Raw genomic sequence first — 66,117 nt, 5'->3', positions numbered from 1 at the left:
AGATATACAAACAAGATCCATTTTCTGTGGAACAGAGGCAGTTAGGATTTAACGGAATTTATTCAAGTTGTGAGGTCGAGGAGTGTATCAGATAAAATTGATTCATTGGTTGAGAAACATACGTAATTTGGTAAGGATTATGTTAAGCTTACGTAAAAAACTCATATTTTGAAAAATCTCATTGAGATTTGTGGGATAGGGGACGTGGTTGAATAAAATCTCATGACATCTCACTAAGGGGGAGGGCGGAAAAAATACCTCACGTAATTTATGGACGCCCCCTTATATATTATAATAAATGACCCTAGTTCCGGTCAGTCACACTAATGTGGCAAGTAAGGTACAAATGAAGATAAGAAATAATTCTTTTTGTGGAAAAACTGGCAAAGTTTCTACAACAGTTATTTAGGATCTTTTGATTGCTCAAATCTGTTGTTTCATGTTCTTATACCTGTATTCTATATTGTGTAATCTTAAAAATATGTCCTATTGGCAAAATTAATTAATAGGCTGTTATGGCGCACCTATCGCGGGGTGTGATACTACGCGACCAAATTACGTGGGTCAGCAACCTGCCTATGAATTAATTTCTCTGATTGTATACACGTCTGTTTGGATAGCAGCCGACCATGTTTACATTTCACTACGTTGGAAAGTATTCATATTTTTTTAAATTATGAAATAAGGCGGCAAACGAGCAAACAGTTCACCTGATGGGAAGCAACATCCGTCGCCCATGGACACTCGCAGCATCAGAGGTGCTGCAGGTGCGTTGCCGGCCTCTTAAGAGGGAATAGGGTAATAGGGGAGGGTAGGCAAGGGAAATGGGTAGGCGATTGGGCCTCCGATAAACTCACTCACTCGGCGAAACACAGCGCAAGCGTTGTTTCACGCCAGTTTTCTGTGATCCCGTGGTATTTCTCTAGTCGAGCCATTTGTGCCAAAGCATGGCTCTCCCACGTATATACAGACAGATTATTGTGTAATGTTAAAAATATGTCCCATTGGCGAAATTGATTAACAGGCTGTTATGGAAGACCTACCTCATTTGGTCGGGTTATGTCAAATGAATGTGAGTCCCGATTTGTCGGCGGGGTTTGATACTACGCGACCAAATTACGTGGGTCTCTGCCTATAAATCCATTTCTCTGATTCTATACACGTCCGTTTGGATAGCAGCCGACCACGTTTACATTTCACTACGTTGGGAAGTATTCTATTCGGCCGTTCCGTCAATCAATAATATTTTGTCGAAACTTCTGTGGTATTTGGATCTAGGAGTTTCGGGAAATCGGATTAGTGACTAAGATGATGACGTCACAAGGTATGAGGCCGGCGCCTCTTTGTTATATTATTGAGGAGTCACGAGCTATGTTATTTGATTTGACCAATTTATTTGGGATTGACCTTGGAGGCTGAGGTCAGATACTAGTTGATTCATGAGACTCCGCCCGCGCATCTTCTCAGATATACAGTTAGATAAACCTATTTCGTATGTGTTGAATAAAATTCATATAATAACCAATTTGCATTGGTCTGTTGGTTGCAAATTGTAAATCAGATTTTATATAAGATAGGTGTTATATAAAGAATAAAAAAATTACATATTTTTTATATAATTTCTTTAACCAGGTACTTATACATTGTTTATTTTAAAAGTAATTTTCGAGGGTCTTCGGCAAATCGATTTATTACGTCTTCTGTGAAAGAATCGCTTATAACTTTTATAAGTTTTTTATGAAAGTACTAGTATTTTTTCTATGAAAGTACTCGATAAAAGAACTAGATATGATAATTAGTAGGGACGTCAACATGATCCAGGGGGGGCAGCTGCCCCCCCTGCCCCCCCCCCGTCAGTACGCCCATGGCCATAATATACAAATACTTATTTGGAAAACATAAACCTCCTTTTGATGTTATTGGATAAACATAGAAAAACAGTAAACTTTATCCTGTTCGGTTTTTATCTAATTTTATCAATTGCAATTACGTAAGCATAAGCTACTTACGTCGTAAGCATCTATTTATTTGCAACTTATAAAATATGTTAAACATTTATTTGAATACTTCCAAACATAAAATTTTATAAGTTTCCTCTCGTTAAGCGTATTGCACATTAGTATGTTCATTACATAAATAAAGTGCCAATTACGGCTCAACATGTATTTGGTGATCCGTAGAACGGAAAATAATTAGTTCGGTATTAACACAACACAAATAGGCACAGTAGCCGTTTTAATATAGAGAAGACTAGACTAGATATAATGTGATTTTATTTATTTATTTAATTCAGGCATCTTGGCCCATATTATAATTAATACCTTATAGACTAACATACATACAATTATAAGTAAGTACTAAAACTAACAATAACACTAAACACGTATTGTCTGCGACGTGGGGCGAGACGTGTTCGGAAGTCGCCCGAACCTCCTGTAGACGACTCCAATCGGCCAGAACTCCTCCTTCTCGAAGGTCGGTAGATGATGCGTTGGGACTCTCACCACAAAGGAGCTAAAATTCACTTTGTGGCGAGACTCCAAGCGCTCGACCCTCTAGAAGAAGTGGGTTATATCATTATATTAGTATCAGTATTTCATAACTGTTTTCTATAGGGTCCTACTTTAGATTCTACTTTCTAGTGAGCAAGATGTCATCACATTTAAATTGACAAGACTAGCTGTACCTTTAATTTGAAAAAGCTGGGCTCTCCTACTTTGATACAATGTCATACATTTTTAACTAAGCAAGCATCAAATAACTATAAAAACTCAGATGTTTTACCTATTTCTTAATACTGTGTTTTATTGGAATCAATACTAGTCTTCATGATGTAATGTTGTAGTCACGTTTTCTTCTCAAGTAGTTGCGTAAAACAAATAGATTTTAGTAAAAGTTTTTCTGTTTGTTTTAAAATGTTTATTTAGATCTGGCGGCCGGTGGCACACCTTTCAGAATAAAAATATATTCAGTGGTGTCATAAAAAAAGAAAGGATTTTTTTTATTAACAAGTTTTAAAAGACTCTGATGGCCTGTTTCACAACTTTCTTATAAAGTGCCAAATAGGCTATTAACAACTTTTTTGACAGATTCTCCATACTTCATCTGTCAAGTTACGTGGTGGATAGTTTATCAGGAAGTGGTGAAACAGGCCCTGAAACTCTTTGTTAGCCTAGACTTATCTTAAGACTATCTTAAGGCTGCGTTTTCACTGGAGCTGAGCTAAGCTGCGTTACGCGGAATGTGTTTTTAGGAACCAATGAACAACGCTTCCTTTGCCTGACCACGTTAAGCGCAACGATTCTATTGGTTCTTGTAAAACAAATTCCTCGCAACGCAGCTTAGCTCATCTCCGGTGGAAACGCAGCATTCAACTCTAGGTATCACCGTAAGTTCTAAACAGCTGTCTGTCCAGAGACACTTTATAATATAGCGACATTAGTTCTTATTTTCACCACACGCCAAAGCCCTCCATACTTGCATGGCAGGGTACTTATCATTACGCACGTAAATAATAATATCTGATTGTATGATCTCTGCATTCTGGTAGTTAATAATTAGAAGAGGCTTTGACATTTACCGAAGAATTTAACCTTTGCGTTAGTTGAGGAGTCGATCGGCTCACCTTTAGATGTTCGCAGGTCGCTGGGTACTAAAGGTAACGGGGCAGATTTTATGCAAAACTGCAATACATTTTAATCGTATTTTATAAACCATCTAGAAGAAATTTTCAAATCGGTCCAGTAGTTTCGGAGCCTATTCATTTCAAAAAAACAAACAAAAAATCAAATCTTTCCTCTTTATAATATTAGTGTAGTAGAAAAGTTTTTAGGGACTTATGTTATTTAATCAGAACACTCGAATTTTAAGTTTAAGTTTAAGAATATTCGTCGTTAATTCAAGAAGAGAAGAAAAGTTTTTTTGGCTTGTAGACTGCAGTGAACTGAGAAGCTCAACTGAGAAGGAAAACATTAAGGTATATGATAAATATCTAATTAGAATATCCATTTTTAAAAGTATAGAATTTGTTATAATATAAAACTGTACATTGTACAACAAACTTTTTTGCTTATATGACATACCGTAGTCGTGTTTAAATCTGTGTAGACAGATTTAATATTATTGAATTGTATAGCCTATAGAGTGTAGACTCTATACAATGAATCTTACAATAATTTGCAACTTGTAATATCTTCCAAAATCTTTCCACTTGCGTAAACACATACTCATTCAGAAAATCTTAGTTGGAGCATAAATTAGCAAATTAATTACATACTCAACATGCTCAAGGCCGAAGTTCAATTCGAGTTTATTTAACGTTCTAGTCTAGAGGTATGTGTGTCAGCTGAATAGCAATGTTTATACGCGAATCTGGGCTAACAATCCGTATATAGGTGTGATTAAATATGTCCACAAACTCACTGATTAAGTATCAGTGTGTTCTCCTGATTTCGTCGTAGATTAAAAATTAAGGGCCTGTTTCACCACTTTCTGATAAAGTGCTGAATAGATTTCCCATACTTCATCTGTGAAGTTAAGTGGTGGATAGCCTATTCGTTACTTATCAGGAAGTGGTGAAACAGGCCCTTAGTATAAAAATGTACTATCAGAGAAGTTGATTCCTAGGCAGATGGCAGACCTAAGTAATTTGGGCGCGTTAAGTCAAAACTCAAACCCATCCGACCGAAACTTAAACACTGAATTGACATAAGCCGACCACATGACGTAGGTCCGTCAACAGCCTAGGAATTAATTTCCTCTATGGTCTACGAATAATAAAAACTACTATGGTACATGTACTCACTTAAAATTCACTTTTCTATGCTACTCTTACGACTCCTATCCTTTCCCGAAGCTCTGCCTAAGGCGGAAAAGCAGGAACACCGTTGGGGTTTTACTAGGAATGATCGGGCGTGGCTCTCACCGCTTCAGGGAGCCCCACGTTCCCTCCCCTCATTTCCCCAACAGAAAAAAGGTATTATGATCCTTGCAAAGGATACAGCACGCTTGCAAGTCGCCGAACTTCAAGTTTATTAGATCCTTACAGAGTCCAGGGGGATGACTCGGTAAATACCTTGAAAGTAATTTAAATTTTATTATCAGGAGATATTTAACGGAGCGAAGATTTCATCATCATCAAGTATTCGCCCTTGCGCTACCTATGACATATGCGGTGACCTCCTAATCTTTCCTCGGCCCGTGCGCAATCACGCGTGCTGTTCACCGGCTGTCAACTAGCTGTGGCTGTCGACGAGAGAAAACGACCTGGATTTGTACATTTACCAATAACGAAACGTCCTTGCTTTCAAAACACACGCCTCCGTTGTGAGAGTGAAGTTACAATGCCGGTGCGTTGTCGCAGTCGACGCTGCGTTTTAATATAATTTATGTTTTGGCACATTGACGCGTTGCGTCGTCAGAGTTCGGACATGATGTTAAAACGGATTGATGAAGGAGAAACGATGTATTGTCGGGAGCTTCTGTGCAGTCATTAGTGGTGGAAATATTTGTGCACGACTATGATTTGGTAAATACTGCGTTCACGTGCTGCGCCGAATCAACGCAGGCATGCGATGTGGCTTCATTCTAAAGGTAGACGCAAGCTCTTCAATTAAAAACGCAGGGTCAACAGCCCCGTATGTTTTAGAAATATTTGACAAAATATTAATAGGTTACAATAAAATAACACAATTACTTTATTATTTTAATATATTTATCGATAATTCATAAATACTTAAAAACTTCATACTTTTGAATTTACGTTTTAAAATAAATGATTTTCGATTAAAATATTTGAAAGTTGAAATATTTAGTAAATAGTAACATGACTTTAGATTATGCTAGAACATACAGTAATGATAGGATTCACAGCCTAGACTAAACCTTTGGCTTTGGATGTCTTTGGTACTTTTTTGCTTAAAGTTTTGGCCTTAAGGGACTACGTTGCCCTAAACCTAGCGTCCAGGCTGCCGTAGGAGGGTCTGTACCGGGGTGTTCGCTGACTCCAGGGGCTCCTGCGGTTCTTGTAGCTGGAGCAGGCGATCAGACTGTTCATGCCCGGGGGACGGGATTTCTCCACGCTGATGCCGTAGTGACGACTGAAAAAACAACAGGTTTAACATATTATTAAAGCTTATAACCAACTTCAGAAAAGGAGGAAGTTCATTCTGCATTATTTTTAGACAATCTTGTGCTATTAAAATCCGAAAACTTCTCACGATTCTACCACAACGATAAAGATCAGATCTGTAGTTTACGATACTTTATACACATACATGGAGTGCTGTCTCTAACTATTCCTTTTGCTTTTATTATACTCGTATATAATCGGGTTATATCGTACCTATATACCGCCACGTGACAGTTACATGATGTAAATAATTATTAAAACCGCCTAGAAGAAAACGCAGGCGGCAGTTTGTCAACGCCTTTAGAAGCCTCACATTTAGACAAACCTTTTGAAACGCCTAGGCCGAATTGAATCACCTAGGAAGGACGTATCAGTTACAAGAATTAGACATAACATTCCACTTAAACTATTATATTATAATTACTTGGTTTTCTAAAGTATGCAGTATGCACCCTATCTAATATATAAAGTTCTCGTGTCAGTGTTTGTGCGCGAACTCCTTTAAAACGGCTCAAACGGTTTTAATTTGTATGTTGGGCCTGAGAATAGGTTTTATCTACTTTTTATATTGATACTAGAAATAATTTATATGGCAAAACAATATTTGCCGGATCAGCTAGTAATCTTTATATAATCCTAATTGGTGGTATAACGTCATCATCTTGACTAAAATAATTTCTAGTTTTCCCCTCAGCGGTGACTATTGAAGGTCGTTTGTCAGAAAAAACGATAACAGGTACTGTAAATTCCGTTTATAAAATTAAAATAAATAAATCACAGTTTTTGCAAAATGACATTCCTATGACCAGTGGTCAAGTAAGTTTTACCAAGTTTTGAGACTTGTCGAAGACAACTAAAGGCAGGATAGACAACTTAAGCCAAGACCTAGGCGTTACTCAATACTCATTTTAATTCTTAAGATTTTGTCAGCTAATCTTTCTGTACTTTTTTCTAGTAGGTAATAGATTAGATAATCTAGCAAGTTGCTACAGAAAACCGGCTTTAAAGTCAAATGTAAAGTGGACAAATTTTAGGCTGGAGTCGACAGGTTTTTTATTTTCGTTCGTTCGTTTTTATTGGACTTCAGCACTTTATATTGATGTCCTTCTATAGTAAAAAGTAACATATTACACAAAAAACATGGAGACACGAGTATTTTAGTTTTAACTTGCAAAGTTCGCACGTGATTAACTAGATTTTTCCTGATTTAAGTATTATATTATATTTTTAAAGACACGTGATGTAGGCGCCATTGTTATTTTGACTAATGTTTGGTGTTTCTTTTCATTTATTACAACAACTACGTCGACATTACAGTATCAAGAAGACAAATCAAGGCCTGGTAAATCAGGATTCAGGACACTATATTTTTTAATTTATTTACTATTTATTGCACACATACATTTTTAACACGAAATATACACAGAAGACTATATACAAAGCCAACCGTAAAATGAATTACCATTAGTGGTCCTGTGGGATTACAGTCCGTTAGTATTATATTAGTGAAGAATAAGCGATATTCACAAAAGGAGAAAAATACTCCGACAGCTTTAACCATGCCAAGCATACCACTTGCTTGGCTTGGTTGTGAGACATGGTCACAGTCCTAGCTTACTACACAAACTACTGTCATCATCGGGCGCCGAAGGTGTTCCTACCAGATTGTGTAGTAAGTTAAGACATGTACAGTGAGAACACCTTACCTCTTCTGCCTCGTGGTAGTCGGTATCATGAACTTCTCGCCGATCAGCACGCTCTCGTCCAGCGTGCCGTCCAGCCGGAGCAGGTCGCCGGCGGAAACGGACACCTCCATCTTGTAGCGGTCGCACGTGCACAAGAAGCACAGCAGCACCGCCATCTGGCGCAGACGGGATGTAATAGACACGGGAGATGGTGACAAGGTTATTCATCCAGTGACTGGATAAAAAGGTGGCAGGATGACAGATCCTGATGAGAAGGTTCGACAAATACACATACAAATAATCATAGGATAATAAGTACTAAAATCCTGTGATAACCGTATATTTGTCAGCGACACAATTATAGTTCATGTTCTTGTCTGCCGTTGTGCGTTGGCTGTAGATGGCAAAACAAATTAATCTTGCTCTTCTGTATCATTCGTGTTCTAGAAAACAATTTTATCAAAAAGTGCGTAAATTATATTATTGAAAGGCTAGCCGCCTTTCAATAATATATTTTACGCACTTTTTGATAACATTTTTTGTTGAAATCCAAAAAGTCACAATAAAGTATACTCGTACTTAATCCATTATTTACTTATTAGTTATTAGTAACATTGATAGGCATGAGGATTTTTTTCTTTTTCTTCTTTTTTCTTCTTCTCTTTTCTCTTCTTCATAAAACCTTTAACATCATTTAACATACCATAATGAAATGCAGCACGACGATGAACACGGTGGAGTTGCGGAAGTTGATGAGGTGGAAGAGCAGGCCGGAGACGGTGGGGCCGATGAAGGCGCCCAGCGCGAACGTTGACGTCCACATGCCCGACACCAGGCCGTACGTCTCTATGGAGTTGGGCAGCCCACTCGAGCTAGAACCATAGAAAAAAGTAACTAGCTATTGCCTGGATATCCATTATAACTTTAATGAATATCGGTTCCAAGGCTAGGTAGTAGGTGGTCTAGGTCATTTAAACCAAGCTAACCATGTCGAAGTTGCTTTTATAGTGACCAGGCGTGTCATGGACAATCAAAACAAAATGTTATATTCCCATCCGGTGCATAGATGAAGGTCTCAGCCTGCATTTTCCTAGCCAAACTTGACTGTAAACATCTGTTAGCTGTTCCAACGCTATTTCGTTGGAACGTTGAAACTGGTCCAGTTGGGTAAAAAAACGTTTCACTATTATAGGTTTCAACCTTAGAATTGAACTTTAAAATAAATTTATATTAAACCAACATGGCATGATTTATTATATAGACTTATATCAGGTGTACACCATAAAGTTAATATACCTAGCGGAATAGAGAAACAAAGGCCTGAGCAAGAGAGATGTCACTATCAGTAACACTGCGTGGCAAAATAATACATGACAGCAGCACTCTTTTTTTGACGTCCAGTCGGCACGTGCCGCACGTTGATAATTTAATGTCTTATAAATCACGTTCAATCATGCTTGTGTAAGTGTATACGTACACATATTTTTACACACAGATGAAATCAATTTCGGTTACGTTTGACAGCTCGAAATTGTTGCTCTATTCCGCTAGGTATATTAACTTTATGGTGTACACGCAAATAACAAACCTGTTTAATTTCTGTATCCTTTTAAATTATGTAATAGAAAGAACTTTTGAAGGTCAACACTAAACAGTATCCTCCATGTGTTATTGACTTTATAAATTATCGTTGTTGTTAAATATATGGCATAGAAATGTGCGGATTGAGCTAAATCGTCCTTACGATTATGTTAATTTCATGCGATATTAAAATTTTATTGATAAAATATATTTAGATATTCAAATCACTGGCTATATTTTCTGAAAAAATATCCTTACAAGCATAGCTTTTAAAGTCCAACTTTCGATGAATTACTATGGACCACAGTTTTTAGAAAACTAAATTAAAAAGAAAATTCACAGCCGAACCAGCTTTTTTGGAAGTCAGCCAAAAATATAGCTCGGTTACAAAAAATTAACTTTATTGATAATTGATAAAAATAGAGCTTTCGGCGTTCGAACTCTATTTTAATTAGTAGAGCTTTTTTAACCACAAGTTATAAAATTGTAGAATCAATTTGGTACATTTGGTACGTTTCATTATCGGCTTCGCGGAATCGTCGGGTGGAAATTGGCAATCTCGTCAGACTCATTATAACACGATTAGCGGCGAAGGTGTGAATTGAACGGGGATTGCTTGATTTGTCCAAAATGGCGTTTTACCTACTGTAGGTTTGGTTATCATTAATTAATTGTCGGTATTTAAGTTAATCCTTCGATCGTGGATTCTTGGAAATCTATTGTTATTCTATTGTGTCTCGCTCACTGGTGAGCTTAAGGGGCTTGATGGGTTAAAAGTCTGTAACGACAATCTTCCTAAAAAATATTTAGTCATAGGTTCGCTTGGAAAACCTTTTCGAGTGTCCATATTATTTTGTTGCAGGCAGATAAGTTACGGAATAGTTAAAAAAATAGTTATTACGTAATACGTGCATAGTTTCATTGATTATTAATAATTTTTTTCTATACTTACATAGCAGTTCCTAAAGAGTCTGTAAAGGTGGATACCAGAAGGCTTCCCATCCCAAACCCGTGTAGAACCAGACCCACTATAGTCACCCAGAGAATCCTGCAATCAAAATTATATCCAACAATGTTTTAGATACTACAATGTAGAGTCTAGGCTGCAATATATTGTGTCTGAGTAAAGAAGATGGTTTGCTGTGTCTTTATTTAGATTTAAGTTAGTGTCAACTTTTATGTGAATCTCTCTGTACATAAAACATACCGAGAATAAGTATTAGTTATCAAACATCAGGCAAGCATTGTGTTTGGCAGAAATCCCTTATCACCTAAGGACCTATATTTTACTCTTTTAGAGTAAAAGAGGCCATACTTATTTCTTCTTTACCAATCTAAAAGAGGCCATCTTGCCTCTGCCGTAAAACTTACGTGGGCATATCAAAGAACGGCGCAGGTCCGATCAGTAGGAACGCAGCGACCACGAAGAGGTGTCCGATACACGTGATATACTTGGGCTTGACAGTGGGATGGTCGCATAACCAGCCCCAGCCAGGAGCCGTCAGCGCGTACACACCGCCGTTGATGATGAATATCACGCCGAGCACCACGGGGGAGAACCCGAACTGGAAGTGGGGAATCCCCGGTTAAGTTTTCAAAAAACCCGAAGAAAAGAAACCAGTGCAGGCGCGGTCCGAGGGGGGGGGGGGGTCACAGGGGACATGACCTCCCCAAAATCTAAGGTCAAATTGTAAAATCTCAAAATCTTGCCAAATAATAAAAGAAAATTTCTAGCTATCCCCTAACCACCACTGCGTCCGACCTTAGACAGCTGTCAACCCAGAACCGTGCGAGCGCGCAGATAAACAAAATAGTGTAGTGACTAGTGAGTGACCCCCTCCCCCCCAAAATTTCAGGCTGCGACCGCGCCTGAACCAGTGTCACTGTCGCAAATCTCGACCAAAGAATGAGTAATACCAAATCCATACTAAGATTATAAATGCGGAATCTGTACGTTTGCCTGTCTGTCTGTTTGTCTGTAACCTCTTCACGCCCAAGCCGTTGGACCGATAAAGAACTTAACATACACTTGAAAAACATAATTTTTCTTCTTGTGCAGTCGGAAAAAAAAATGTAGTTTAGGATGCTGGTACGTACACCGGATGTTCAGGGGTCGGAGTTTACAATTATGTGGTTCTGAATTATGATACATTCATTTGGTGATGCACGTGTCATCAGGCCATCCATCTTATACTCATGGCACTGTATACTGTATATGACATATCCCTAAATATTGCTATACTGTGCTCATGGTATACAAAATAGTAAAAGCGCCTGATGTTTCCTAATATTCCCAAATAATTTGTGGTATAGCTTATCAATATTCTTACCAGACGCGCCATAAAAAGGTTTATAATTATGTAAATATTTTTTTATTGGTTTTTATTTTTTCCTTTAAAAGTTGGATTTTTATAAATAACGAGCTTTTGCCCGCGGCTTCGCTCGCGTTAAGAAGTATTATTATATACAAACTTTCATCTCCTATTTTAACCCCTTGAAGGTGGAATTGATCAAAATTTTTTCTTAGCGGATGCCTACGTCATAATATCTACCTGCATGCCATATTTCAGCCCGATCGGTCCAGTGGTTTAGGCTGTGCGTTGATAGATCACCATGTCAGTCAGTCACCTTTGAGTTTTATATACATATCTATACTTATAAAATTACATGTCCTGACTGACTGACTGACTGATTCATCATCGCTGAGCAAAAACTGTTAAAGTTACAGTCACGAAATTTGGTAGATAGGGTTGTTTTATTAAGTAGACACCCACAAAGAAGGAATTTTGAAAATTTTACCCCGAAGGGGGTGAAATAGGGGTTGAAAGTCTGAATGAAAGTCCGTCATTTCTTAAGTTAGGAAACTTTATTTTTGAGTTACGGATTAAAAATGAATGAATACGTATTTGAGCGTTTTTGGAAATTCTAGCCCCAAGGGGGTGAAATTGGGGTTGAAAGTGAGAATGAAAGTGTGAATGAAAGTCTGTTATTTCTTGAGTTAGAAACATGAAAGTTTATTTTTGAGTTACTGATTAAAAATTAATGGACACGTATTTAAGCGTTTTTGGAAATTCTACCCCCAAGGGGGTGAAATTGGGGTTGAAACTTTGAATGAAAGTCCGTCATTTCTTGAGTTAGAAACATGAAACTTTATTTTTGTGCTACTGCTTAAAAATGAATGGATACGTATTTATGCGTTTCTGGTAATTCTACCCCCAAGGGGGTGAAATTCCGTCATTTCTTAAATTAGAAACATGAAAGTTTATTGACGTTTGCGTTTGACGTTTGCTTAAATAGGGTCCCGTTTTTAACCCTTGGTATAAGGAACCACAAAAAGGGGAAAACTATCCATCTTTGTTATTAAGTAAGTATAACTATGTTAACGCGGACGAAGTCGCGGGCAACAGCTAGTATAGATATATAGATATTACAGTTGTACTGTTTTATCAATGCCTGCACGTGCTGTTTTGCTTTTATTTTCAATCAAGTAAAATTATGTGGCTATGAATATTACCTGTCTCAAATGTGGTTCCAGCGTCGCTTGTAGGAATCCGATACTAATACTGGTTAATATTATACTTATAGCTGCCATTAATACGCCAGGGATTTTCAGAAGAGAGAACATGGTTGCTGAAATGAAATACATAATGATTTTTAATGTGTACTATTAGAGAAGTTGGCGCATGGCGGACCTACGTAATTTGGTCTGCTTACATCCAACCCAGCCTACGCCTACATTGAATTGTCCGTCAGATCCTATGCATCAATTTTTTCGATGGAACATTGCTGTTTTAAAATTTTAGGCGTTTAGATTAACTCGCGATTTTAGTTAATTACAATTATTAAAAATGTAACTAAGTACTATATATGTCTGTCTGTCTGTGTGACAGACATAGTATAGCATTAAAATAGGGGACCGATTTTGTTTTAGCTTTGCTGTAGGAAAAGTGATTATTTTTAACTACCTAATTTATGATTATTATTTAAAATCCAAAACGAAACAGGAAGTTATAAGTTAGTTTATATTACACTTCTGTCACAGACATAACTTTTCATTAATAATTATAAGTTACACTTGAGTAAGTAACGCTACATTTAACTTAATTATGTTTTTAATGAAAGGTTATTAATTTTATCTTTGCAACTTCAGTAACAATGTTACATCATTCTCTTCCCTACAAAAGGTTAACATCGGTCATTTTACTCTTTAGAATTGTTTATAATAAGAGAAATCGTAATTGTTTATAATTACTTATTAGATCAACTATTAATTAATAAAATAATACTGCAATTGCAATGTAAACGTAGGTTATCAAAATATAACACTAAGTTTTATGTAATCTTTTCTGTACTTAATAAATAATAAAAAAAAAAAAAAAAATTCGGTCTGTGACCATATAATGTTAGTAAATATTTTACTTAAATACTATGTTAGTAGGAATACAATTTTAATTAATATACCTACCTTTAGGACTCCTTTTGAAATTTTTCTCAAAATCTCTTTCTGTGTCCGTTTAAAGTTAAATGAAAGACATGCAAATGTAAAATTTGTGTAAATTAGGAGATAAAATAACTTGTATAATTCAAATTATATTTAGTTATACTTTAGTTTATAATATATTTTTATGAAGTACTTAATCGTTATAATTAAAAATACCTCCCGTTTTCAACTTACGTCCTGTTGGGTTGTTGGGTTAATCTCATCATCAAATGCCTATTTTATTTAAAAGAAAACTCATTTTTTCAACTTACGTCCTGTCGGCTTTATATCTTCGTCATCACTCGTCTTCGGCAATGTGACGTAACACATGATGGCGGTGGCGAACAGCGCGGAGCCCAGCACGGCGAAGGGCAGGGAGTACCCTCCCCAGCTGTATAGCACCCCACCCAGCATAGGCCCGACGATGAGGCCCAGGCCGAAGAATGTCTCCAGTGACGCCTGGAAAGATCAAACTTATATTATTATCAATGAGGAACTTCGAAATCAAATAATAAATCACTCTCAACATTTCGTCTGCTTTAAGTGGTTGTAGCTTGTGAGTTGAAAACTTTGCGTAGGGTAGTTTTAAAAGACAGAATACAGAATTAGTGTAAACACCGTTATCCTTGAAACCATCAAATGAGCCCGTAAAAATGAACAACTTTTTCTATGGAAACTAAAAAAAAAATGCCGTCTTCATACCCATACGGATGCCCAGATCGGGTTTTTATAATTTGTACGGATTTTTTTGAGTTCCCAGCATTTTTCTCATAGAAAAAGTTGTTCATTTTGACGGGTTCATTTTATGGTTTCAAGGATAACGGTGCACGGTGTTTACACTAACATCTTGTATAATCTAAAAGGAGATAGGATAATTTAGTGGTACTGGTACCACATAATAGCAATAACTTTATGTCAAATTATTATTTATTATTTTAGGCGCTATAAAGTTAAAGTTAGGAGTTAGTTTAATTTCATTAAAATTAAGAACTTCGAATAAACGCAGAATGCTCAGGATTTTCTTATCGTTCTTCGTTGCTAAAATAACACTGTGACTGTAAAATATATTTTCACATTTTCACATTCCTACGCACAAAAATATTGGTTTGTGTGCTATTGCACTACGAACTACCTATTATACTTACATAATAATATGCACATTATATATACATAATATTACAACACGTTACTCACAAACATGGTGGCCACATTATTGGGGAACTCCTTGGCGATGATGGCGAAGGAGGCAGTGAGGAAGGCCGCATTACCGAGCGCCTCGATAATCCGGATCGTGAAGGCGAGCGTCACAAACGGAATGTGACCGTCCACTTTGTCTAAAAACCTGTAAAAAATGTAATTTCATCATGCAGCCTCTACACGCTGGCTCCTGATGGAATACAAACGTGAAGAGGGACATATTTGATTGCCCATCATCGAACAGGATTGTGCATGTTATAGAAAACTTCGTAATCATGGTGGCGATTATTGTTATCGATCATGGCGAATGTAAATCGCCATTAGAAGAGGATAAGGATATATAGAAAAAAAAAGTGAATATATAGTAGACATTAGACAAGAATGAATGTATATAGTTACGCAATACGCATGTTAAATAACATGCGTATTGCGTAACTATATACGCATGTTATTTAGTATACCTACTAAATAGTAGGTATACTAAATAACATGCGTATATTAATGTTTGTATGCCTCTACATGCGTATCTGCTTGCACGTGAATGACCACGGTGTCAAATATGTGATTTAGCGTAGTCAAAGTTCACGTAGATAAGACCGAGATGTTTATATATTTTGGTTATTGCGCGTAAAAATATCTCCACAATTTAGTCAACTTGATACACTCAGTTAAAATAACTTGAGAACAAACAGTATGTACAGGTCGTACGAAATATTATTGCTTAGTTAATACCTTTATATACCACAGAATAATAAATAGTAACTGTGCTTATATTTGAACATCTTGTGCTAAATACAACATTGACCACTTCTCTAGAAATTCATAAATTCCTGATATGAAAAAAGAAAGTTGGATGTAAGCTAGTTTGATTGTTATTATTGAAAATTTTCATTTTTGTGTAATCAGTGATGAATATGATGATTTATTAACTGCAACAGATGACAACGATGATTATTACTATACCTAGATGATGCCCGCAACTTCGTTGCGTCAAAATTCGTGTTTAGCGCAGGAAACGTAGATTTTTCGGGATAAAAAGTATCCTATATCCTTTCCCGGGACTCAAAGTATCTCCATACAAAACTTCAGCCAAATCGGTTCAGCGGATTGGGCAAGAAGAGGTAACAGACAGACAGACACACTTTCGCATTTATAATATTACTTTGGACAACAATGATGATACTGATGATAAAAACAACGATATTGATGATAATGATAACAAAGACTATACTGATGATAATAATGATAATAAAGGTTGTATCTTACCCGAACAAGATAGCGCATGTCGCAGTGGTGAGTATACCGGCGTTGAACACCAGCTTGGGACCGAGTCTGTTGAGGTGCGCGCCGTAGAAGGGGCTCACTACGAACACGGCCAGCTCGAATATACCGAACACGAGACCATACTCGATGGAGGAGCATCCTTTCAGCTCGGCCTGGCAAAACAGAATGGATTAACTATCTTGATGATATCGTGTAGTGCGTGAGAGTAATTCATTAATATTGTTTTCACTTTTATTAATTGTATCTATCAATAAACTTGAGTATTTTTAGAGTGAACAAAGAGTTGAAGCATGGGGTGGTAGGTAGTATGCCGTGCTATAATAGTCTTAAAATGTTAAATAGAGTCTGAACTCTAGTAAGCTTGAAAGAAGGATAAACAATGAAAATAATACTTAAAACTAAAGCAAAAGAAGCAAAGATACCTGCTTTCACTTTATGGGAAGATTGAAAGAAATAGCTTCCTCGCTGTTTTTCTAAGGATGTTTCTCCTTTACTTGAAACTATTACATTGTCAATATTGGTCAGGGCGAGCGAAGCGAGTCCTAGTATATCCCACAACCTGAGCACTTTTGTGGTATACTTTATGGAAAAACTATCACGCATATTGATTTGTGCTTTAACATAGTATAATTTTTATTTATATGTAGATGTGTTATCATCAGTCATTCAAGGTTTGGTTACTAATAGGGAGATCGCAGACGGCACACTTTTTGTGTGATCGAGTCTGCAATCTCTCTTAGAATATAAAAAAAAACTGCCTTAAAAATTATTTCCACAAAGAAAAACGACGCGAACTCATAAAGCTCGGCTTTTAGCTAGTAATTTAGCAATTTCGATTATTCTAATAGGCCTATTGCGATCTAATTATCTAACGTATAACATAGTCGTACTTTCTTGTACTGGCGATAACGCGTAACCTCTGACCCCTTATCGCGGACAAGACAATTGCCGGCGACAAGCGCCGCTCCATTTTCAGACAGATTATTGATTTGATATCGATTCGCTCATGAACTGTACATGGAACAACTTAAAATCATTAACATAATATAAACAGTTATTTTTAGTTATAAATGCGTACCGTAACAATTAAAATAATGTTGTTTTTTTTATATACATCTTTACTTATTATGATTAATAAACTTATACACGCATATTGAATTTTTTGGCCTTATTAAGAATGGGCCCGTAAGAAGGCCAATTTAAAATTTGGAAGAGCTTAACAAAACTTAAGTTTATTAAATGGCTATTGAAGCTAGGTTCAAAAGTGATTTATAATATTGTGGGAATATGCGTGGCCACCACAAAGGAAGATCTTCCGACCGAGCGAGGTGTTATGCTCGGTCAGGCCGAAGCCCACGTGATACATCTGAGCTGTCGTATATATACTGACGCGCTCAGAAAACTTCGATAGCGCGATGCAGAAATGTTAGGCGAATTGTGGGTACCGCCACATCATTATTATTATAGTATTGGATCCGACCGTAAATTCCTGCAGGAATCGTTTTTTTCGATCAAATATATTTTAAAATAATCTTTAGAACGTATAGAATGGATTAATGTTGGGTTGCCTTGTCAAAAGTAGCCGCAAGTACCTCTAATTAAGTTGAATGTTCATGAGATAAATGCATAATTTGCATGTATATTTTTTTTCAGTAAATTTTACATCATTTGAAAGAAAATGACGTGAGAAAATAAGGTATAAATGGTTGCCAGCTCTAAGTCGGCCGCAACCTAGGGTTGCCAGCCCGTAAACAGACATAGTTCTTCATCAAAATTGAAGCATCGATTTTTTTAATAATTTTGATACCAAATTAAAGTTTTATGCATTTTGTACATGAATATCCATGGTTGCCAGTTGCACGATTGCCGCAAACTGGGGTTGCCATCACTTTTGTATATGACAAATGTTCAGGCCTACAATTATTATGCCTGGCATTATTTGAGGACGTCGAGAACTCGCAAGATTGCTATTTTTATTTTACAGGCGTTTTTTTTATGTGTATTGTCCTGTCATTCCTCAATGTCATTCCTTCTTAATTCTCTTACTTTTCCATTGAATACACGCAAGTTTGTATTACGGGCTTCCATTTTGCTCAATTAGAGGTACTTTTTTTTTTTTTTTTTTTTTTCATGGGGGGAATGCTTTTACGCATCCTCGGGGCCTGGGGAGGACCACCGAGGTATGTGGGACTCCCTGGGGCGGACGGAAGACGCACCCGGGACTACCCACTAAAACCCCAACGGTGTTCCTGCTCCTGAAGGTGGGACCACGGGAAATGCGTGATATACGACCGCAGCCCCACCGCCTCTGCCTCACCTGAGGCTCAACTCGTGGATACACCATTCCACATTACTCCGCGACGATGCACTGGAACACCTAGTGCATCGTGGCCTACCCGGGACTCGATGTCATGGGCGACGGCAGCCCCATACCGGCGCCCCGAGCTCCCCTGCTAAGGCGGGATATCGCGACCATGTCTGGCCCTTGGTCTCCGCCTCGGCCTTCTCTGAGGATCGAGCGCCTCCGCCTCTCGCCTGCGCTCCGCCTCCTCTTTCGACGACATTACCACTTCGGCGAATGCCTCGACTGCCCTCCAATAGTGTTGGCTGTCCAGCATCGCACGAACGATGGCCGGCAGTGTGATGTCGGGTCCAATAGTGGCCTGTAAGGCCGCTCTTTGACTGCTCCAAGCGGGACAGACGAGCAACGTGTGCTGCGCCGTATCCCGGTCGTCACTACAGTGATGGCAAGCAGTGTTTTGCTCGCGTCTGGCCATGTCGCACAGATACTGACCGAAGCAGCCGTGCCCGGTCAGTACCTGTGTGAGACGGTACGACAACGCACCGCTGTCTCTGTCCACCCATTCCCTCAGTACGGGACGCATTGCGTTTAGCAGCTCGACGCTGACTAGGGACTCATTCAGACGACCGAGCCAAAGGTCAAAATCTCGGTCCCGTGCTGCTCTTCTCCATCGCCGTATCTGGTCTATCGATGGGATTCGTCCTACCTCACGTTCCTCCTGGCATAGCCAAAATATTTCAGCCAGTGACTCGGCTTCAATATCCCACGAGATACTGCCGGCAAGGACACACGCAGCATTTTTAGAGACGGTGCGGTATCCCCTTATCGCCCTTATAGCCATCGTCCGTTGTAACCCAGTTAGGATTCTCCTGGTCCTGGTCGTCAGTCGCTCGGCCCATATCGGCGCACCGTACATACACATGGAGTGGATTACTCCCATGTACAGGCGCCGACACCCCAAACTGGGTCCCCCCAGATTCGGGAGAAGGCCCGCTAGACCGCCGGCGGCCCTGGAAACTTTCGCCGTTAAACGGCGAAAGTGCTCTTTAAAAGTCCACCGGCTATCCAGCACTAGACCCAGGTAGGTCATGGACTGACTGACCTCAATCCTTGTACCGCCTACGATTACGGCAGCTCCCGTCGGTGGCGCGTTTCGTGGACCATGAAAACAGATCGCCTCGGATTTCTCCATGGCGACCTCCAGGCCCAGAGCGCGGATGCGGCGCACCACCTGGGCAACCGCCGCTGTCGCAAGAATAATGACCTCGCGGTAAGTTTTCCCGCGACAGATAACTAGTGTGTCATCGGCATAACACAGCAGCACAACTCCTCGCAGGTTGGCGACACGTAACACCCAGTCGTATCCGATGTTCCACAGGTGAGGACCTAAGGCAGACCCCTGTGGAACACCGCACACAACTGCCATTCTTTTCCAGCCTTCTTTTGTTGGGTACTCTATGTATCGCACCGAAAGGTAATCTCCAAGAATCCTTCTCAGGTACTTGGGCACCTTATGATACCGGAGCCCTTCCTTTATCGTTGCCCAGGGCAAGGAGTTGAAGGCATTAGATATATCCAGGGATATTGCCAAAACTACCTCGCCTCGGGCGGTTCCTTTCCTTACAATGGTCCGCAATTGATCTACCGCCCCGATGGTGGATCGTCCCATTCGAAAGCCAAACTGATTGGCGTTGAGGTTCGGGCCAACACGATTAAGGTGCTCGGTGAGGCGCGCAACGAGCACTCTCTCGAGTAACTTGCACACCTCATCGAGGAGAACGATCGGGCGGTACGCCGAAGGCTGAGTCTCTGGTCTACCTTTTTTACGGAGCAGGACTAGCTTACCGCGCTTCCAGCAACTCGGAAATCGGCATTGCGACAGGCAGATATTCAGTACGGTGAGTACCCGCTCCCCCATTTCTTCCAATGCGAGCACCCACACGCGGCTCGGTATGCCGTCTAGGCCCGGAGCCGCGTTCTTTTGTCGCATCTTTGCCACTACCACTGCAAGTTCCGCCGATGTTATGGGCGGGATTTCTTCGTCTGTCTCGTCATCGGAATCATTTGGTGGCGCCATCGTCGGCGGAGTCCAGTCAGCCCTTGAAGGAAAGAGGGCGGAGAGGATAGATTCCCTTAGCTGCGGATCCAGACTCTCGGTGAGAGGTGGGGCGGCCGGACGAAGCTTTTGCCTCATACATTTATAGGGACGACCCCACGGATCCTGGTCGAGAGTCTCCAGCCACTCTTTCCAGGTCTCGTTTTTGGCTCACCGGATATTATTTTTAAGGGAAGAACGAAGCGACCTGTAGAATTCGTAGGCAGCCTCCTCCGCTTCAGCATTACGGTTCCTGCGTCTTCGCAGCCGAGTATAGCGACGGTGTGCAGCCACGCATTCGGCCCGGAGTTGCTGTATCTCCGGTCGCCACCAGTACGCGTTGCGTCGATGTTTTGCCGGTCTAGCTCGGGGCATGGATGCATCGCAGATTTGCGTCATGGCATCAGTCAGCCACTGCGCGGCCGCTTCCGCATCCATGTCTGGAGGCATAGGCACCCAAGACTGCACGATGGCGGCTTCCTTCAGCACGTCTTTATCAAGACGTTGCAAGGACCACCGGGGACCGCCATGATTCAAGGATTGGCGACCTCTTCTATCCGAGGCGTTGTCGATGTCAAACCGAATATACCGATGGTCCGACAACGTCTCCACGTTTTCAATGACGTGCCATCTGTTCACCTGCCGAGCAATACTGGACGTAGCCAAAGTGATATCGACAATAGACTCCCCATTATGTCGTACGAATGTGCTCATATTGCCGCGGTTGAGCACGACAAGTCCGATTGCATTGATCCAATCGGCGATCACTCGGCCTCTGGCATTCGTCACCGAGGAACCCCACAACTGAGACTTGGCATTAAAATCCCCGGCGACGACAACCGGTTGGGACTGTTCACATATAAAAGCAGAGAGTCTTGACAAAAGTACCTCGAACTCGCTCAACGGTCTATTCGGCGAGAAATAGACGCCTACAACTGTGAAAGATCCAACGTTGACCGTAGCGAAGCCTTGACCTTGGGTTGAGCCGTTTGCCACTATTCTAGGCCCGGTGACTACAGCTACGGAAGAGTCCACGTCATCTGTCCAGTCCGTACGATTTGGGATGCGGTATGGTTCAGCCACTACTGCAATGTCTATGGACCACTGCGCCATTGAGTGGACGAAGAGGTCCTGCGCATTGGCGCAGTGGTTCAGATTACCTTGTAGAAATTTGTAAGCCATTATTAGTGGTGTCCATCAAATCAGCCTGCTCAGATTCAAGGATCGCAGCTGGATCTGTCGTAGCCGGTTTTCGAATTGTCTTGCTCTTTTCAGAGCTTGTCTTATTTTTAGGAGCCGGTCTATCGCAGGCCTTGGTACCCACGCGATGGTCGGCTGGTCTGCCCTTAGATTCACAAAGAGCGCAGTGGGCTGCGTTCTCGCATTTCGACGATACGTGACCCGGTTGTCCGCAGCGGAAGCAGAGTCCGCTGCGGTCAATGTCACAGGTGCACTTGACCTTTGCGTGGCCTGCCTCCTGACACTTGTAGCACCGCATTTGCCGCGATGGCAGTAGTTTAACTTGTGCTACTACCCAGCCCACATACAGCTTAAATTGCGGATTCCTGGCAGCCTCTACTGGACATCCCACCCAGATTGTGCCCAGACCGCGTCGGTCTCTGCGTAGGTCACCTGTTTTAACAGCCTCTACAGGACAATTGGCAGCCTTCGCTATCGCCTCGCTAACCTCGGTAGGCGTGACTGTGTCGTTTAGGCCTGACACTCGTAGTTCGGCGCACTTTTGGGGTCTAGAGATTTTAACTTTCTCTTCACCCAAAATCTCCTTTAGTTTACCGGCCAGGGCGTCAGCCTTTTCACTGTATGCGTCACCAGAGACCTCAAAAATTCGGGCTCCAGTAACAGCGACCCTGAATCTCATCGCCGAAATCTCGAGCGCCCTCAGATCCATGCGCTTTCTCGCCTCACCAAGAACTTCCTCATATGAAGCTCCGCTCTTCTCAGCTTCCGGCTGAAGGGTTAGGACCACAGCCGCAGATCTAGGAGCGCGCAGTTTCTTAACCTTATTTTTCTTCTTCCGTTTCTTTGGTGCTAAGGAACTTCTCTTATCTGTCTCCTGTTCTCTTCCCTGTCTTTTCCTGTTTCTTTTAACCACCTCTGACCACTCTGCAGTGGCAGGTGGTATAGGTGCTGCTTCTGACTCGGTGACGTCGATACGTGCACTCGCCGCCTCTCTAGCAGCCGCAGTCATCCGGACCTTCTTTTGTTTTTTCGGCGCATGCTCTGGGTTCGTCGGCGGCATCAGAGATGTGACTGATGGGGCCGGGGTACCATTCTTTTTCGATCGTGTTGACATTGCAGGTGTTATTTCAGCTGTCGAACCATCCTGAATCCTATCTGAGGCGAGAGGAGGGCGCAGGCGCGGCTCCGGAAGAAGCCGTGCTTCTAGTCCTTCAATCCGTGCGTCCAATCTGGCGCTGGTCACGGAGACCGCTTCGCGCACAGCACGCTGCAGCAGTTCCTCTACATCTAGCTCCCTGGGAGCTGTCTGAGGCTGAGCTTCCGTCATCTTTCGCTTGACGGTCTCCAACTCGCGTTTTATTTCCTCCAGTTCTTTAGAGAGGCGCGCGTTTGCGGCCTCTAAAGCCCTCGTTTCAACTGACGCTGTGCGCTTAAGAAGCGTGAAACACGCCTCTTGTATGGCGCTGGTTGCCTTTTTCAAGGCGGCCACGGACGTCCCCTTAAGATTCTTAGAACTTTGGACGACGTTTGAGATGTTTCCAAGGCTCTCCGTAATCACAACGCCCAACTGGGCCGAAGTCACTTCCTCGTCTACCATCATTGCCGAATCCGATATACCGGAGGACTTCGACAGCCGGCGTGACCGAAGCCGCGGAACACCTTTCGCTGACTCCAGAATCTCGCTCTCGGCCTCGACCTCCAAGGCTCTGATCACTTGATCATTATGATCCTTTTTGGAATCCTTGGCCAAGTCTACGTTATGGCCAGTCGTGGCAGGGCGTCCTCTACCTCGTTTGGAGACAGGTTTTCGCGTCTCCTTGTCCTTCTCAGGGCTATCTGGATTTCCACGCCTTTTACGTAGAAACCTGTCCCGTTCTTTCCCCTTCCCACCAACTCCTTTTAAGCCTTGAGAGGTAGCAGACCCGCTGCCGCTCTCTCCGTCAGTGTCACTTCCAAATAGAAGCCTAGTCGTGAAGACAGAGGCGGCCACGGGCGTCGCTGCTCGTGATCCTCCCTCTCCCTCACTCGCCGTCGCCATAGATCCAGTATCATCTTGCCTAACGTTGTCCATAGAGCCATTGCCATCGTCGTCGGTTTTCTTCAATCCTCTCTTCCTAACCTCCTTCTCCTCCTTCGCATTATGTGGCCCCCCCGTATACGAGGGCCTGACTTCCGCCGAAACGAAAGTGTGGGATTCTCCAGTCTTACTGGAACCCACCCGGGGATTATTTTTCATAAGGCGACCTTCCATGTTGAAAACCCCATTTTAGGCTGGGTCGACCTTGTGCCCTAATGGCCTGAACTCGCCGAGTGACCATGCAGCCTATCACCGGGTACAAAAGCTTAGGCTTCGGGGCCCACGGGCCCATCCATCTCACATGCATACACAGAATTACACACACAGAATTACACACACAAACACACATACCGGCGTTCAGCCACCCCTCCCGTGTCATCGTGAAAAACGCTCACGATGGCACGGGGGAGGTACCCAGGGACACGACGTGGACGGACCGGTATCGCTCCCCAATTAGAGGTACTTGCGGATACTTTTAACAAGGCAACCCAACATTAATCCATTCTATACGTTCTAAAGATTATTTTAACCTTGCCTTTCTTCCTACTCCTATTGCCTACCAGGTTATCGTTTAATCCGCAATGACAGAACGGGCAAGGGTGGAGGTGGAGTAGCAATATATCTTAAAAGCCATATTCCGTATAGCATCGTCAGTGCCTCACCATCGCAATACTCTGAATCAGCCGAACATCTATTTTTGGAGGTTCTTATAGGACACACAAAGGTACTATTGGGAGTATTATACAGCCCCAACATGCATATTGATTATTTTAGCTCTTTTGAGTCTACGCTGGAGTCACTGGTTCCGAGCTTCGAACATACCTTGATATTCGGTGATTTTAACACGTGCCTGCTTAAAGCTGACAGTCGTTCCAGAAGATTGCTTTCTATTATTGAGAGTACAAACCTTAATATTTTACCCTTAGCTGCAACGCATCATGCACCTCACTGCCTGCCTTCACTCTTGGATTTATGTATAGTGTCTTCTTCTAATCATGTTGCTTCCCACGGACAATTTTCTGCTGAAGCTTTCTCTTACCACGATCTTGTCTATCTGTCTTATAAAATCAAATGTCCTAAGCCTAAGCCACGAATAACACTAAGACGTAGTTTGAATGGTATTGATAGACAAAAATTTATGACTGACCTGCGCAATTCCAACTGGGATGCGGTGCTCAGTGCTACGACAATAGATTCGATGTTAGAGAATTTTAATAACATTATACTCCGCTTGTTCGACGTTCATGCTCCACTTCGACCTGTTCGCCTTAAGCACCTCCCCGCTCCATGGCTCACGAGTGAGATCAAAGACATGATGGCCAAGCGAAATGCTGCGAAGGTGAAATATAGACATAATCCATCTGAAGATAACTGTCGTAGGTATAAAGAGTTACGTAATCGTTGCAATAGAATGTGTCGAGACGCTCAGCGTCTCCATATACACGAATCTGTTGCAAATGGGAATCCTGGCAAAATTTGGTCATTTCTGAAGACACTAGGTATTGGTAAATTCAGTTCTGCCCCGCAAATTAAAGTCAACCTCGACTCGCTAAATCGCCATTTTACTACAGTCCCACCTTTTGCCAAAAATATTAAACAAGCCACACTGCAAGCTTTAAGTAGCAATAAAAAACCAAGAGATTCTTTGTTCTCTTTTAAACCAGTTACTGAACGGGAAGTTAGAATATGTATGAACGGTATCACATCTAATGCAGAAGGTATCGATGGCATCAGCCGCCAAATGATTGAAATTGGCTCTGAGGTGCTTATTCCAATACTCTGCCACATATTCAACTTTTCTCTTAGTACTGGTTCCTTCCCTAGTTGTTGGCGCACTGCAGTAGTTATTCCTATCCCCAAAACTAATGATCCTACACTTCCGTCCAATTTTAGGCCCATATCTATTCTTCCATACCTCTCCAAAATTCTTGAACGACTAGTTTCAAACCAGCTCAATTTATATATTCGAAAAATTAACCTATTAAGCAAATATCAGTCTGGGTTCTGTCCAGGACATAGCACCACGACCGCTTTAGTCAACGTCTCAGACGATATTCGTTTAGGAATGTCAGACCAACTTGTGACTGCGATGGTTCTCCTAGATTTTAGCAACGCTTTTTGTACTGTTGACACCGATATTTTGTTGGCTATGCTAAGAGATGTCTTTGGCTCAGACAAAGAGATCGCGTGGTTCAGGAGCTACCTTGTTGGCAGACAGCAATGCGTCCGCGTAGATGGCAAAGACTCTGGGTTGTGTGATGTGGATGTCGGATTGCCACAAGGCGGAGTCCTCTCCCCTCTACTATTTTCGATCTTTATAAATTTCATAACCCCTCTGCTCTCGTGTCAGTTCCATTTATACGCAGATGACCTTCAAATCTACTCCCAAGCTGAGGTTACCGAAATTTATGCCCTTATCCACAAAATAAATGAAAACCTTACTAGAATTTATAATTGGAGCATATCTCATGGACTTACTATTAACCCAACAAAATCTCAGGCTATTATTATTGGCGTACTAAGCAAATAGATAAACTAAAACACCTTACAGTTCCTCAAATCGCTTTAAATAATATACCCTTAAATATAACTAGTGTTGTTAAGAACCTTGGTGTCAGCTTTGATTCCTGTCTGTCTTGGGCTCCGCACGTATCTATGATTTGCCGTAAGGTTTATGCTGCATCTGGGTCACTTAGAAGGTTAAAAAATTTCTTACCTATAAAAACCAAAATTGAACTTGCCCAATCACTCCTCCTATCAATAATTGATTATGCCGATGTCTGCCTTATTGATCTTAGCGAGGAACTGATCAATCAACTCCAACGGATCCAAAATTTCTGCATAAGATTCATTTACGGGTTGCGAAAGTTTGATCATGTTACCGAATACAGACGAAAACTTAAGTGGTTACCCATCAAATCACGGCGCGAGGAGCATATACTCACTCTCCTTTACAAAGTTCTGTATGACCCTCGTGCACCAATTTACCTTAAGGAACGATTTAAATTTCTAGGTGCTAGTCATAATTTTTGCCTACGCTCTGATAGGGATAATATTTTGCAAACACCTCTTGCTCGATCTGGTTACTACTACAATTCCTTTACCGTTAAGGCCACAACTCTTTGGAACTCACTACCATCTGAAATACGACACTCCGACTCGATTGGAATTTTTAAATCAAAATTGCGCAAACATCTTTTAGAAAAGGCATAGATTGTAACTACATAATATTCGTAGTTACACGTATTTATCTAATTAATATTTTATGTATGTATCTAAGTATTTATCATAATGAGTATATATCTATTATATTTTAATAATTAAATAACTTTTTATATATATTCGTCCCTATTTATTACACTAAAAACTATACTTCCGCTTTCATTAAAGTTCTCCAGTTAACACAAAGGTTGTCTGGAAGACATCGCTTTTAGCGATAAGATCGCCTTTGCCCACATACCTAGTTTTAATATATCATCTAAAAGCGTGTGTTTAGTATAATTATTTTTGGTATTGGTATTTGTGAGCAATAAAGTGTTTTATTATTATTATTATTTTAAAATATATTTGATCGAAAAAAACGATTCATGCAGAATTTTACGGTCGGATCTTAGGATATTATGATACCTTATTTAGCATTACTTGATAATTTGTTTTCTTAATTTATTTAGTTAATAAACGAACAACAAGCATTTTCCCGTTAGAGTGGAATTACATGGTTCATGGTCCTTACAAGATTTTGGGAACAACACGCGCTTAATTTGTGGTCTCATTATCTCATAAGATATGTAATGTTATTTGTTACAAGGACAAGAGTACAATATGGTACAATCAATTATTTTCTGGAAGGCCAGTTTTCTAGAAGAGTGATCATTAATTTGTACAATGCTGCAATCGTTATTTATTGATTCGTTTGCAATGACATTCATTTTCGAAATATTGTGTATTTTATACAAACGATCTTTTAAATTTCTCTCGCGTACCTACATAGGTATAAGAAATATCGGTTCGGTGATTTCATTATTAGATTCGCTATGTTGTTTATAAACGCAGGTGTCACATATTTTGATATCCAAATTAACTTTATTGAAGGTATAAGTTTCAATTATATGACCCGTTTGCTCGTTTGTCCCCTAATTTTATGAAAATTCATAAAATTAGGGGACAAACGAGCAAACGGGCTACCTAATGGAAAGCAACTACCATCGCTCATAGACATTCGCAACATCAGTAGAGTTACAGGTGTGTTGCCGGCCTTTTAAGAGAATTCCCTCTTGGTTTATAAATTAAATAAGAAGAGAGTGTATTCACACTCTTTTCATCATTTTTATGAAACAAATAATAATTATAAGCCAACTATGCCTTTGATTACACTTTAGTTTCTTACTTTTTTTTATAAAAACTTCCTTCTAGGACGCAATCTTATGTTGAATTATAATTATTATTGTCAACGTTATAATGTAACTAACTCTTAACACTCTTTATTACTTCTTTAAAATAATTAAGTTTCATTAGGAAGTTGACTGGAAGAAAGTGTTTCAAGCAATAAAATAAAGTGCCTTTTTGTCTTTATGAATGCTTTTGAATCATCAAACTACACAACGAATTTTGATGCGGTTTTCTTTAGTAATAAAAAGATCGATTTACTGGCTTTCCGGCACATATACCTACCTAGTAATTTTATTGCAAAAGAAGATGTTCATGCAGGCGAAGCCGCGCACGTCAGTTATTCTACAAAATAAGATTTCATTCATCATAGAACCTACCTCGTGTGGGAAGAACGGCGCCTGAAGTGCCACACAGATGGCATTGCAAAAGTCCGCTATGGAAATTACTATAAGCGTCAACCACTGCCGCCGAGTGAAGTCGAATCTCATTGTCACTTATCACTTTTTTATTCTACTTTTTCACTTTACTTTATCATTCAAACATAACTTTCCACGTCAATTTGGTCCAAATGTCCGAACACTACTGGAGGGTTGCCCGGGAATCTTAAAATTATTTATGTAATTGCTGATAGTGATTATTTATAGAATGATATCACTAATGTAACTTATTCCGTTTCGAGACTTTGAAGAACGAATACTTCTGAATTCTGCTTTCGACTTGAAAAAAAGTTAAGGCGCTAGCCTTTTTTACACAAAAGGGTACAAGTGATTTTTTTCAAGTAAAATAGTTTCTGCCATAGTTAAAATTGCTGATATTCAGGTTTGTATTAATAACTCTGCAATGCCTCGAAAAAAATGATCACCCTGGGGCCTGGATACTTTGCCCAAAGGTTCCGACTTAGAAATGGCCGTTGTATACACTTTCTTTATCTTATGTAGTACTCTGAAGCCTGATAACTTCAAGTGATTATAATGTAATGTTTTTAATTACTGTTAATGTCATTAGAGATATTGTCATCTTGAGGGCAAATGACCTTACGAGTAACTCAATAAAGTGTATTTTTCCATTGAAATTGAACTTGTAGGTATTTCCTACTTCAGGCATAAGTTAGCAAAGTTATATAGACTTGTAATAAGTAACTAATTCGTCTACGCACAAGTCGAGGGTCGTTTAAATTGTGTTTTCGAAATAATTGTAAGAAATTACTTTAAACCAAATTTTAAACTTGATTTAGAAATGCATGTTTAAAATATTGCCGGCAACCTACTTCATCGCTGTGCAGGAAAAAGTTAAGAGGACGTAAAAAAATCTTGATAAAAACTATGCCATGTCTCGGGTCTCTACATGACGGATAGTATTTAAAATGGTCAAGCGGCTTAGGCAAGAACAGGAAAGAGAAAGATAGATATAATATAAATAGGTTTATACTTAAAACTACTAAACTACCCGCTTCGCATGTACCATAGAGGAAATTGATTCCTAGGCAGTTGACGGGCCTACGTCATGTGGTCGGCTTATGTCAATTCAATGTTAGCTGTGATCGGTCTGCTGGGTTTGCCATACGCGACCAAATTACTTATATCTCCTACCCAGCAAAATCAGTTCATCATTTTAGGTGTGAAGGGGTAACACAGAGACAGACACTTTCGCTTTTAAAATATTAGTATAGAATATAGATGGACCGACGACCACATTCCCATTATTATAAACAAACTTTGATACCCTATTTTAACCCCTTGGAGGTAGAATTGATCAGAATCCTTTCTTAGCGGATGCCTACGTCATATCATCTAACTGCATGCTAAATTTCAGCCCGATCTATCCAGTGGTTTGGGCTGTGCGTTGATAGATCACCATGTCAGTCAGTCACCTTTGAGTTTTATATAATTTAAAGATATAGATATAGATGTACCTAGAAAGACACAGAACATTTTCATAAGTATGGTAAATAATATTATTGTTGAATTAGTACCTAAAAATGTGTTGGTTGAAGACTGAAGAATGAAGATGAATGAGAGTTGAGGTGATATTCAGCCAAGATTATTTTAAATTGAGTACCACAGATGGTATGGAAAACTTTCTAGTGTTTTTTTTCTGCTATTATCTCGCTTTTTAGTACAAGTGAAAATGAGGAAAAACCGTTTAGTTAAAAAAGTTTTAGTAGTCTCCTTGTCCACTTACATAATGTTATTTAAGCCTTCTATCAAAGGCATAATATGAAAGCGTAAAATCATTAAAAAAAGTTAAATTTTTGTTTCTCAAAATATTAGCAAACTCATCTTCTTTTTAAGATTTTGAAAGTTCGTTTTTTAAATACTTATTTGATTTCAATTTTCTTCTTTTAATATCTTTAAATCCAAATCAAACTTAATCAAAAGTGATGAGACCCAAGAAATAAATAACAATGGACTATATTCATAATGATTCATAATGTTTTGGTGAACATTCTTGTCAATTGTTAAATTTCTGATAGACGAATATTTCTATGTTTATTTCATAACAATAACTATGAATTGAATTCGTCAATTGATGAAAATTGTTGCATGTGTTAAAATTCCTTAATTGTATTTTCTTTGACTCTACTGGTTGCTGGGGCCTTTTTTGGCTTGTAGAATAAGATATTTAGCAAAAATTATTATTAACATACTATTTACGACGGGAAATGTAAACATACAATTAACGTGACTCTTTATAGTAGAGGTAATCATATTTTACGTCATTTGAAATTCATACCTTTACAATATAACCCCAACCATAAGTCAAGCCAATAAAGATGAAAAAGGCTTTAGCGCCGGCAATAGCTGAAATCATATGCCACGCCAAAAAGGATCAAAAAGCCTTGGAAATTAGGTGGGGAAGCCAGGGGTGTCGAAAACCGTCCGAGTAGGGCTTTCACCGTACACTCCGCGCGTAGAACCTCATTGCTGGCGAAAACCGTACGGCACCGGACGCGGTACTGGTGTTGTGAAAAAAAAACAACAAAAAATGGCGGCACGTGTTCTAAATTTGTTTTTATTGTTCACCGTGTTGTACGCTGGAGCGGCGCAAAATGAAAATCCACCGAAAATTCGTGAGTGTCTATTAAATCATGAATATTATTTGTATTTGTTCATTTTTGATTATTTTTATTATATTATGCACGAAGTATAATATACAGGAAAACTAAATTAAGTATATTTAAATTGGATACGGTATAATCAGCTGCAAGAGTAAACTGAAAAATAAAAGTTTGTTTAACTTGTTATAATTTTGTAAAGAATAAAATAATAATACTAAATAAAGATGACAGAAAGGAATATTTATTAGCTAATTCGTTTTTACAAATAAAACTGAAGTTGACTTTATAGAAGCATAGAAATGTAATTTATTTTTCACTTTTGTATGGGGAAGGGCCCGAGCGTCACGAGTTTCCCTATACAAAAGTGAAAAATAAATTTGGTCTTTCAGCGCTGCTACTTTTACAGTGAACTCTCTACAAGGAACACGTACACACCCTAAAGTATTATCACTTATTTTTGTTACATCTTGTATAGATATTTAATTATGCCATAAACGCCGGCTGTGCGAATAACACTAGTATTATTATATAAAGCTAAATAAAATATAAAACTAAAGCAAATGAAGGTAGTCAAAAATCTCTTTCTAATAAAATATTTTTTTGTTTTAAAATAGCTTTTTTTACTATTTGACTAGGTACTTCATATGTTTCATCTTTGTTATTTTCAAATCAAAAAGTTTTCTGCCATAACAGGATATAAAAAAATATATTTGAATAAATAAAATATTCATATCCTCTATAGAAAATTACTTATTAGAATATCGAATGATCATTACATTAATATAGTTAATATAGGTTTTGTAATAACAGTATAATAGATCATCTAAGTAGATCCCGGCGCGGGCTCAGTGTCGCAAGCGTTTGCCAACGGCTGAGCAAATTGTGATGAAAATCTGTGACCTTTGTCTATTGCGCTCGGATTTGATTATTATACAATCATTAACTAAATAACGTCAATATTTTCTATGGTAATTACTAAAATTACCGTATAAAATTTTCTTCCGGTCTTTACCGGGTGTTGTAAAAAATGTCATAATAGTTAAATAACATTTAGTTGATAAAGGGCAACCTACCACCCTTTTTGATTTGCCAGTCATCTTAATAATAACTCCCACACCGGTTTCGGTGATGGTGGCCAGTTTCATTGAAACCAGGCCAGTTACGCAGGAGTATATTTTTATAGTGCCCAAGTGTATGCACAGTACACAAAAGCACTCTCTATTCCTTTTACTCTCATATCCCAATGGGACGGACGACCGACACGACTGGCGAGAGATTACGTCTTAGCCACTTGCTTGGATGGATGGATCTATAGCATTAACTTTTTGAGCTACTATTAAAGATCTCAATTCTCAGAGATGACGTTTAATATTGGTAGAAGGACGGGATACATGCAATAAAAAGTTACGATGTGAGAAATGGCCCTAAACTACGAAGTTGGGCCATTTATTTGGCCACGCTTTGTGTCTGCATCCGATGATTTATAAAGGTGCTCCCTCACCGGGAGCATTCGCTTGTAATGGAACGTTACAGAGTCGAGCATTACATCAGTGAGGGAGGAGAGCCGAGTATTACAATACGCACTTTGTAATGATACAAAACCGAGCATTACAATGCGCACTTTGTAATGATACATAAATGAATGTTATGTGTAATATTTTGATACAACTTGTAACATCAACTAGCTATGGAATGCTCAAAGTCGAATGTTTACACGTGAGTGCTCGTCGGTCAGGGAGGTATTTTTGTAATGTAATGCTCAATAACGAGTCTATAATGTTACATTACAAGTGAACGCTCGCGGTGGGGGAGCACCTTAATGTGTAATACTATGTTTAGGGTTATCAGTACGAGTTAACGATACCACAGAATATATATAAGTACGATACCGTAAATTAACTTTACTCTATGTAGAGCAATTTTCTCGTTAAAAGCATAAAGTCGTAAAGTCAGGATCATAACCTTTATAATTATTAACTTTAAGTTATTATTAAGGTTAGTAGGATTAAAAAAAAAGTATATAATATTATTTTAAAAATAAAAAAACAGACTTCAAAATTGTAGGTAGGTACCTAATTAAGAATCCCAAAAACTACTGAACCGATTTTTAGTTTGACCGCTTACCTTCATGAGCTTATTATCTATAGGTCTACCAGAAATTGATGGCAAAAAGTGAGAAAATAAATTATATAATAATAAATTACATAATTATATAGGTCTATCAGAAATTGATGGCAAAAAGTGAGAAAATAAATTGACTCTAGCAATACCGGGGTAATTGGAATAATTTTGATCCTTTTTTTTGTTTCTTATAGCGGCTGATTCTGTGTGTTAAACATGCAAATATAAAAATTTATTCAATGATCAAGGATTTCTGAAAATCTGCTGTAAAAATTGCGATCAGATTCTGGTAGACCTATAGTTCCTTTAATAAGGGTAGCGATTCTTGTTCCATTTATTTTGTCAATCTAGTTGCAACAGAATCAGCTATTCTGCAAAAAAAAATCTCTATTTTAATTCTTCTAATAGATGACGTCCACAATTCTATGTCGTGCCATATTTAGTTTATCGCGCGGGAACCGTACATTTTTCGGGGATGAAATGTACCCTTTTCCTTTCAAAGTATCTCCATACCACTGCGAGATCAATTTAGTTGTTTTAGCGAAAGTACAGACAGACAGACCCTCTCTCGCATTTATAATACATAATATTAGTATGGAATAATAATGTGGATATCAATTATCATTTATGAACTTTATACAGACTCGGAAACTTCAGTTGGCTAACCCTCAAATTCCAATGTTCCAGTAACTTTTATAATCTGTTTCAATATGACATTTCTGTTTGTAGCACAACAAAAGTCACTTGATGCTTTGCACTCTGTCGCTGCTATCCATGCCAAGGTCACTTTCGACCGCCGCCGTTGAGAAACGTGGCTGTACTATATACGGACCCCGGCGTTAAACTCTTGCGAGTGCTTGTTGACAGTTTGCACACGGAAGATTTTGCTATACAGCCGATGCGCATGGCATATTGCACTCAAAGTATCAAAATTATGCAATATTATTGTATTTTTGATTCAGCGGTCGCGTCTCATGCTAATGTCATACTTAAAACTTTGCACGATCGATTGGTTGAAATCATGGTCATTTGGCCACTTGTTGCTTTAGGTTTTACCATGCCTGCAACTTGAAGCACCAATATGGGCCTTTAGTGGGTAGACCCTACGCCTATTCTATTCCGCCGGAAACGAGGAAACGCCGTAAAAAAAGGGTTAAAAACCACTAAAGCTTTAATATTGCCTCTTTATTTCTTCGACACTTTGGTTCTCTGTGCTTCTCTTTGAGTTTTAAACTGACTTCAAAGAAAAGGGAGGCTATTAATTCGATCCGTATGTATGTAATAATTCCAGAACAGCGGGGCTAAAATGGTCACATTTAGCAATTCCTCTCAATCAATTCAGCAAATGAATTGCCAAAACTGTCAAACTGACAAATGTCAAATCAGTACAAAAATACAGAAATGAATTGCAAGCAGAGTTGCATTTTGCGATTTTAGAAAAATGATTCATATTATGATTCATATCATGATTCTTCAAAGCGACCATTTTAGCCCCGCTGGCCAGTTTTCGTATATTATGTTAGTCTATACTCTATGTCAGCGTCCGAACAAATATGCCGAATTTCAAAAGTGTATGTATGTATGTTTTTATGTTTGTGTTCGCATATCTTTGGAACTACAAGTCTGATTTAAGTAATTATTTTTTGGTGTACTAGGTACATTATAGTTCAACTATATTTCATCAAAATCAGTGTAGTTTTTGAGATAGGGAATTTTAAGTACAATTTTGAAGCCGGTTTTATTTTTTTACTAGGTATACAACTTGTTATGAAGAATGAATTGTATCTCATACTCCATATACCAATCATTTCGTATGCGAATCATTCTTATGTTTTGTGAGTAGACTTAGTACTGCTTCAATCCAAGGTTTTTAGGAAACGTACAAGTAAATAAAATATACATAAATATGCATACGGCGACTCTACATTACGGTTAGATATTTAAATAGATGTATGTAACATATTGTTTACTTTTATCTTAATCTATTTTTGTGACTTTTATGCTACAAAATTAGATTCTTTTTTAACTAGTTTCTAACATAGTCTTTCTTTACGCCCTTGTGTTACTATTTTTTTAAGTTTTTTGACACATGTGAGAGGGTTATTTTCTTCTCAATAATATATTTCAGACTAGATCGAATAAGGATCGCGTTGGATTTAAAATATACTAGAGGATCGCCCAATGGTCGAAATTCGACCTTTTAGTTTCAACGACATTAGGACTACTAGGTACGTTTAATTTGTAAAAAAATATTGACTTATTATCATATTTTTTTCAACTCTCGTCTTTGGGACTCAACTGATCTGAGATCTCAGACTGGCCGTGTAAGCATTGTCTAATAATAAGTCTATGGTCTAATAGTATCTAAGATTCAATAAAAAAAAACTATAATCCATTTTCAATTTGTCAACTTGTTGTCAACAGACTTCAACCATAAATAAAAGAGAATAATTCGTATAGGTTTGTCACTCAAAAAGCTGACAGATGACAGATCTTCTTGAGTGTGCGTATTGTAGTGTGTGTAATGTTTTATTTGTTAAAAAAATGTATGATAAAAGCATAATTTCAAAATAATATTAGCTCGATGCACTCCTTTACCATATAAACTATAACTGTGCAAAATTTCATTCACCTACGTTTCCGCATTTTTCGTCAAAAGAGATACAAAGTTTTTCGCTTGCGTATTAATATATATAGATAGATAAGCGTTCCCTGTTGAGGTAGACCGGTTGGTCGCGGAGAGAGAGATCCAGGACATCCTCTGTTTACGACTGATGGCAAATCGCAGGTGGTTTTAGTGAGTAATGGTAGAATTTAAAATATATAATGTGTGGGACTTTCATAATTTTTACCCATTAAGTAAGAAGTACTTAGACTTCCAACTGGTATCGTTGCACTCTGTGTGAAACGCAATATTTACAAAACTATAAGGTACTGTACACAAGAGCTTTGTTTCACAAATGTTGCGTGTGTTCCCCGCAAACATCACATTAATTTCATCCACGTCCTGTGAGCACATCCTTGAACGTGCAGCAAACGCTGACTTCATTTATATATTAAACAATTACTTACTAAGCTGATGCATATAATTGACTTCTCCATTCCATTATACGATAATCTGGTGTAACCAAGAAAGTCGAGGTATGCCAGTTGGGTGCAAGACACGTCAGAGAAATCTGACATGACCTGCACACCTTTAAAAATTATATTCATTTTGAAAAAGCCGTCAACTTGATACTGTTCTAATTTATGGTCTACGGTAGATCATGGGCGATGGTAGTCGCTTTTTATCAGGTTTTGTCGAATCGAGTGGGAGCTGCTTCGCATCCACACCCTCATGACAGTCTCATCCAAATGCCACACATATCCTTGTAGATATGCTCTCGGTTGTTCATACAACTGATACTGATGTTCACACTCCACATGGATACAAGCCCAAATCGCATTAATATAGTAAGCACATATAATCTTTGTGTAACTAGTTATATAAGGTCACTCGCGAGGTAAACAGACGTGGTTAAATATATGAGGACCGGCTCCAGACACCAAGGCCTCGGGAAATTAGGTGGTAGGATTACCTATTTCGTGACCTGCATCATCGTCACCAGGTCTAGATTATTATCAAATGGATAATTGCATGTGTAGCTCTTTTTTTACGTCCGTGGTGTAGCTATTGTAATATACTATCACAGAATTTAGAAAAAAATGTTTAAACGACTTCCGATAAAGGAGGTTCTATACCTCCTTTATCGGAAGTCGTTTAAACATTAACGGCCGTTCCCAATATTTGATCTATCTCTGGTTTTGCCCTACTAGAGATAGGAATAACTCACATTACGGCCGTTCCCAATATTTGATCTATCTCTGGTTTTGCCCTACCAGAGATAGTAATAGCTCACAATTGTCATAAAATATAAATGTCTCTAATGTCTAATGTGAGCTATTTCTATCTCTAGTAGGGCCAAACCAGAGATAGATCAAATATTGGGAACCGCCGTTAGACATTAGAGACATAATGTCAATTGTGAGCTATTCCTATCTCTAGTAGGGCAAAACCAGAGATAGATCAAATATTGGGAACGGCCGTAAAGCGTCCACTGTCTTGGTTTTGTGCGGATTGTACTACGAAATTGAATCGATAGATGGCAGACCTAAGTAAGTTTTAAGTCCAGCTTATTAATTACTACTATTATTGTAAATGAACTTCTACTCGTATACATCTACGAGTATCTATACATTTAAATAAAATTGGAGTGTCTGTTTGTAATATTAAAATAACCGTTTTTTACTACATGTATATGAATATTTAGTCGGTACTTACACCAAAATAACAATTTTTTGAATTTTTGTCTGTCTGTATGTCTGTCTGTTTGTTCCGCCTAATCTCCGAAATGGCTGGACCGACGGGACTTTTATTGGCAGATAGTTGATGTAATAAGGAGTAACTTAGGCTACTTTTTAACCGACTTCCAAAAAGGAGGAGGATATTTTTTTACTTTTTTATTTTTCACCTTACTTTTTTATTGTACATTTTGTTGACGCGGACGAAGTCGCGGGTCACAGCTAGTATATTATAAAACAATGTCGCTTTTTTTTCCCTCAATCCCTTTGTTCCCTTTAATCTTTGAAACTACGCAACGGATTTTGATGATTCTTTCAGTGTTAGATAGCCCATTTATCGAGGAAGGTTATAGGCTATATTTTATCATGCTAAGACTAATAGGAGCTAAGAAATAGAGGAAAATGTGGGAAAACGGGGAAAATTATTTGAAAAGGCTAACTTGAACGCGCTAATCTCAGGACTCACTACTGGTCCGATTTGAAAAATTATTTCAGTGTTAGATAGCCCATTTATTGAGGAAGGCTATAGGCTATGTTTTATCACACTAAGACTTAATAGGAGAATGTGGAAAAAACGGGGGGAAATTATTTGAAAGGTCTTATCTCGCGAACTACTGGAGCAATTTTTATGTTATTCGGCACAGTTAAGAAGTAGACCACGTGAAGGATCATAGGCTATCGGTTTTAATCATTTTTTTAGTGGCTATATATTTTATACTCGTGCGATGCCGGGGCGGGTCGCTAGTCTTTGAATAAATGTATCTAAGTGCCATCCGCGTAAGAGTAAAGTTAGCTTGAACAACTGATTGGATCGTTTATATTCCAATGGTCGAGTGTTGACAGGCCAGTGATTCAATGATGTGTGATGACTGTTCTGTATTTGCAAAATTTGTGTGCCATAAGTTTCTACATAATAAGATGATGGATCTAATAATCAAAAGTATGAAAATATAGTTTGTTAATATTAATGTTTGAAAACAATTACATACAGCTGCTACTGTTGTACTCGTACACGACGCTAAAATAACGACCAATTTAACGACCAAAACACCCCATGAGCTATTACCATGAAAATCAGAATTGCCCATTGTGAAGACGATAACGATTCACTTAATTATACTTTGTCGCGCGACCTTGCGCGCCAAATACGGAGCACATTTTAGGCGAGTGATGGATTGGCAAACGCGTTACACACTCGGCCGCGATACCTGATGGGGCTGGAACGCTGTAACCATTGTTTTCCTCGACTATAAATCATATTTTGCAATTGAACTTGTTGACGCATTAAAATCGAATCAAATTGCTTACAAGAAACAAAACACTCTTCATAGTTTCGAGTCAAGCCGTTTGTGTGTAACAGCATCTTTCATTGCAATTTATGTTTTACTAAAATACAGCCAAAGTTTACAGTCTGTCAAGAAAGTTAAGAAATTAAAAAGTGGCAACATCGTAGTGTCATATCTTTAGATTGATTTGAAAGGGATGACACTACGATGTTGTCACATTTTAATTTCTTCACTTTCTTGACGGACTGTAAAGGTGCTTGGATTTTATTTAAACTGTGGCTTACTAAAATATAGTAAGTCACGTCAAGTCAAGCCACGAGTAAACAAAACCTGAGTGAGATGTCCCAAGAAACCTCATAAGAAGATTAATTGTTATCATCATGTTCAAGACGTAATCGTTATGTTGCTTTTGTTTTTATAGGAAAATGCTTAACACATCCGCCCCGAATTGAGGATATGTGTGACTCCCCTGTATATAGTATGTGGGACTCCCCAGGCGTACGGTCTACCCACTAAAACCCCATGGTGCTCCACTCCTTGCTTAATACAAAGTTCAGGATACGATACAACCTACCGCAACTCTGCCAGAATCATCACATTCCCATGTCTAAAAAGCTAATCTTAACGCCAATTTTGACATTTTATTGATAAATTGCTGTAGGATAAACGAGATTTCGTCAATATTCTATTTTGTTACTTTCGCAATTACTCGTGCAATGCAAATTGCATCTCATACTAATTTTATGATGATAAGTGATTGATTTTAAATTTCAAGTGCCTTACGAAACCTAATTATATTATTATCATTGAAAACGGTAAAGCAACAAGATAAGTGTCTCTCATATTTTGTGATGTGTCCTTATAGCATCTTGCCCCTCATTAAATGTCTTCCAAAGAAATTGCTTGGAAAAATTGGCCCTATAATAGTTTATGCCTGTGCTTAGAAATATTGTATTCGATAATTATTTTGACAGTTAAGTTAGAAATCAAAAATGCATGTGGTTTGACGAAACGCGTTACAAAGTGACATGCATAGGCGCTTGCGATGGGGTATTATGTCGAATTCCATAATCATTTTTATCTAATTTCCTTGTCGAGATTGTAGAATGGAGCTAATTTGACTTAATACCAAGATTTGAAATTATTTCACTTCGACCTTAATGTTTAACTTTGGATGCTTTGAAGCCGAGGAAAAACCACTATCGCTATGATTGTAACAATTAGACTTAGACGCAACCTGAATGACAATTTTGGTGCGCGTGGGCACCTTGGCATACTTGCGAAAGTCTTGGTAAGAGATAAAGCCAAATAACAGCACAACATATTTTATTGATTGTTAGTATGTCCTTTGAAACGTGATAAATATCTTCAATTATCATAATCGCTTCTTAAAACATTATTGCACAATCATAAACGGTATTTATTTTGGTAAAATAAAGAATTTATATGACGCTAAAAGTTGCATCAACCATCTGACACTGGGATAGCCACTGGGCGTTTTAACGTTATGTTTATCTTATAATAAAAACATTATTATTTTTTACTAATATTTAATTGTCACTTAGGAGTTAAGGACTCACACTAGAAAATATAGTTACTCATAAGTCATAACAAACAACGTTAGGATGCAGTTGGTAAAAAAGAGCATGTAGCTTGGATTATGAATAGCATTGATTTTCATTGCGCATAAATTATTTCGAATGAAAATCGATCATTTTGCCTTAAGAATATCCTACGTTATTTCCGCACCCGAAGTACCAACCAACCAACGTTAAACAACTTTGCGTATTTACAATTCTCAAATTAATTCTCTAATCTAGATGATGATTCTGATTGAAATTCACTCATATTGTATCTCATAACAACGTAATGAAATAATTGTCGCTAGAAAGTACTAGATGAAAGACTGAACAGCATGTTGCGAGAGTACCCAAGGACGCTCTAACTCTTAACACGTCACTTATGCAAGCTTCCTTTCCCGACGTAGTTACATAATTCACCTTAACCTCAACATATCAAATACGAGGAATTATAATAACTAGCTATTTCATCGAGCTTTGCTCGGTATTCGATTCGAACACGAATAAAATTACATTTTCTAAAAATGATTCCTAGCTAGATCGATTTATCGCCCCCGAAACCTATATAATATATATAAGTATACTAAATTTCATGAAATTTATATATATATATATATATATATATATATATATATATATATATATATATATATATATATATATATATATATACAGTGTGTAACAAAAATAAGTGATAATACTTTAGGGTGTGTACGTGTTCCTTGTAGAGAGTTTACTGTGAAAGTAGCGCTGGCAGACGAATATTTTTTTCACTTCAAGGGCCCGAGCGTCACACATTTTCCCACAAATCAAATACAAAAGTGAAAAAAAACTTTGGTCTTTCAGCGCTACTTTCACAGTGAACTCTCTACAAGGAACACGTACACACCCTAAAGTATTATCACTTATTTTTGTTACACCCTGTAAAATATATATATATATATATATATATATATATATATATATATATATATATAAGAATTGCTCGTTTAAAGATATAAGATTTAGCTACTAGATGACGCCTGCGAAATAGTTGCGCCAAAATGTTTATCGGGAACTGTACATTTTCGAAATAGATGTCCTCCTTTCCCGCGACTTTTATCTCCATACCAAAATTTAGAAAAATCAGTCCAGTGGTCTTAGCGTGAAAAGGTAAGAGACAGACAGACATACTTTTGCAATTATAATGTTAGTGAAGATGATGATGATGAAGAATTCTAACTTCAACAACGTCTGTGTTAATTGTTTATCAATGAAGTTTACTCCTTCGAAAAATAATTTTTATTTTTTCTCGAAAAATAATCCAAAAAACGTTCTGTATGAACGCGAGCATGATGATATTAATTAATTATTATTAATTAAGTAACATTAACAGGAGTAAGCGCGATTGGCAAAAATACCAATGAAGAAATTAGGAAAGGGCAGGAAATCAAACCGAATATTCGTTTCATGAATTCAGCGATAGAGACGAGAGATCCAAATAATTTAAATAGTACACAATCAATAAGCAACAGTTAATATTTTAATGAAAATGCATAAATAATTTTTCCATTTTCAGTTTTACATTTAAATTATTTTGCTGCAAAATAAAATTATCCTCTGTTTCGTGTTCGTAAGATTACATAATAATAATAATAAAGCCCATTTATTTCCAACAACCTTAAATAACATTTTCTCTTTTAACTAATTAACTATTTCTATTCTATTATTGGAACCCCACACTGGGTAAAGGCCTCCTCTAGCTTGCTCCAGAGTTTTCTGTTGTTGGATTGACGAAATAACTCTAGCAGCACGAAAAGACTGGAGAGGAAAAGCAAGCAACAGAAAACCTTAATCACAAGTAATCATTAATTTTTCTTTATTCACGCTGCGCCTGCGCAAACTCTCTAGCCACATGGCTCCATGCAGATCGGTTGCGCAGCGCCGGCCTTCACCGATTAATGTCTTGACTAAATGTGTTGCGGAACGCGCGTTATATAAGCACCCCGTAACGCGACCTTGCGTTGCCCAACGCGGTTCAAGTTCACCACTTCTACACCTATTCCGCGAAATGTAAACAATGTTTTGATGTTTACTTATAATTGCCTATGAGAAGGATAGCAAAAGTTTTCATCCCTGCCTTTAATATTTTTCAATGAAGCATGATTTCGTATTTCTAGATTATCCGCCGTCCGGCCGTCCGAGGTTTATCCGTATGACGGGGGATGAAAATTTAGGGATTAAACACGCCTTCATCAGATTAAAGTAGATAGGAATTATTGTATCCTTAGGTACATATCCTTAGGTATAGTACAAAATGTTCTTTATCTTCGTCTGACAAGTGACAACATAAATAATTGCATAAAAGTAAATTATTTTTCTTTTCATAGCCATTGTTCATAAATTTACTCTTTAAAAGTGGATAAGAGATCTCCAATTTCGCATTTGATTCCAATCATTAATTTGAAGCGCTCCATCTTTAACTTAAAGTAAGAATATTAGGTATTAGAAGCCAATGGAATTAAGCCAGACATTTATTCCAAACCCCTATAATTTTCAGCGGAGTTCCTGCTACCATGCAACCGGAGCGATCCCGAGATCGACAACTGCATCAAGCGGTCCTTCAACCATCTCCGGCCGTACTTGGCGAACGGCATCCAGGAGCTTGGAGTGCCCGCAGTGGAACCGCTGCTCATCGACCGTCTCGTCATGGAGAATGCCGCTGGACCAGTGAGGGTCACTGCCGCCTTCAATAATATTACAGTGGTTGGGCCCAGCAACTACACCGTTACTAAGATCAGGTGAGTTACAATGCATTTTCATCTAAGTTCAGCTAAGGTATTTCTAGTCACTATAGATCTAAATCGCATTGATGTCACGGGTCTAAAGGCCTGTCTTTGGACACAAAAATAAACCGGCCAAGTGCGAGTTGGACTCGCCCATGAAGGGTTCCGCAGCAGCAATAAGGTTGATGAAATTCAAAGGTTTTTGATTTATTTTTATATTTCAGTTGATTTAATGAAAGTTAAATCAACTGAAATATAAAAAATTAAAAATAAAGGGGGGGGGGGGGTCACACAACTTGACACTTTTTCTCTCGCAAACTATTCAGGTAAGAAAAAAATAATATTAAAACCTCAATATGATTTTTGAAGACCTATATCTATCGATACCCAACACGCATAGGTTAGATGAAAAAAATGTTTTTTTGTTTCAGTTGTACTGACCCCTAAATTTTTAAATATTTTTCCATTTTTGTATCAAAACCTTAATGCGGTTCACAGACGGTTCACAGACTACAAGTTTCTAGTCTACTTACCAAGTTTCAATAGTTTCGGAGAAAATTGGCTGTGACATACGGACGGACAGACAGACAGACATGACGAATCTATAAGAGTTCCGTTTTTTGCCATTTGACTACGGAACCCTAAAAATCACTAAGTTACCCAGGTTAGTATAGTTAGGGCGCTTTTGTGAGCGCTGTGTTGTGAGAAATGTGTTTTTGAGAATCAATAGAAGCGAGATATTATCTCGCTTCGCGCAGAGATTCTAATTAGATTTTACGAATATGTCACCGTAAGATTGTAAAAACCGCGAGATTGTAATATAACGAAGTGATGGATTGTAAACAAACAGTTTTCCGGTGATTTTAAATTAATTATTTCGTAGGTATTTAAAATAATTTCAATGCCAAATAGTATGAGATGTATAACATAAAAAAATAGATATATTTAAAGAGCTGTTTGTATGTTCGGTTATTAAAATTAACCTAATTTATAATTCAAACTGCACTTTATATATATCTAAATTTTATTCAATGTTATAAATCAAATATTCAGGCAATTGAAGTTATTTTAAATACGAAATAATTAATTTAAAATAATTGGAAAACTGTTTGTTTACAATCCATCACTTCGTCATATTACAATCTCGCGGTTTTTACAATCTTACGGTGACAAATATGTATTTGTGAATATATATGAGGAATGTTCCTCGGAACTAAACTTAGCTCAGCTGAGGTGTGAAGGTAGCCTTAGTTACTTTTAATGATATCGTTTTTTAAATTATTATACAGTTAAATACTGTTACTGTTCGTCAATATCGACCAATTTTTTTAGAATTTATCTCCAATTTAGATACGTCTCAATCATTCATTAAATGCAAATATTTTTATTGTAAGTTTTTAAAAGGTTTTCCTACATCGAATCAATCAGTCAAAAGGGATCACTTTTGATTTATCGTTTTTGAATAAAATATATACAAGCTTCTACTACCAATGATATAATAGTTTAACACCACGGAGACAATAAAATAAGGTGTAAAAACATGCTAATTAACTGTGTTTACGTTTTTAGCTAATTCTTAAATCAACAATCTACGGATCCTGATTCTTATGTAACACAGTATTGTTTATTTATTGCTATTGCAATTTGCAAGTTGCAACAAAGGTTATTCAAATTTTATTTTGAAAAATCTAATAATTTATATTTTAAAGCCAAGTTATTAAATGTAATCGAAAAGTAGCACAATGCGTATCTTTTTATTTTAATGCAACTTCTATTTATTATAATGCTTGTGTTGCAAAATTTTATCATCCTAACATCACAGATAACTAAAACATAGTTTCAATGAAACTTACATTGTTGTAAACGTAAAGTATGATATCTTATTGGGTCACGACCCAGGAAAGGATATCGGATAGCTTTAACCCGCAAAAATATAAAGTTCCTACGAAAGACGAATTCAAACAACTAAACAAAATGACAATAACCAATAAGTTTCACATCCATACTTCCATACTAATATTATAAATGCGAAAGTGTGTCTGTCTGTCTGTCTGTCCAGGAAAAATGTGAGGTTCCCGCACGTATTTCACACCTATTGTGATGTACCTTAAAGCAGGTCAGGTGAATTACCTGCGACGATACCATCGTGGTTATTATGAAAAATTTTGAAACAACCACTCGGTGGAAGAAAAGTTACTTCACGGTATAATACTTTACAATTGTCGCTGTCAAGATAATTGGATGATTAATTCGGTCGCATTATCGTTGTGCTATGGAAATGTTGCCACTGTTGGCAAACGAAATTACATATTTCGCCAGATCTATATGACTCAGGTTTTAAAGTGGGTACTCATTAACTTACTTATTGTATTAAGAAAAGCTATTTATTTTATTAGATTTATCATTTACTTTAAAACGTGCTGTGAAAACGTCCTTTAATTGACCCGGACTCTAGCAAAGGAATATAAATTTGATAAATATTAGCAAAACTATGCTAATTATAGTGACATCTATATAATTTGTTATATAACAATGAATTTGAAAAATTCCTGTTTTTTGTAACTTTAATTTATCACTTATAACTTTTATGTCTAGTTCAGGAGCCTTTTTTTGACAGGAGTTATAAATGAAACAGAGTAAACTGTTGATTAGTAAATCTTACCGTTACCTAATAAAGAGTCTATTTGTGAATAGAATATTATAGTCGCTGATAAGCATTTGTGTATTAGCCACATTTTTTGTTGAATTATGAATGCAGTCTATTTCTAAATGATCTAAAGAACATGACTATTGACTGCATTCATAACACAATACGAATTTTTTTTTTGTGTGATGATTGATGAATGATAAATTGATAATACACATAACACAAATGCTTAACATATCATCCATATAACCTTCTATGATAGATCAACTAGCGCCACAATCCTGCATCGAGCTTTCAAAGTTTTCGAAGTATGGCGTTATATAGAAGTAAAATACGACGGCTAAAAGCTGTTTAGCACGCTGCGGTCTGGACAATCAAAAACCTCAATAATTAAAGCATTAGACACTTCAAAACATCTGCTAAAACTATATTATTATAAAGTTATTTTTAAAAAATACTTTTAAACCATCCGGGGCGTATCACGTATCTTGCGAGAGAAATGCGATATAATAATAATAATAATAATAATCATTTTATTTTCAGATTAACATCCATAGATTTTTTTTTTTAAGTCATTACGTTACCAAACATTATCAGAACAAATCATCATCACATACAAATCATCACTTCAAATGTTATTAATTTTACGGTTCACATTAAAATTATGACAAACCTATCCTATTTTTAGTCCCATTAAGATTTTCATCCATTTATCTTGAATGGGACAGTCAAATCTTGCATATATCATTTGCAGGATGCTGTTGCTGCTTTCACGTAAGCGCTGACGCATAGAAGCTACTTTTTTGCGAATAATCGCATAAAAATCGTCCGTACGTGCTTCACAAAACATTGAAGAAGCACTACAGAAGCGAGGCAGCCGCAACAACACCCTGAAAATGTCATTATACTGTACACGAAGGGCACTGGCTGTCCGACGCCGATGACGAAACCACAAGCTACTCGAATAAAAGGATTGACAATAGGCCTTGAAAAGGGTTATCTTAACTTCACACGAGCAGCGCGCAAATCTGCGTGCCAGCATGTTGCCTCGAACAGCCAGAGCCCTTCGCTCCCGCTCTATATCATCGTCATCTGACAAATCATCTGCAACTATATGTCCTAAGTATCTAAAAGTTTTTACAAACTCTAATGCAACATTATTCAACCTTATTGGCAGGTTATGAGCTATTTTATCTCCACTGCTTTTAAAGACAAGGACTTTGCTCTTCTTGGAGTTATACTTGAGCCCATGGTCCTCCGCGTATGCCTCACACAACGATAAAAGCTTTCTAACTGACCCAACTGATGGGCCCAGCAGTACCATATCATCGGCATAGCTAAGGTTATTAACAGAAACTCCATCAATGATACATCCAGTATGTGTACTGCTGAGCTCACAGATGAGCTCGTTTATGTACCAGTTAAACAAAACGGGTGATGTGATCCCCCCCTGTCGAACGCCACAATCTAAGCCATACGCATCGGAAAATACCCCAGCCCACCTTACATAATTGCGCTGCTGACCATACCAATATTTAAGTACAGATATAAGTTCAACAGGTACACCTGCCCTGAATAGCTTTTCCCAAAGTTTTTCATATAAAATTGAGTCAAAAGCTTTGGACAAATCCAGGAAACAGGCATAAACTGCTGTCTTTCTGCTCGTGTAGTACGAGACAGTATGCTTAAGACTTAAGATTGCACTTTCTGTCGATAAGCCCGCTCTAAAGCCAAATTGTGCATCGTTCAGTTTCAAATGCGAAAGCAGTTCGACATTAAGCATACTGTCAAGCACCTTAGCAAAAATAGTTGCAAGCGAGATAGGTCTGTAATTAGTCTTCTCCGACGCATCACTTGACCTAGACTTTAAAATCGGTACCACTATCGTTCTAGTAAGCTGTTCAGGCAAATAGCCGTGACAAACACACAAGTTGTAAAACATTGACAGTAGTCGTGGAAGATGTACACCTGCATATTTTAAATGCTCAACACTTAGACCGTCATGTCCCGATGATTTTCCGTTTTGAATGCTAAGTATAACTTTACGCACCTGTTTAGCTGTAAACCTCACTTTTCTTATTACATGATCAGTCTCAGGATAGGGCATTACTCTAGAAAATCCACGAACAGAAGGGCTTTTGCACGCTGGTTTCACTCTAAAATGTTCTTTAAATAATTCTGAGATCTTTTTGGGATCATTTGCATTATTAACACTCACAGGCAGGCCAGGCTTACAATTCATTTTTTTGGTTTCGTTCCAAAACTGATTAAAGCTTTTGACTGTGTGATGATAGGCTAGATTATCCATTTTAATTTGCTCTTGCCTATCTTGACACCATTTGGGCTTTTGTTTAAACTCTTTTCTGCTATTACACATATCAAAATAGGCACGGCCTTGAGCTGGTTTACCAGCTTCCACCCAAGCCAAAAACTTTAACCTGGCCTGTCTGTGGAAATAGGCTACGTGTTTGTTCCAACCAGCTATGTAACCGCCCTTCCTACGGGTTTTACCACGCTTACCAGTAACGATCGCAGCACTTGAGAGAGTAGAGACAATCTCGAGGTACATCTTAGCTATAACATTTATATGATTCTTATCCGAGCACATCCCATCACAGCAGTGTGATAACTCATCCGGAAAATGTATATTCCTCAATTTTGAATTGCAAATATTCTGATATTTTAAAATTTGGTCTTTTGAACGTCTTCCCCATACTACGCCACTCTGAAGTGCTTGGACATGCTCAGAGAGAGACTGATGATTAATTCTACCCAGAGCACACTCCACAAACAGCGGAAGATGGTCAGACCACTGCACGTCATAATCAACCCATATACGTTTAACCGATGGGCGAGCACCACGCGTAACTAGGCAGTGATCAAGCCATCTCACACTACCATGGGCTTCACTTATAAATGTAAAAGTTTCAGAGTCGTGGCCTAGCATTTCCACATCAACACATGTCCACTCCTGATCGATACAAAAGTTTACCAATTCATTATGAAAAAGTTGTCCTATATGTGCATTAAAGTCACCCAGCATGTAGAAAACTTCAGTGTCTATATGTTCGTCGATAACCGAATTTATTTTACTTAAACACTGAGTAAATTCTGGTAAGTTCTCATAACAGTCTGTGGGCATGTATATACTAAACAATATTAAAGTTTTATCACCAAGTCTTGCCTTTATCGCAGCTATGCGCGGATCACTACACTCGATAACGGTAACCGACTGAAAAACACTTTTACGCCATAAAATGGCCACACCTCCATAGGGTCTACCCTTCAACAAGCCCGCCTCGGTATCTACAGCCGATGTGCCCGTCGCGGCAAAGTCGGAATCTACTACGTCTAACAGCGATAAATCATGCGGCAACAACCAATGCTCCTGTAGTGCAACAATGCTTGCATTCTTGCAAAGACATCTAATCCCATGTAGAGATCGCTTTAACGATTTGCAATTGAATGTTACGAAGTTAATGTTATTATAATTATTATCCATTTTATTGTAGTCAAGATTGCCGCTGATCGTTCTGGTCACCTGTGCGTTTGTTGTTGCCACTATTAAAATTCACAAAACGCCTGAAAGCGATACCTTTTGGCCACAGGCTGCTGTCAAGAAAAGTTTCAATGCTCTGTTCATGTACAAAGATTTTAAACGCGTTATAATTTCTCTCTTTGTTCATTTTTATTTTAATAGGAGATACTTTTAGATTTGTCCTAGTATAAATATAATCTATAATGTCATCACTTGATACTTCCTTGTGTACGTTGGTAATAAAAAGCGGAATCTTACTTTTAGCAGCCTTAAACTTACAGTTCTCTTCTAACGCAGCTTTCCCTTTGACAGAAACAAATTTATTTTTAATCCTCTTTTTCTGCACTAAATGCCACTCATCATTTTCATTTATTTTAGGTATAGACCATGCGCCTGGTCGTTTACCTACATCTGCATAAGAAGGCCTTAAAGTGGTAGTTTCTGTTGACACTTTATTGTTCGTTGGAACTGGCTCAAGATTTCGAGGTGTTAAGGGCGAGACACTATATCTATCCAAATTGTCCGCAACAAACTCAACGGGTAACTGAACACTTTCATTTAATACCTCTGCCTCTGCCTCTGATTGCTGCTCTTTCGACTCTACCAGTGAGCCAATAGCCATAGGTCCGCTGTCATAAAAATGTGGCACACGAGATCGAGCATTTACAAAGTTCATTGCCTCAAATCTATCTTTCATAGGTGTGTTTAAAAAATTGTTTTCATCAACTTTATAGCTCTGTATTTTTGCCTCAAGCTCTTGAAAATTATCTCTTGTCACGTAAGTGTCTCTAATCATTTCTACCTGCGATTTCAGTTTTACAATGTCTTTGAGTATAGCAGAGACATCACAATGATCAAAAGTTAAGGCTGGTAATCTATGCAAGTCCTTCGCAACAAAAATTGGAATCAAATCCGGGTCTACACTTTTGAAGACGGATATAATATCCTCAAGATCCCTTTGTATCTTGCCTTCATTTTTACCTTTTCTCGTAACCTTCTTAATATTTGTCGTGACCGACTCAAACAGAAGATTTTTAGATTTTTCAACTTCTTCCACTTTAAAAGCTGAAGCGCAGATTCGCAACAGACTTTCTTGATCCATAACATCAATTTTATTCGCAATATACGCGAGGAGTTCATTGATGACAACGTTACAACTTGCACACTTCACAGTTTTGGACGACATTGTAAATATAATTGCGCGATAATTGCTTTAAATTAATATTTAAGTGGGGCTCCCATACAAGAAACGTGATTTTTTTGGCCTTTTTTGCTCGTAATCAATAATAGTAACAGCGAGGCACTTGAAAATTTCACAAAATCCTTAATTATACTTGTACTTTAATAATTAATAACAAAATTAAAATAAAGTAATTGTTTAAGGGGGGCTCCCATACAAAAAACACAATTTTTTGTCTACTTTTGCTAAGATAAAAAAAAAGATATAAACAATGAAATTTTTTGAAATATCTATTTTATATAGAATTTTAACTATTGTATATAGAATTTTAAAAAATATATTACTTTGACATTATTATTTTTTTAAATATATTTTTCATCGGTCGAAAGTACCCAAATTTGAGGTTTTTCGAACCTTTAAAAAATAATATCTTTAAAAATATAAACTTTATCATAAAAAGTCATAGGACCTTTTTTATTGGTATTTCAATAAAGAATATAAAAAAAATTTGTTCGGTTGAAAAATAACAATTACTTGCAATTGTTTAAACAATGTTTGTTTAAACAATATGGCACCGGGTTGCGCCCTGGCAACATGCATTTATATCATCAGGAGGGCAATTTGAAGAGGATCGCATAAAAAAATTGAGGTGGAATAGTTTTCGGTACTCATGCGCCGACTCGTGCTAGTCTAATAAGCCATTTTATCTTTATCTGTCTTACTTAACACTTTTGTCAACCATTCCAGGTCTGATCTGAAGAAGCTCCGCATCGACATGGGTCTGGTGCTCCCCCGAATTGAGGCGACGGGCCAGTACAGCGTCACGGGCCAGGTGCTGCTGTTCCCCGTCAGGTCGCAGGGAGACTTTTGGGCCAGCTTCAGTGAGTACTGCTTCCAGGTCTGACTTGCAGCTCCTAAATGGGTTTGTTGCTCCCGTCAGTTTCGGTGAGTACCATTTTCAGGTGAATCATAGAAGTTCTACATAGGTCAGATCCTCCCCAGTCCCCAGCATTGTGGTGATGAGCTTCAGTTCGAGCCGTACGGGCGAGGTTAAAGATGCTTCCTCGCTGGGAGCATTCGCGTGTAATGTATTATAGATTCGACTTTAAGCATTACATTACAATACTGCCTCCCTGACTGACGAGCATTCGCGTATAATGTAACATTATAGACTCCACTTTGAGCATTACATAGCAAGTTGACGTCACTGTCACGTAGCATTGATGTTACAAGTTGTATCAAGATTACACATTGTAACATTACAAGGTGCGCATTGTAATGCTCGGTTCTCCTCCGTCACCGATGTAATGCTCGACTCTGTAACGTTACATTACAAGCGAATGCTCCCGGTGAGGGAGCACCTTCACAAAGATATGGGGAGATTCTGGGATTATATTATTTATGAAGACCAGTCGCAAGTGTGCTATGCTTGAGGAATAACAGTGTTTTCTGGTTTTCCGTGTTTACTGTTAGTCGATTTGATTTTTTGTTTGTAACGTTAAAACTTAAACTATTTTATCTACTCTGGCGTTCCAGTCAAGCTGCAAGAGCTACACGCAGAAGTTAATTTGCACTCGCTGCCCTAGTGTCTAGAACGAGTTGCCTACTTGACTTCAGCGTGCTTATAACTTAATTTATGAGTGTACCTTTATCTTGTCTATGGGAAAATACACCGCCCTGCCATTGCCAAAAACCTTCCAAAATAATTAAAACCTTGAAATTTCAAAGTGCCTAAAGAAGTTTTATTGCAAACACTCAAACAGATAACTTACTAGCTGTTGCCCGCGACTTCGTCCGCGTCCACGTCAACATTTTTTTTTAATAAAAAGTATCCTATGGCACTTTAAATACCTCCAAGAGTATGTGTACAAAGTTTCATGGTGATTCGTCAAGTAGTTTTGCGTGAAAGCGTAACAAACATCCACGCTTTCACATTTATTATAATATTATTAATGATTAAAAATTAATAAGGATAAGTGTCCTATGGCAAAGTACACCCCCAATCCCCATATCAGTGCCAAAAACTCCACAAGAAAACTTATTAAGTACCTTGCAAAGTGCCTAAAAAAGTTTTATTGCAAACACTCAAACAGTGCTTATTATATCCTTGCCTATTCCAGCGGACGTGGTGGCGATCGTGAAGATATTCGGCGTGGAGATAGAGAAGCAGGGCGTGCCGTACATGTCCGCGGAGCGCATGCAGGTCGACTTCAAACTCAAGGGGTCCAGGTTCAGGGTGCGGGATACCGTCAACCATGGCAGTGTTATTGGTATGTAGGGTGTTATATCAAAACTAATAGGTAATAGCGTTTTCTAGGCATCTAGAACTGCCCCCGCAGGGTAGGCCCAATGGATACGAAAATAGCCGACGTACGACTTAAACTACGAATTATTAGTCGTTATTATTAGTCTAAGTCTAAGTGCTTCGTGGGTCACCGGTTTTGTTTTCCCGACATAGTATATAGTGGTGGCCCAATAGTTCGTTTATACATACTAATATTGTAAATGCGAATCTGTCTTGTTACCTCTTCACCCCAAACCGCTGAACAAATTTTGCTTAATTTTGGTATGGAATTATCAAAGTAATTAAGGTTCAAAAGTCCTTGGACATAGGATGCTTTTTATCCCGAAAAATGTACGGTTTTCGGCGTGATAAACAAAGGGCGCAATGGTGTTACGGGCGTTATTTAGTGTCATTAAATTATGATCGGTGTTTTTTTTAAGAAGCAATAAAGAAAACGTCTTAGCTAGGGGTTCTCTAGGGGATATCTACACCCAGTTCTTTGGTCTATTATTGAATGAAATTCCACCTCCAGGTGAGGCCATGAACCAGTTCCTGAACACCAACGCGGCGGAGATCATTGACGAGATGCGGCCGGCCGCGTCCGCCGCTATCGCCAAACACTTCCGCGTCTTCCTCAACTCCGCCTTCGAGAACATACCCATCAACGAGTGGCTCAAGCCTTAAGGCCGCTCCAAACTCTCGCGAGATATTCGTGAGAATCTTCAGAGAACCTTCAAGATGCCCCCTCCACACTCTCAGGAGAATTTCGGCAGAGTAATAAATGAGAAATGAGAATCTCACGAGAGAGTGTGGAGCGGGCATTAGGAGTACTCAATATATTTGTTCAACAGCAAAGTTAGGTATCACCTTAAGTACAATATTTTACAATACAATGAGGGCCAGATAAAGTTGCCGGATAGGTTATCTACAACTTTTTTGACAGATTCTCCATACTCTATCTGTCAAGTTAAGTGGTAAATAGCCTATCCGGCACTTATCAGGAAGTGGTGAAACAGGCCGTAAATAGGTATAAAAAATTTGATAGCATTAATATTATTCAATGGAGAAAAGTCAGCTGCATAAATACAGTTGATTAAATCCAGTATAAATTATAATTATTATTGATTACACTGATGCAGCACTCCAACACTCCTTGTGATTTAAATATTATACTTTTTAAGTTAAAGTGTCTTCCATCTTTAATATAAGTACCTATATATAGGCTTAAATAATACTTAATCAAAGTATATTTACTTAATTTAGTAAATATTTGATACTTCGACACAATATGAATTATATTATTAAACAGTACGTAAAAGTTTTTAAGACCGATAATTTTATAATCGATCTCTATTATATTTTATACTAAGAACATACTATAATATAAAAGTATTGTAAGTGTGCCCAATTTTTTCTTTGATATAATGATTTTGGGAGATCGCAGACGGCACACTTTTTGTGTGATCGAGTCTGCGGCGCACATACAATCTGTATGACCGCGCCATGCCGACTGTATGTGCGCCGCAGACTCGATCACACGAAAAGTGTGCCGTCTGCGATCTCCCTTTACAGAATAAATATTTGTTGCATTTGTAAAAGTAGAATAATGCTTAAAATATAGTGAATTTATTTTTGAAAATGTTTACTGAAAGCAGGATATAATATAGGATTATATTTTCGGTCATTCAGTTTGGTTATATACAGGGTGTAACAAAACTAAGTGATAATACTTTAGGGTGTGTACGTGGGCGTGTACGTGAGAGTTCACTGTGAAAGTAGCAGCGCCGAAAACGTGGTATAAGCCATGCTTGCTTTGCATGCTTCATGCTCACAGAAAACCGGCGTGAAACAGCGCTTGCGCTGTGTTTCGCCGAGTGAGTGAGTTTACCGGAGGCCCAATCCCCTACCTTATTCCCTTTACTACCCTCCCCTATTCCCTTCCCTTCCCTACCCTCCCCTATTCCCTCTTAAAAGGCCGGCAACGCACATGCAGCTCTTCTGATGCTGCGAGTGTCCATGGGCGACGAAAGTTGCTTTCCATTAGGTGACCCGTTTGCTCGTTTGCCCCCTTATTTCATAATATAATAATAAAAAAAAAATGCTTCGGCACGAATGGAACGGCTCGACCGGAGAAATACGGGCTCACAGAAAACGAAAAACAGCGCTTGCGCTGTGTTTCGCCGAGTGAGTGAGTTTACCGGAGGCCCAATCCCCTACCCTATTCCCTTCCCTACCCTTCCGTATTTCCTTCCTTAAGCTCCACTATTCCCTCTTAAAAGGCCAGCAACGCACCTGCACCTGCGCTCTTCTGATGTTGCGAGTGTCCATGGGCGACGGAAGTTGCTTTCCATCAGGTGACCCGTTTGCTCGTTTGACCCCTTATTTCATAAAAAAAACCTTTCTTTTTTACTATTGTATGGGCAAGCGCCCCATCGTCATGAGTTTCCCAATACAAAAACGAAAAAAAAAAGTCTTTCAGCACTGCTACTTTCACAGTAAACTCTATATTATGTATGATCCATTCACACCCTAAATTATTATCACCTAGTTTTGTTACACCCTGTATTTTCAGTCCAAGTATCACCAATGCCCGGCAAATGAGTTTTTTCACAGGAGTTTTTCTATCCTCTAGCGCAGAGGTTCCCAAACTCTTTTGTTTTATAGACCACTTACAAAATTTTGCTGGATCCAGTAGACCTCCGCAAGCTACATTAATACTGTCAATTCATAAATATCCTAAAAAATTTAAGATAAGATCCATTGTAATCATGTGCTATTTTCAAGTCTCTAAACGTGTTAACATGTTATGTTAAGATTAAGTTTAAAGAAAATAATATTATTATCTGCATTCTGCCTACAACAAAAGTTCAGGTAACATTTTAGTTTTTCACTATAGAAATAAAATTACATTTTCATGCACCCCCAGCTTACGATTGTGGACCCCCAGTTTTTGTGACGTACAACGAACGTAGAACCCTGTCGAGTCTCCCGTAGACCACTTTGAGAATTACTGCTCTAGCGCCTTTGATTAGCTAACACTTACCAAAGAGATAACCTTCTGTCAAAAACTCACAAACCGGCCATTAAACTATTTTAACGATGGGAATACCCTTATAAATCCATTATTAGCGTTTTCCTGTCTCAGAAAGATTGCCAGCGTATTCAATTTACTATCTAATGAGTATAAGAAGTGAGTAGAGCGCTATGAATTTTCAGGCGATAGAAGTCATGCCGCCGTTTTATTTTGATATTGCAACACATAGGGTTATTAAATAAAAATATTTTTCATAACCACGTAGTTATAGGTATAGTTTTATGATAATGTCTTAGAGTATGCCTCAATTTTGTAAGGTGGTCAGTTTGTATAAGTTTTTATTTATTGTATAACTGAAGTATTTCTTCCTGTATTTGTAACTGCCAAATTAATAAAGTCGAATTATTTGACTGTCATTTGTTTTATTTTAAAGGTTTTGTCTGCAACTAAATTTAATATACATATAATAACTATCCAATTATAGGCACTTTAAGAGGTTCTACTTAAAATTCTGTTCTGTAGTATGACCAGTGTCAACTCAAAGATTGGGTAAATTGCTTAAATATAGAATTTGCTCACCTAGCAGCAATTTTAAATTATTTGGCGTTAAAAGACCCCATCAAAAACCTAATAATTTGACAGAAATGTAAGAATAAAACAAAAATTCCAATAAATAAATAACTTAATTCTATTATTATTAATTTACATCGATTATAATAAATAACTCTTGTGCGCCATTATTTTTAAGTAATGGTTTACAGTCAAAACGGTAGCCCTCAAGTCACAGAACGCACACGCACATAACTTTGGAGAACAATGCAGTATCACAGCCGGAAACTTGTCTCTGTGTTGCACTCTAGAACACGCTTGAGTAGCTGTATGTTTGTGCTTCTGCAGGCTTAGCATTACAACATTAGAAACGGGAAAGAATGGACATACTGACAGATTTTAGTGACAAAATGTCCGATTTCCTTTGTCAATCTGTCAATTTGTCTATTCTTTCGTAGAAAAAAACCCTTTCTATAGTGGCCATGCTATGCCTGCTGATATCAGAATGTAGAGGTTAGGAGAGGATGTCATCAGCGTTGAGGCTGGCGAAGGCGTGGTCTGCCAGCGGCTTGAGGAAGTCCCGCAGCGCCTCCTCCATGGGCCCCTGTAGCTCGCCCGACAGCTCCTTCCAGTTGTCGTTCAGGAATTTGTTCATCATGCTCCCTGGAAAAAGCAGGATAAAGGAGATTTAGCCGAGCTGTTAAAGATGGGTTTGTCAGTCGATAGTTTATATATTAGAAGTTAGAATTTGCTTGTATGGAATTAGACGCTCGCGCTTGCGAATACTTGTAGTCAAAACATGAATGAATTAAAAATTTGATAGTAATTCGCATGAACAAAATTCAAAAAATGCCTACAGAGTTTGATATAACGCATTGAAAACTGATTTGATTCATGCGGCGCTTAAAAAAAGCATCATAGTATAATGCTTTTTTATATATTATCTAATTATCTTATGGATGTGATTTATGTCATGTCATGAGGTTAATTGAAGTAAACAGGTTAATTAATGGCAGGCGCAGTCCGAAGGGGGGGGTCACAGGGGACATGACCCCCCCCCAAATTTAAGGTACAATTGAAAAATCTCAAAAACTTGCCAAATAATAAAAGGAAATTTCTAGCTATCCCCTAACCACCACTGCGTCCGACCTTAGGCAGCTGTCAACCCAGAACCGTCCGAGGGCGCAGATGAAAAAAATATATTTGTGTATTGACTATAGTGATTACCCCCCCCCCCCCCCCCCCAATTTCAGGCTGCGACCGCGCCTGATTAATGGACACTTTACTCTAAAGCTTGACATTCGTAGATTAAATAGACGGTGGATCATCTTTTTACAGCCAGGCATAACAACATCCTACTAGGTACTAGCACCAATCGACTTCTTCTTCATCTACTAACCCAGCTCATCATCGCCTCCAAACAAGTTCTCCAGCTCCATAGAGGCGGCGTCCACGGCGAACTTGACGTCCAGGCTGGTGCATGCCAGAGCGTCCACGCCCGTCTTCCGCGGGTGCCTGCCCAGGATTATCGTCACTGTTGCGTCTATGTCATCTAGAAATAGAGGATAAGGATTTGAGACTGCAATAAAACGCTTAGAAATGAATCATTCAAAATTGGACTTTACTACAAAAGATAAATAAGGAGTTGACATTCCTGTATGTGTACGAGTTAGGTCAAAGGATCTTATAAATGTAAAAATCATTGTTGGTCTTATCAATTGTTACGAATATAAATAAATAAATATTTAAACAGTGAATAACTATACAAAGTCAGCTTGTCTTTGTCCGCACCACAGATTGAAAAAGACACGCGACGGACAAAAACAACGAATAGAGAATTGTTAAATGCTGCTCTAATTTCTTTATTAGTTTAAAGTGTTATAAACTACACAAAGAATAAGATATCTTACTATATTTAGCAGTGAATTTTCCTTCTCCCTCTATCGGCAGCATGAGCAGCTGTCCCTTCAGCTTGTAATTTCCTCTCATCCTCAGCTCTGGGATGTGGAGTTTAGCTACCACCCTGTGCTTTGAACTGTCCACGCTGAAAAAAAAGTAAAACTAATAAAAATTGTATAGATTGTTGAAGATGTTACAAATTGAACAACACCTCATTTCACACCATCGGATCAGAAGTTTAGGCGCCATAATAGAACAACACAAAGTACTTATAATTATTATGCAAATCTCGACTGCTTTCACCATAGTCTGGCAAAGACTACGACTACCGACTTATTACTATTATTATTTTTAACAAGATACTAAGTAAGTGCTCAGGCATTTAGCGCCTGAGAAAATTATAAAATACTCACTAGCGCCGTTGCTAGTAAACAAAGTACTGTAACTATATAACAATGCAACATACTTTTGATGAGAAGGAGTGTATGGAGTAGCAGATTTTCTAATGCAACTTACGAAGGTGCCTGCATAATATTAAAAGTTACTTATTTTATGAGTATAGTCAATACTAAATGTACGGACACTGTTTAAAAATTTTGTACGTTGAGTACCTACAATATCTTGAAATAGTGGAATATAGTAGAATATCTCGGATGACTTACTCGACATGTTTGATCTTCATCCGGGAGGGTCCCCAGACGGTGACGTCAGAGTAGCTGGACTCCACCGAAATCGGTCCAGCCGACTGCTTGACAAACAGCGACGGTACTAGCAGCGGCTCGCATGGTGGTATGTCGTATTGAGGCACTCCTGGAGAGTTGATAGTTAGTGAGACATATACATAGTATGAAGGAAATCTTAAATGGATTCCGACTGACTATGGACGTCATACGTGATCACCCGGGGCTACCAAATTAAAACCTAAGGTGTCTTCTTTTCTGCTTGTAAGTCCGTCGGACCCAAGAGATAATAGCAACGGTATTTTTTTCGAAAGGGTCTAAGCTACTGGTCTGCATAGGACCATGGTAATTTAATCGTGGCTATTACTAGTCTGTTGCTAGTTGGATTGGGAATAAACAATGAGGGGGCCCGGCCCCCGCCCCTAAATTCACACGTGTGATATTCTAATTGGGCAATATTGGGGAGAGCTACGAAAATAAGCTATTTTTATCTGACGTGGAGATAATAGCAACGGTAGACGCAAACAGACCAAAGTTAATTTTAATCTAAAGGTTTTACTGCAGCACTCATAGTTTAACATTAATTACTTAAGTAAACGTAATTAATTTAAAAAAATTGACATAAGCTCCATACATTACCTATCTGTCAAACTCTTCATTAAATGATCTTATTAATTACCTGTGGATAGCTGCGGTATCAGTTTATTGAGAGCATCCTTCAGGCAGCGGCCGAGCGCCTTCTCCTCGCGCGGACACACGAATGTACCGACTGAAAAATACAATTTTTACTATTGCCCCTATCACTTTAGTTCTCATTAGCCAGGACTAACGATGAAAAACCCGTTGAAATAATAGCAGGGGTACCCGAGGAACAAGCTAAACAGTCATGCGACCCGCGAAATAAATCACAAGAAAGATAAAGTAGCAATATAAAACAAAAGCATCGTATTGTTCTTATGTATTAGAAAGATAATTTATTTTTCTATTTTCACAATGCATTATTTTTCTATTTTCTCAATTCTGGCTTATGAAGAACTTATCACAAATAAATAGTGTTAAAGTATTAGAAGTAGTAACTTGTGTTAGTCCATCGAGCTTGCTTGTAGCCATATTAATAGAAGCTTAGTTTTGACATTATACTTGACTTACTTAATTAGCATTACTTTTGGCTATAATTTTACTATTTTCGATTTACATATGACTAGATGACTCCCTCAACTCCGTTGCGACAAAATTCGTTTATCATGCGGGAACCGTACATTTTTCCGGGATAAAAACTATCCTATGCCCTTTCCCGGGACTCAAAGTATCTCCATTTAACAAAATCGGTTCAGTGGTTTTAGCGTGAAGATGTATTTTTTCAAACGGATACAATTTCGTATTTATAATATTAGTATGGAATATGGATATAATGTATTGTAAGATGATACAATTATATTCATTTTAACTTACAGTTGATCAACCCCTTCTCCTTTTTCCCGAACACGTGACCACTCACAGATAAAAACAGACACACAAACTTCCACATGTTGAACGGAAAAAAAACTAAAAAAATCTCCACGAAGGTTTCTTATATAAATTATTAGATAATCAGTTAATCACAGACGTGCTGATTAGGTTTTGATAATGATTTTGTAATATTTATCACGATTTTGTCACGTCTGGTGATATTGCAAAATCTATCGTATGAGAGAGGCAAGACGATATTTCAGTGTTGCTCTCAAAGTTACAACATTTCAGCAGTCTATAATTAAACTTAAAATTTTGTATTCTTTACTGTTCAAAGTTATTTCAAGCGAAAGTTTTGTTTTGTTCGTTTGACATAAACTGCACAGAAATTAACAAAGTAAGTGTTATATTTCAATAGTGGTACTTGTACCACTTTTGAAACTCCGTATTAAATATTATAATTCTCGTGTCGCTATAGTACCTAAGCCGAAAGAGGGTGGATAGTAAAAAGTCACGCGACCAAGAAAAGTTTATATGGAGAATCAAATCTTTTTTTGCGAATTTTCAAAAGTCGTAAAGCAAAAGTCGTTCAGAGTGACCCCCTGATTCAACCCCTTTCGGCTTACTATAATACCACTTTTGAAACATTCCTGCATATATTATCATCTGGCATATATCATCTGGCATCATGCTTTAATATGGCTTTCTGCTTTAACACACTGACCGAGGACGAGCCCTTATAAGGTCCAGCCCTCGTAATAGATGTTCTGCATCACCGCTCATTACTAATTCGCTCAATATTTATTTCGAACTGGTTCTAAGTAAGCCACGATGTCGCCTTACCTTACGTCATTATTGCATCAATGACACTAAAACTGATTTAGAACCTTAATTCTTCTATGTTAGAGCTTAAAATATTTTGATTATATGCTTCTGGAGAGCAAATATTCATTTTCAACCCTATGCACTAGTGCACTAGTGAGCAGAATGTTTTATTCGTCGTGTTGCTGTGCATAGTTGCATTACTCAGAATAGCAAATGTGACCGGGAAGATATTTGGTTGCGAAAATTTGACTTTTAGTGACCTTTGAGGAGGTTGCAGTTCATTTGTCAACACTAGAAATTATAATTGTAGATATTGTATTATCATATTTAGTAAAACAATACCAAGTGTATACGTACAATATTTTATTAAAAATCAATAAATTTAATAAATTACAAGTCAATACCTCATGTTCACATAAATGCATACCTAACTTATTGTTAACGTTAACAAATTTAAAATAAAATACTCCATAAGCACTAACTTAACAAACAATAACTTTTAATGATGTGATAAGGAGAAAAAGAGTCACCGAAACTATAATAAGTTTTTGACATGGTGAAAAAGGCGTTAAGGTTATGTACACTACATTACGGGCCGCCCATTCAACCAAATAACCTATTAATACTAATCTATATTTAGACGTCCATATAAACCGATCGCATATTTGTCAGCACTGTATGAGCCGAACGCACCGCATAGTACACGCAATGCAGCGCATACGGAGCGGACGAATGTGCGAGGTTTCACATCATTTTATACAACGAATTCTAAAATGCGACGCGTTCGGTGCGTGCGTGCTGATAAATGAGCGATCGCCCATAGATGGAAAGCGAGAAACCATATTTGTGTGGAAGCGCCCCATGACGTCGCAGATGACGTCACTAGTTGGGGAAGACCATGTTGGGGGGTATGTGCTTGAGGAACTTATTGGCCACGTCCTCCAGCACCATGGACAGCGCCGTCTCCACTGCCGGCTGGATCTCTTTAGCGATCTCCGCCGAGTGCATGTGTACTATGTGGTCGGTGATCATCTCTGAAACGAGAAACTATACTTTGAGCATGTAGTTCAATAGCTGCATTCTATTCCGGAGTGCACAAACGAAGAAGTCGCATGTATACTGAAGCTGGCTAGATATAATTGAAACTATTGATGAAGAATCAATCAGCATTTACAATATTTTATTAATTTTTCTTACTGTTAAACCTACTTCTTTAGTGTTCAAGAACGCAAAGCTTTACAAGTCTACCTCGAAGTCTGAATGCTGTAACATCTAGCGATTTCTGCAAGGCTTCAGCTTGAAGTGCAGACAGCAGTATCAATATTACATTGAAAATTTTATTTCAATTACCTTAATGGCTGATAATATGGTATTACCAGAGTTAAAATGACTTCAAACACACTAAGTATACAGTTAGCACATAGTGCTATCACCCTTACCCATTTCACCAGTAGTGGAGTGAGCCTCCATGAGTTTGGCAGCGAGCGGTCCGCTGCACCGCAGTTTGACGTTGGCGTCGCGGATCACCATGCGCTTGTGGACCCTGGCACCGACCGCGTCCAGCGCCGCTGAGCAATCAGCTACAAAACACATTGATTTATTTTGAAACGTATGTATTATCAGTGACATTGAACTAGAGGCAAATGTCCAACCCACCCAAGAGATCATGAATAATACTTAGGTACTGGACAATACCCAAACAAATAACATCGCATCGCAGCGTAAGAGCATCAACAGTATTGTTCACTTACGACTTACGAGTGAATGAGAATAATGTCTAACTTGGACGATAAGTCGTTAGTTGGTAATTATGATGACATGATCAGTACTTACTGAAGTTATTTTTAAGAAGATTAGCTACTTAAATGCCTAACTTAATGAAAAAAGAACTGATGCTCTGATGAGTAACTTTATGATAACATAAGGACTTTGTAACGATAATCAACTTACTGAAGTTGGCCTTGAGTTTCCCTGTGGACTCGACGGGCAGCATCTGGAAGTCACCGATGATGACGTACTCGGCGGCTATCAGCAGGTGCGGCAGGCTGATGTTGGCCGTCACGCGCAGCTCCTCAGGGAACACGCTGGAATTGGTCACCAGTTAGCGGCAGTAAAACTTTCAGATTGCTAAAGTGAAGGAAGTAATATCTACCAATAACGGTCATAGGCTGCCAATAATGTGTCACCAACCAATAACATGAACCAATCCTATATATGGTAGATATTTTTATGAACAGCGTGTTCTCGTGGTGCTACACTGATTTCGATCAAATTTGGTATCCAGGATACACTTTATGTCTCAAAAAAGGATATAGGATCATTTTATCCCGGAAAATTTACGAAACCGTGCCATAAGCTATTTTAAGCGCAACATATCAATTTTCGATTAATTTTGGTTGTAATTTGGTGGTAATTTGGTTTTTAGGTTTTTTAATAAATTCTTTTATTCTTTAAAAAATTAATTTGATGATACTTACTCCAACTTATTGAAGGTGTAGTTAGTGAGTCCATGCAGGGAGATATCTGATAGCCAGGCATCGTACTTGAACCTCATCTGTGGCATATTATGTTGCCGCAGCCGTATGCTGGGCACGTTCAGGGGTTCCAGAGGTTGTATGCCAAACGCGGGTATGCCATGTGCCAGAAGCAGCCTGCCCTGTTCTGCCACCCGCTTGATACATTCTGCCACATTGGGATCGCTGTAGTGGCAGACCGGCTTCTTTGCTGAGGGTACACAATAAAGTTTTTTTCTCGTGAATAATAATAATAAAATAAAGTCCAGTATCTACAATCTTATTTCGTATATTCCTTCAAAAGAAAGGATTGTCAATTGTAAGGCTTTTTAATTTGAACCCTTCCAGTTCTGATGTTATTTTCTTAGTTCTACAGACCTGCATGTTTTCACCAACCGCCTCCTAACGCTAAGTGGTCCTCTAGCAGACATGAAGGGTACATATCCTTCAAGATTTCACCAATTTTTGTGTGTCACGTTCGTCCTTACGGCGTAAGAACTTTTGCAAAACATTACTTTTTTTTAAATGTGTTTGTTTTAAGAGATATTTGACCCGCAAAGATCGCTAGGGAACACTTAGCGTTAGGAGACCGTTGGTAAAAACAGGCATTAGGATTCATTTTCAGCTCCTTCTCAAATCAGTAGTTCTTTTACCAAAAATACGTACTAAGACTTCAAAGCACCTTACCTAATTCCTCAATATTTTCAGTTCCATTGTGTTCTGGGACTCTCCTCGCGTACGACTCACACACAGAAACGATTAACAAAAACTTAACAAACACCAACATCTCGTTCAGTCTGAATTAGATCTAAGAATGCGAGCGATCAAGAGTGCATTTATAATATGTAAACTGGACTCAAGTATGAGCCATACGTGGAAAGTATTTAGCCTCGTCCTGAGGTCTACAGGACATTCATCATGCGTTTGTACTATAGGATCAATATTATCATCAACAACTATCATGAACTACTCAATTTTGGAAATAACTTGTAAAGTTAAGTGCAGTAGTCTTAGTTAGCTGTAAACGGCCTTGAGAAAAAATATTTTCAGACATGATCTTTCAAGAAATATTTTCAATTAGGTACCATTTGAGCATGTTTGATACCTACAATGTTATAAAGGCGAAAGCGTACTATGCCAAAGCACTCACAAGGAGTTGTGAGTTGGCGTGACTGTTTCTTGCTAACCGATTTTAGACTTATAACAATTTCTAACGTAAAAATGCAATAAACGGTTTTTTTGTAATATACTCGAAAGGCCCACATAAATCCTTAAAGATCCCGAGTGTAGCCTTAAATTCAAGAAAAACAAGCATAAAAACGCTAGCAAATTATGGTGTCACCTCCATAAAAAGAGATTTTTATGTAAATTCAATCTTGATGCAACACATGCTAACATTGCACTTAGAAACTTTACGATAGTAGGAAGTAGAGCTCTATAGGAATAAGGATATGAAGTCCTGTCAAGGTAACTTCCTAAGCTCCTACATTCTAAAATTGATATGCCCTATGCATCTACTTCCTAGATTTTAAAATAATGATTTAATTCCATTTATGTCAGCAAACAAAGTACTAAAACTTAGAACTGACAAAACATTACATTTCTCATTCAATTGCAATTTGTTTTTTAATTTACTTTTTTTTAATGAAATAAATAAAACGAGCAAACGGGTCACCTGATGGAAAGCAACTTCCGTCGCCCATGGACACTCGCAGCATCAGAAGAGCTGCATGTGCGTTGCCGGCCTTTTAAGAGGGAATAGGGTAATAGGGGAGGGTAGGGAAGGGAAGGGAATAGGGGAGGGTAGGAAAGGGAATAGGGTAGGGGATTGGGCCTCCGGTAAACTCACTCACTCGGCGAAACACAGCGCAAGCGCTGTTCCACCCCGGTTTTCTGTGAGAACGTGATATTTATCCGGTCGAGCCGGCCCATTCGTGCCGAAGCATGG

The 66,117-nt window shown here is 38.3% G+C and overlaps 3 protein-coding genes across 6 annotated transcripts; 1 reads left to right on the top strand and 2 right to left on the bottom strand.

The window, feature by feature from the left end:
* Nucleotides 1-5,754: 5,754 nt before the first annotated feature.
* LOC121729643 (MFS-type transporter SLC18B1-like) lies at nucleotides 5,755-29,307 on the bottom strand. 3 transcript variants are annotated; one of them, XM_042118215.1, is made up of 11 exons: nucleotides 28,798-29,307; nucleotides 16,340-16,509; nucleotides 15,071-15,218; nucleotides 14,149-14,335; nucleotides 13,862-13,900; nucleotides 12,911-13,026; nucleotides 10,768-10,961; nucleotides 10,349-10,444; nucleotides 8,519-8,687; nucleotides 7,837-7,988; nucleotides 5,755-6,098 (listed from the first exon to the last, which is right to left on the bottom strand). In XM_042118215.1, the coding sequence occupies exons 1-11, from the start codon at nucleotides 28,906-28,908 to the stop codon at nucleotides 5,939-5,941; spliced, it is 1,542 nt and encodes a 513-aa protein (XP_041974149.1). In that variant the 5' UTR covers nucleotides 28,909-29,307; the 3' UTR covers nucleotides 5,755-5,938. The 3 variants fall into 3 exon arrangements, with proteins under 3 accessions (XP_041974149.1, XP_041974148.1, XP_041974150.1); XM_042118214.1 differs by having other exon boundaries at nucleotides 5,756-6,098; nucleotides 7,837-7,991; XM_042118216.1 differs by lacking the exon at nucleotides 13,862-13,900 and having other exon boundaries at nucleotides 5,756-6,098; nucleotides 7,837-7,991.
* Nucleotides 29,308-31,333: 2,026 nt separating this feature from the next.
* On the top strand, nucleotides 31,334-54,132 carry LOC121729807. Of its 2 annotated transcripts, none has more exons than XM_042118436.1 (5): nucleotides 31,334-31,490; nucleotides 43,349-43,586; nucleotides 51,684-51,817; nucleotides 53,057-53,206; nucleotides 53,753-54,132. In XM_042118436.1, exons 1-5 carry the CDS (start codon nucleotides 31,406-31,408, stop codon nucleotides 53,902-53,904), a joined length of 759 nt encoding a protein of 252 aa, XP_041974370.1. In that variant the 5' UTR covers nucleotides 31,334-31,405; the 3' UTR covers nucleotides 53,905-54,132. The 2 variants fall into 2 exon arrangements, with proteins under 2 accessions (XP_041974370.1, XP_041974369.1); XM_042118435.1 differs by having other exon boundaries at nucleotides 43,346-43,586; nucleotides 53,753-54,130.
* Nucleotides 54,133-56,961: 2,829 nt separating this feature from the next.
* Nucleotides 56,962-64,971, bottom strand: LOC121729363. The gene is made up of 10 exons (XM_042117843.1): nucleotides 64,857-64,971; nucleotides 64,134-64,380; nucleotides 63,607-63,740; nucleotides 63,096-63,236; nucleotides 62,571-62,690; nucleotides 60,062-60,151; nucleotides 59,365-59,512; nucleotides 58,714-58,847; nucleotides 58,203-58,355; nucleotides 56,962-57,466 (listed from the first exon to the last, which is right to left on the bottom strand). The coding sequence occupies exons 1-10, from the start codon at nucleotides 64,954-64,956 to the stop codon at nucleotides 57,318-57,320; spliced, it is 1,416 nt and encodes a 471-aa protein (XP_041973777.1). The 5' UTR covers nucleotides 64,957-64,971; the 3' UTR covers nucleotides 56,962-57,317.
* Nucleotides 64,972-66,117: the final 1,146 nt, after the last annotated feature.

The sequence above is a fragment of the Aricia agestis genome, chromosome 8 (genome assembly GCF_905147365.1).
Source record: "Aricia agestis chromosome 8, ilAriAges1.1, whole genome shotgun sequence".
Taxonomy (NCBI): domain Eukaryota; kingdom Metazoa; phylum Arthropoda; class Insecta; order Lepidoptera; family Lycaenidae; genus Aricia; species Aricia agestis.
The sequence above is the reverse complement of the archived record's forward strand: the minus strand, read 5'-3'. Positions and strand labels throughout refer to the sequence as shown.

What these genes read in the sequence shown, in the direction of transcription:
- LOC121729643 (XM_042118214.1), bottom strand. Translation starts at nt 28,908, where the DNA reads ATGAGATTCGACTTCACTCGGCGGCAGTGGTTGACGCTTATAGTAATT. An exon ending in TCGTGCTGCATTTCATTATG is followed by an intron (nt 7,992 to 8,518) that starts GTATGTTAAATG and finishes CGTCTGCGCCAG; the next exon opens with ATGGCGGTGCTGCTGTGCTT. An exon ending in ACTACCACGAGGCAGAAGAG is followed by an intron (nt 6,099 to 7,836) that starts GTAAGGTGTTCT and finishes TTGTTTTTTCAG; the next exon opens with TCGTCACTACGGCATCAGCG.
- LOC121729807 (XM_042118435.1), top strand. Translation starts at nt 31,406, where the DNA reads ATGGCGGCACGTGTTCTAAATTTGTTTTTATTGTTCACCGTGTTGTAC. An exon ending in TGAAAATCCACCGAAAATTC is followed by an intron (nt 31,491 to 43,345) that starts GTGAGTGTCTAT and finishes TATAATTTTCAG; the next exon opens with CGGAGTTCCTGCTACCATGC. An exon ending in TACACCGTTACTAAGATCAG is followed by an intron (nt 43,587 to 51,683) that starts GTGAGTTACAAT and finishes CAACCATTCCAG; the next exon opens with GTCTGATCTGAAGAAGCTCC.
- LOC121729363 (XM_042117843.1), bottom strand. Translation starts at nt 64,956, where the DNA reads ATGTTGGTGTTTGTTAAGTTTTTGTTAATCGTTTCTGTGTGTGAGTCG. An exon ending in GAAACTCAAGGCCAACTTCA is followed by an intron (nt 63,237 to 63,606) that starts GTAAGTTGATTA and finishes TGTGTTTTGTAG; the next exon opens with CTGATTGCTCAGCGGCGCTG. An exon ending in TGGAGGCGATGATGAGCTGG is followed by an intron (nt 57,467 to 58,202) that starts GTTAGTAGATGA and finishes TGCTTTTTCCAG; the next exon opens with GGAGCATGATGAACAAATTC.